At 41.0% G+C, this 66,486-nt stretch overlaps 4 protein-coding genes across 15 annotated transcripts in view; 3 read left to right on the forward strand and 1 right to left on the reverse strand.

The window, feature by feature from the left end:
• Positions 1–13,367, forward strand: part of SQOR (sulfide quinone oxidoreductase) — a 15,356-nt gene extending 1,989 nt beyond the window's left edge. Inside the window, exons 1-10 of one of the 7 annotated variants that reach the window (XM_021407945.1) lie at positions 1–1,163; positions 5,529–5,780; positions 6,104–6,274; positions 6,754–6,807; positions 8,435–8,629; positions 9,537–9,746; positions 10,226–10,409; positions 11,382–11,449; positions 12,372–12,550; positions 12,903–13,367. The exon at positions 1–1,163 is cut by the window's left edge and continues 1,989 nt beyond it. In XM_021407945.1, coding sequence (XP_021263620.1) covers positions 5,547–5,780; positions 6,104–6,274; positions 6,754–6,807; positions 8,435–8,629; positions 9,537–9,746; positions 10,226–10,409; positions 11,382–11,449; positions 12,372–12,550; positions 12,903–12,960 — 1,353 coding nt within the window. In that variant the 5' untranslated portion in view covers positions 1–1,163; positions 5,529–5,546 and the 3' untranslated portion in view covers positions 12,961–13,367. The other 6 variants (XM_021407944.1, XM_021407946.1, XM_021407948.1 and 3 more) reach the window with 6 other exon arrangements.
• LOC110404056 (nicotinamide riboside kinase 2-like) lies at positions 13,830–16,367 on the reverse strand. The gene is made up of 8 exons (XM_021407954.1): positions 16,061–16,367; positions 15,812–15,902; positions 15,564–15,609; positions 15,257–15,443; positions 14,986–15,057; positions 14,420–14,526; positions 14,110–14,201; positions 13,830–14,004 (listed from the first exon to the last, which is right to left on the reverse strand). Exons 1-8 carry the CDS (start codon positions 16,084–16,086, stop codon positions 13,999–14,001), a joined length of 627 nt encoding a protein of 208 aa, XP_021263629.1. The 5' UTR covers positions 16,087–16,367; the 3' UTR covers positions 13,830–13,998.
• On the forward strand, positions 16,601–23,601 carry LOC110403618 (CDC42 small effector protein 2-B-like). Of its 3 annotated transcripts, XM_021407079.1 has the most exons (6): positions 16,601–16,737; positions 17,351–17,490; positions 17,861–18,367; positions 19,875–20,049; positions 20,494–20,595; positions 21,098–23,601. In XM_021407079.1, exons 4-6 carry the CDS (start codon positions 19,996–19,998, stop codon positions 21,170–21,172), a joined length of 231 nt encoding a protein of 76 aa, XP_021262754.1. In that variant the 5' UTR covers positions 16,601–16,737; positions 17,351–17,490; positions 17,861–18,367; positions 19,875–19,995; the 3' UTR covers positions 21,173–23,601. The 3 variants fall into 3 exon arrangements, with proteins under 3 accessions (XP_021262754.1, XP_021262753.1, XP_021262752.1); XM_021407078.1 differs by lacking the exons at positions 16,601–16,737; positions 19,875–20,049; positions 20,494–20,595; positions 21,098–23,601 and having other exon boundaries at positions 16,868–17,490; positions 17,861–18,051; positions 18,162–18,367; XM_021407077.1 differs by lacking the exons at positions 16,601–16,737; positions 19,875–20,049; positions 20,494–20,595; positions 21,098–23,601 and having other exon boundaries at positions 16,868–17,490.
• On the forward strand, positions 31,768–58,920 carry SPPL2A (signal peptide peptidase like 2A). Of its 4 annotated transcripts, XM_021407069.1 has the most exons (17): positions 31,768–31,964; positions 34,619–34,738; positions 35,863–36,045; positions 36,723–36,812; positions 39,882–40,015; positions 42,219–42,370; positions 45,338–45,434; positions 45,684–45,785; positions 46,430–46,511; positions 46,818–46,892; positions 47,596–47,652; positions 47,810–47,863; positions 48,286–48,385; positions 49,263–49,340; positions 49,667–49,827; positions 51,970–52,003; positions 56,044–58,920. In XM_021407069.1, the coding sequence occupies exons 1-17, from the start codon at positions 31,911–31,913 to the stop codon at positions 56,073–56,075; spliced, it is 1,605 nt and encodes a 534-aa protein (XP_021262744.1). In that variant the 5' UTR covers positions 31,768–31,910; the 3' UTR covers positions 56,076–58,920. The 4 variants fall into 4 exon arrangements, with proteins under 4 accessions (XP_021262744.1, XP_021262743.1, XP_021262746.1 ...); XM_021407068.1 differs by lacking the exon at positions 51,970–52,003; XM_021407071.1 differs by lacking the exon at positions 47,810–47,863.

Here is a 66,486-nt window from a genome sequence, read left to right on the forward strand (position 1 = left end):
CTGATGAGAAAAGTAACCTATTGCTGCAGGCAGATGTTGAAACGTACTTGGCTGGGCAGATCCAGTGCTGTGCTGGGAAAGCAGGGCTGACTAGAAGTGGGTTCCCTTGCCCGCAAAGACAGCAGCTGCCTCAGGCACCTCAGCTGAGCTAAAGCAGATGGCTGTTTGTGGAAGGTCATTATTTTTAGCTTGGATTTCACCAAGTTGTCCTGTGGAGAATCAGTATAATGAACAGACCAAGAGATGCTTTTAGACTGCATGCACCAGGCTTCCCAGCTACCTGCTAAGCAGAGAGTGTTACCTGTCACTCCCACGGCCCCCTGGGGTGCCAGCAGCCCACGGTGCACAGTCAGGCAGCATGCCTTCCCTCGCACATCTCCTTCATCCCACCTGGACCTGGCTGTTCTGGGAGCCAGGCAGCTCCCCCAGCAGCTGTGAGATGGCTCTGTGCTCAAGGTACCTACTCCATTTGGTCTGTGCATTCTAACTTAAGGGGTACATTTAAGTTATTTATTAATAGTGCAGAACTCTGTAAGAATTCTGTGGGGAAAACATAAGGAAGGCATTTAAAAACAATTCTAAAAATATTCTGACAAAAAAAAGTTTCTCATAGAGCATCAACCTCTTAAAAGAAAAATGTGAAAAAGGCAGTGCTTGGAGTATGGCCGGGCAGCTGCAGTTGGGAAGCAGGGAAGTGCCCTGCAGACAGCTCGTTCCTGTCTTCTACTTCTCATTTACACGAAGACTGTGGAAAACCTTCATGGTATTTTCCAGTTTAAGTTCTCAGCACCTTTGCCCCATTCTTTACAGCTTCCTGCAAGTGCTGTTATCAGCTCAGCAGTTCTACCTATGCAGAAACCATGCCAAGAAGGGAAGGCCAAGCCCAAGAAGGAAATGTTTGACACATGGTTTGGATCACTGCTTTTTTAAAATTCCCATGATGATTTGGCATAAATAATTTTGTCTTTGCGTGCTTCTCTCAGCTCTGAACTTTGCATGACTTTTCTTGGCTCAACAAACATGACTCAGTGGATTAACGACTGTTAGTACATCACCCTGTCACCGTGCTGTAAATCAAAGGCCCTGTAAAGACTTTGGGGAAAACGTTGTGAAGCTGAGCTCAGCGGCTTGTAGCAGGCTCAGGGGATCCTTTGCGTGTTGAGGTGAGTTGCAGCCTGGTTTCACTCTCAGGTTCTGATGGTTCGTTTTCTGTTTTTCGCGTAGGAAAAAAAAAAAGTTACCACGCACCGGTAGGCAAAGCTGCTACGATAACGAAATCTCTTCAGAGCCGGAGGTACGGGGCAGGCTTGAAGCCAGCAGCCGCGTGCTGGGGCTCACTGCCTGCCTGCCCGGCCTTTGCCCGCCCGCTGCCGGCCAGCACCTGGCGGCTCGCAGCTCCGCCCCGCCGCGCCCCCAGGGGCAGCACCCGGCGCTCATCGCGTGAGGTCCAGCAGCCCTCGGGTCCCCGCCGGCGGCGTAAGAGGCAGGCGAGTGCGGGGCGGCATGGCGGGGCGGCGAGGGGACGAGCGGAGCCCGCGGGCTGCGCCGTGACGGAGAGAGGGCCGGGGGCTCGCCCTGGTGCCGGGGAGCTCGGAGCGGGGCAGAGGGCCCGGCAGGGTGAGGGAGGCGTGGGGGGGGGTGTGTGGGGTGGGCCCGTGCCCTAGCGGCGCGTGAGGTGCGCGGCTCTGTGAGGGGAGAACCCGCGGGCTGCCATGTTAGCGCGGAGCGCCGAGTGTGGTCGGAGCGTTGGAAGCTCACGGTAAACGCTGGCTGCGGCCAGCTGCTCGGGGATGGATCGATCACACGGTGTTTACTCTCAGGAGTAAGACTTCTCTAACCCGGCTCGTCTGGGCTCCCTGCGTTAGAGGGCTCCTGAGCTGACTTCTTGCTGACAGCAACCGCTCTCCTCGTGGGTTCTGCACAGAGCTGGTTGAGGTTTGTGTTCCTTCAGCCTGGAGGAGAGAGGGCTCCGGGGAGAGGAGCCTTCCAGTGCCTGTAGGGCGCTTACAAGCAGGACAGGGAGTGACTTTTTACACTGTCCGGTAGTGACAGGACAAAGAGGAAAGGCTTTAAACTAAAAGAGGGGAGACTGAGGTTAGATATCAGGAAGAAGCTCTTTATTCAGAGGATGGCGAGGCCTGGGCACTGCTGCCCTGAGCTGTGGGTGCCCCATCCCTGGAGGTGCCCAAGGCCAAGCTGGATGGGCCCTGGGCAGCCTGAGCTGGGGGCAGCCAGCCCATGGCAGCGGTTGGGGCTGTGGGGTCCCCTCTAACCCAAGCCATTCTGTGATGTGTCTCTAAGAACGCCATTTCTGTTCTCTGAGTTTGCTGTTTCATTGGGTGGGGGTTGGAACAGATTAAAATGTGCAAAAAAACATTGCAGTGCATTGCCTAATAGGCACATCTTCAGCCAGGTTTTTCTTTAAAGCAACATTTAATAGAAAGTTGGCAACAATTTCCTCCATTATGCTTGTAGAAGTGTGGTTTGCTTGTTTTTCAAGGGCAGCTTAATGAGGGTGGTTCTTGTGTTCTGTTTTCTCAATCCCTTGAAGTCTGTAAGCTGCTAATTCTGGAAAAATGTTTCCTATATTTGTTTTTGACAGGAAAGTCACTGTTGTTCTGTTGGTACAATCTCCATCTGCTTAATGGCATTCAGGTGCTGAATAGCACTGAGCTCTCCTGGTCAGTCAAACTGTGGTTTTTCACCACATGTCTTATTCAGTATTAAGCAGTTATTCCAGAATTGTGCAGTATACAATCTTTATTTACTTATCACATTGAAAGTATTTCTTTTCTGAGTCTCCTTTTTCCACAAATAGCCTTACAGTGAGGGAGACAAGAGAGTTGAGTGGAATCGGAGATTATCTTCAAGCAAAGTCTGTTTGTATTAAAAAGGCTTTGAAGTGCTACCTCTTCTCATAGAAATACCTTTTTTTTGTGAAATTGCTGTGAGTCACATTGTGACCTGATTTTTATGTGGTGCTATAGGAGTTGTGCTGCAGTAGTGTTACACAAGCTTCCGTCACTGTCACAAACCACATCGTGAAAGCATTCATAATAAATTTACCTCTCACAGTGACAGAACTAGTTTTAAACAGATCTGTCACGGACGAAGAGGAGCCCTCACTGAATGGAGAAGTGCTGTGGGCTTTGCCTTTCCAGGCAGTGCTCCAAAGCATGAAGTATCTTCATCAGCAATGTGATTTTGTGCAACGTAAGGGATGTTTTGTTGTGTATAGTTCAAAGGACGCTTGCTAAGAGTGCTGTGTGTTACAATGGTCTTCTAAAAGTTTGAGACTTCAGCTCAGTTTGGTAGACTAGTGAGTGATTTTCTGCTTTCTGTTCTGTTATTCCTCTCTCTTTCTCTCCATTGCCCAAATCTGAGGTCTGATGTGTTGCTGATGGAGTGCAGCTGTTTGTTTGAGAGCTTAATATCAAGAATTTTGCTGTTTGTTTTTGAACATCTGCCTACGAATGACATTTCAGATTGTTGTTTGTGTGTGCTCTGAAACAACTTCAAAGCAAAGAAATGCTGCATTCTCATCTATTAGATGGCTGTTAGTTAAGGCATATCTTGTGTGTGTTTATAAGCATGCTTAATTCAAAATCTGTTCGGTCCGAGAGGATAATTATTCCTTACTTAGCATTACAAAAACAAAGTCCTGTTCCCTTGATGCGGGCATGCTGTGCACTGCCATCCAGCTGGTCACTGTGCCTGTTTCACTTGCTTGGTAAAACCCAACCCCAAACCCTGGGCTTGTGAACTTCCAGAAATAGGTTGTCCTTAAAACTGTCACAGACAGAAGTTGCAGAAATTAGTCATCATAAAAATTCCTCTTTCTGACTTGGAGAGAGCATGAAGGATCTGCACTAGGTAGATCTTACTCCTAGAGCTAGACCAGCTCCCTCCCCATGGCTGAGCGAGGCTGTTTGCCACAAATGGCAGCCTGCACAGGGTAAGCAGCAAGCAGCCTTCTAAAGTGAAACTAACTTAGCCGGAGTTGGCGTTCTTCTGTGGGGAAGAGGATGAGAAGAATGTGTCTGTATCTTGGGAACTTCCTTTAAAACAAAGCAAGTAAAATAATTTTTACCAAGGATACGTCCCGCACCTCCTCCTCTCCTGTCCAAGCTGTTTATGCTTTGGGGATAATAATGGCACTGCTAAAGGAGAGGAATTCTAAGACAGCATATGGAGGTACAGAATGAGTTGCTCACCTACATCTGTAGTTTTGTAGAGGATTCTTGAAGTTGACCATTTGAAACTCTGAAAATATTTGAATTCTTTGATTTAGTTTTCAGACTCCTCTCTGTAAGTACCATAAACAAGTTCTACACTTCTAAGCGAAAAAGCCAGAATTCCTGCTTGATGATTCAAGGAATTAAACAAAGGGATGTAGATGTCATAATCTTGTCATAAGTTCCTTTTCAAGTTATAACGCTTATTCTTTATTGGCAATGTTGCAATGAGGAAATGAATTAAAATGAGTTTATACCTGTTTTATTGCTGAAAAGCTTAAATCTGGTATTTATGAATACACTGCTTGCACATGATAAGAGGAAAAGATCTTATTCACTGTAGCAGAGGGAGAGAAACATATTTATGGAGATCAACTTTGACTGACTTCAGGTAACACAATTGCACTACCCAGTGCTACATTTCATGGTTTTAACTCTTGTTTGCCAAGTGAAAAGTGTAGTTGTAGGCAAGGATAAACATGGATTTCTGACCTTTGTTTGCAGCTATTCTGCTGATGTAAATTTCGGATGTACTCAAATATCCAAAATCTAGGAAGGTGTAAAGTGTTGTTTCAATTAACTTTATTCTCCTGTCAAGTCTAGGGCTCGGTATCTCTCTTGCACAAGCAGACTAACCCACGTGCCCTTGCCCAAGGCACTGTAAAACTGGCTTGCTTACCATGACGGCTTTGTAGCCCTGAGAGCCAGGAGAAGGGGTATGTCTGAGCTGTGCCTGTGCTGCTATACGTTAACATTAAAATACTAACACAGTTATTCATTGGTCTGATGTTACAGTCACCAGAATGGTACTTGGTATGTTTGCACAACTAACTTATTCGCTGTTTCAGTGTTCTACAACACTAGATCCTACAACCACACCTCTCTACGACCTAGCAAATCCTTTTCTTTTTTGGTACCTTAATCTCTTTAGGGTGGTAATATTACAGCCACAGTTATACCAAATGTCTAGCTATATTATAGGATCAGATGCGCTTTCCTGATAAGATAAGCTGAAAAATATATTGTCATTTGTTGTATGAAATTTTAATTTTCTGGCAGAGTCTGTGATTAAATTGTGTGGTTGTGGGTGTTTTTTTTTTTTTTTTTTTTTTGTTTTGTTTTGTTTTTAAGCCCTCTCCAAATTGCTTACAGCCCGTTTGGAAGTTTAGTGTTTTAGCTGCAACAAAAGTTGCAGTAAAAGTGTTATAATTCTTGCCTTGAAGACTTATCTGGCCATATAAATAAATAAAAACTGCCTTACATCAGTAACTGGTACTTTTCCTTATCTTGCAGCTTCCCACTTATTGAAAGATGTCACCAGTTGGAGCAGCATTGTCCTGTTCCTGTCTCCGCCCCGGAGTATGGCTGCTGAAGCCAGGTATACAGAAGAGCAGCTCCCTTGGTTTACATACAGCAGCCAGGTGTGCTGCCAAGGATTATTATGAAGTACTTGTGCTGGGTGGAGGCTCTGGTGGAATCGCCATGAGTGCTCGGATGAAGAGGAAAGTGGGGGCAGGAAATGTGGCTGTCGTTGAGCCAAGTAAGGTAAGTCTTCCTTGTGCTGAAAGAACAAGCATTTGATGTATGTGATCAGTTTGCTCTGATTCTCACCCCTTTCCAACTCCACTTACTGTGAAGAGGAAGCCAACTAAACTGTATTTAGAAAGCTTTGCATGAGACTTTTTCTCCCATCATAGAGATGCATACATCCCTCCAACTTTGTCAAGCAAAACTCTTGGTTATTTAAATACCTTCTTTCGTTAAGAATAGAATGTTAATAGACATTGCCTACTATTTGGAGTGATGTGCCTTCATAATCAAGTACAATTAAACTGTTCTTAAATGTCTGTTTAAAACATGTATTTCAGACTCATTACTATCAGCCTCTGTGGACCCTGGTTGGTGCTGGTGCAAAGCAGCTGTCAGCTTCTGCACGTCCAACAGAGAGTGTGATGCCTGAAGGTGTTGAGTGGATTAAGTCTCGAGTTACAGCATTGGATCCAGATAAGAACTGTGTCAGGCTGGAGAATGATGTCAAGGTAACAAAGTTAGAAAAATGTTGTTCTCTGTCATGAGTTGTCTGTCCACCTTCTGTAGATCCCCTTGCAACTGCCAATGGAGTAAGGCCTTCCCCAGCAGCTAGGAGGCTAGGAAATTTATTTAGGTCTTATAAGGAGTGCTTGATTCTAAAATCTGTTTCTAGTAACTTTTGCAGATAACTGTGTGAGAGTGACTACAAGTTAAGACATCACCATCATCATAAGTCTTTTCCCTCTTCATAGAGAACTGAAGACAAAAAATGGAATACCTTGCTCCAAACATCTGGTTTCATGTATAGCAAAGCCTGTGTGTATAACTTCTACTGCATTTAGCTTTTTAACAATAAATTATTACTCAAGCTTAATGTCCACTTTACTAATGCCTGCCCTTATGAATCTGTTGCTGTCAGATTATTTAAATTTGTTTTGATATAATATTTTGCTGTCTGATTTTTTTATTTTTTTCCCTTACTCAACAGATATCTTACAAGTACCTGATAATTGCTCTTGGGATTAGTCTGCATTATGAAAAGGTATTTATTTTACAGTAATCATGTTTTTACTAGTTTTAATGGCATCACGTGCTCTCATGATTCACTAAAGTAGATGGCTTTTCAGTACACTTTTTCTACTTCAGGATACTGAACACTAATATGAATTAAAGAACCAGAAAGCAGCCTAATGACTTAAGTATGTCCCTCCATAGATCTGTATGTAACAAGCCAAATTACCCTTAGGAAGCTCTTTAAGATAGCTTTGTGGCATCTCTATGGCAACATCAGCTGAAGGGACAGCAAGTTAAATCCGGACATCAGTGCAGTCTAATAATGAGATAGTGAAATATGCTGACAGTAGAGTGAGGCATCTCTAAGGTAAGCAGAAACACAGCAGTTAGTGAACTGTGTGCTGCAGTATTCATTTGACCCACTCCTTACCTCTTTTCTTAAAGGGTATGCTTTAAAAGGAACCAGCGGAGTTGCATCTATGCTTAAATAGGCCCTGGGACCCTTCCCATATCTGTTAGTTTTCCTGTATTCTTTCTACGGTGGCTCTTGAAGAAAGATGTTAATGCTGTTGTATGGTGCAAGAATGATTGTAGCAATGCACAGGAAGAGGGGAAAAATACAAAGGCAGGATGTTTGTGGAGTTTGACTCTGCTGGCTTTAACCTGGCCAGCATGCGATGTAGTAACTAATAATATTTGAGTTTCTTTTTTAATAGCTCCCAAGGCATACACAAAGGAAGAGTTAGTTAACCAAAGTCACACCAGATGAAATTCAGTGATGATATCAGCAGAACGAGGAACTGCATTGTGTTTTAGTGATTTTTTTTCAGTTTCCATGTAAACCTCTACAGTACAGCTTTAAAAAAAAAAAAAAAAAAAAAACCCTCAGTATTTGGAAATTCAGAATTTGGCAGTGGAAGCCATGTAATACAGTCAGTGACCATTACTCAATAGTGAACTTAAGGAATAAAATTTACAGTAATAGATTGGTATGACTTTAAACCCAAACTGGCCAGTTTAAAAAGGATGGTTTATCTTATTTATCTTCACTAACAGCATAATTCCTGGTGTAGACTGTACTGTCTCAAGCATATTGCAATGTATGTAACATGACTCAGTTTCCTCTCAGAAGTTCTGCAAACCATTACTTTGAAACGGGGACAACTGCCTTTCTCAAAAACAGATGCTTGAGCATAGCAGGAGTAGTGAGAAAATAATTATTGGAGACAGAACTAAAGCAGAATGTCAGTCAGAAATACTTAATATCTGAAAATGAGCACTGAAAAGCTTCATTCACCTTGTGAATTTCCATAATGCTTTTTTAATGTGAGTTCTTACTTAGGATGATGTGGCAGTGACTTTTCCTGTTCTTACTCTGAATTTTGTGCTTCACTCTACACTGAACACTTATGGTATAGATGTTGCAAAACTGTCACTTCAGTAAATATTGCATCTATTAAATCACCTACTGAGCTCTAATGGAAATACCTATTTGGCTGGTAAACGTATATTCAAAAATACCAACTAGCATGTGTGTATGGGCTTTTTTTTTTTTGCTGTGGGCCTCTTAGTTGTTCTCAAGTCTCCATTTAATGCTTGATGATGAAGACAAAATTCCTGCTGTCTATACGTTAAACCTTAATTTTGTTTCTTAGATCAAAGGCTTGCCTGAAGGTTTTCATCACCCTAAAATAGGTTCCAATTATTCGGTTCATACAGTAGAGAAAACATGGAAAGCCTTGCAAGATTTCAAGGAAGGAAATGCTATCTTCACTTTTCCAAACACTCCAGTGAAATGTGCAGGGGCTCCTCAAAAAATCATGTATTTATCTGAGGCCTATTGGAGGAAAGTAAGTATTCTACTCTTACCATGGCTGTTCCCACAGTTGTAATGAAGGTCTGTTCTAAGAGGCTTGTCTTATTTCTTTTATAACAAATAAAAACCACATGAGATAAATATGACTCAGAATTATTAAATGAAAGTGACTGAGTTGCTTTTTCTGTTATTAATGTGCACTAAATGAAGCTAACTGAATTATGCATAAGCATCCTGGAAATTTCTGGAGAAACTTGCAGAATTCAGAATTTGGAAGGGATGAACTGCTTAACCTGCTTTGAGAAAACTACCAATACAAATGTTCTCAGCGTAATTGACAACTTCAGGGGGTATGCTGAAGTCACATTGGCTGAGTGTTCATTCTTGTTGCTTTAAGTAGTTAATACTTGATGCCAATTGTCTTTTTGCTCATCTGAGAAGTGGTTATCCTCACTCCTCCTGGCACACAGTCTCAGTGACAGGACAGGTCTTTATGAGGCTGGGAAAGCAAACTTAATGGAAACAGAAGACAGCTTCAAAGTGTCAGGCTTCATGTATGCTTTAAATTTCATGAGCTGTCTACTGAGTGAATATCTGAATAATGTATAGAACTGATGGTTTCAGAGTGCTTTACAGAGCGAAGCCACTATATTTAACCTTTATACAGCATTGTTGTTCAGCATATTGCAGCAATAGCAATCTGTATGAGGCATCTTCAGTATCTCACTCTGACAAGGTGAGGTATCGTAAATATCGAGGTACAAGGATGTATCTTGTCTAGCTTCTAACATGCTGTGAAACAGCTGTTTCTCAAGAGTTCTAATGTTAATACTGCATTAAGCACCAAAATGCACTAATAGTTCTGTCAACTCCAGTAGTGTGGCATAATTCTCTTGCTTCTGCTAGCTTATCAGACTTAGTAATATGATCTTTCCACGCAGACAGGAAAACGACCCAAAGCAAACATAATGTTCAACACTTCGCTTGGTGTCATTTTTGGTGTTAAGAAATATGCTGACGCATTGCTTGAAATAATAAAGGAGAGGAACATTGCTGTTAACTATAAGTGCAACCTTGTTGAAGTTCGAGCAGACAAGCAAGAAGCTGTGTTTGAAAACCTGGATAAACCTGGAGAGACCGAAGTTCATCAGGTTAGAAAATTTCAGGCCTCTACTTTGGTCCTTTCTCTTTGTGTATGTACAGTAATGTAACTGCCACATTATAACAACATAATATCTGTTGCTCCATTGCGAACTGCCATTTGATCCTTTTAGTAGCATCCTCAATTTCTAAAGATTGAAAAGCTTGAAACTTAAGTGGGGAGAGGGAGGTGGAAATAACAAAGCATGCCTGGAGTTCTGTGTACCTCGTTAATATAACTTTGGGATGTCTCAGGCATGTATGGAGGAAAGCGAATTGCTCTTATGGCAGTTTACAGTCTAATGAGGTTCCTGTTAATAAAGAATTTGGAACAGATGCACCTCAAATTTGAGTCCAAGATTTCACTCTATATACTTGATTTTAAAACAAAATAAAAAAAAAAACTTCATACTGTTCTTAAATCCTAACATCAATGTAGTATGATTTGTTCTGATTAACTCGCCATTTAGTGCCTCTTCTGTCTGTCTAGTATGAAATGCTTCATGTCACACCCCCCATGGGGCCACCTGATGTACTTATCAACAGCCCTGTCTCGGATGAAACCGGCTGGGTAGATGTAAATAAGGAAACTCTACAACATAAAAAGTATCCTAATATTTTTGGTATTGGAGATTGCACCAACCTTCCAACATCAAAAACTGCTGCAGCTGTAGGTAAAGGTGTATGTGTGTTTGTGTGTGTAATGGGAAGTGTAGCAGTGACAGTAAGCTTTTAAACCAGACGTTGTTTAGTTTGTTACTCTTGACGTCTTAATTTCATTTTTTTTCCATCTTTCAAAAAGACTTGTGTCCCTTGGGACTAGCTAGTGATTATACTGATGCCATCAATTTTCCATTTTCTTATTCCAAATACTTCACAGTTGGACCAGTTCTATTTTCTGTGTTCTCAGAATGGTGTAAGATGAACTTGTTACTGAATTCTGGCAGAACGCAAGAGTAGCAACTCTTTCTGCTCTATCTTAGAAACTCATGCGTACATGTCAGCTGATAAGTCACTGCTGAGGACTCGTGTGTTCTGTACTTGTAGCCACAGGGTCCAATATGAAAACACTTCAGGTATATGATATCATAACTAAAAAAACCAAAAAGATAAACCTGAGGGTGGAAAAAAAGTCTATGTAGTATATTATTAGTCTAACAAGAAGAATGATATAGTCAGCTATTCCAGCATTAGTCTGGAACTTCCCTTGCAGTGTTTTAAATGAAAGAGAGCAAGCAAAACTTCAGTGCTGGAGTCTTAGTATTTGGGAAGACCAAACAAGTGTAATCTAGCATTGGAGAATAGACATAGGCTAAAAACATACAGTTCAAATTTTGTCAAGCCTTTGCATGTTGGAAGCAATGAGGCCAAAGCATTATTTCAGATATGATTTCCTACCCCTAACCCCTCCCCAGCCTTGGACTGTAAAGTTCCCAGGCTGATTTCGACATAAGTACAGTTATAGCTGAATTATCCACTGTACCCAGTTACTACTGTTTGCTCCAGTAATGACAGTAATTGTTGTCTAAAGCAGTCTTACTATATATATATATATGTATATATATACACACACACGTATAATGTAGCAATGTATATATATATTTACATATTTTATATATATTTTTTTTCTTTTTCCTCTTATGTAGCTGCCCAATCAGGAGTGCTTGATAAAACTATTTCCCTGGTAATGAAGAACCAGTCACCAACTAAAAAGGTACCTACAGATCTTGTCTTAGGGGGAATGTTATACACAGGAAGTTCTGCCAGGACAAGCAGTTAGACTACGTGAACTGAAGATAGAAAGGGCTTCGTGTCAGCAATGGAGGTGCTAAATAGCTTATTACTGTATATCATAATAATTATTTTAATAAGTAATTATAGTACTAGTGTAATCGTAATTAAAATAGCACAATATTCATAATGTCTTCAAAAACTTATTTTTAAATCTTTGAGTTAAAAGAAGTTGAAAGGCTGATTAGGTTGGGTTCTTCAAGGTGGACTTGAAGTGTTGGCTACTGTAATCCCTGCTCCAAGAAAACCCCCACAAACTCTACACCTCTATTCTATGTTCAACTTGTGTCCCCTGTACAGAAAACTGTCTTCTAAGGAGAAGTTAAATTGAAGTTTTCATACTACAGAAGCTCTTAAACCTGTAGTTGGTTCAAACTTCTCTGAGACCTAGCTCTCATTTTATGCACAGCTTCTCAATTGATATTCCTGGAGTACTCATCTGAGTATCAGTCCATACTGCTGTGATCCCCTGCAAATTATTACAATTGTATTTGAGATTGTTTATATTCTGTCTTGAAAGACAGCAGTAGCTCTTGTTTTTTGCTATTGTCACCTGTTCTGTTGTTTACAGTAATAGCCAGCAATTAATGGCAAGAAGCCCTTTAGGCAGTTGTTTAGGCTGACTCTAATTAAAGCACTGATATGATGCCAACATATGATCTGCAACTGTAAGAAAATGGCTTAGCTATAATCACTGACCCAAACTGGCAGCCTTTTAAACTTGATAATATTAGCACTGTAAATGCAGAAACCTAAAAACTTAATCACATTCTTACTTCAAAATAGCATGCAATACTTCAGCATTTAGCCTTAAATCAGATTAACGAGTGTATTCTTTGTTGCAGTATGATGGATATACTTCCTGCCCACTAGTAACAAGCTATAACAAGGTGATTCTAGCAGAATTTGACTACAATGCTCAGCCTTTGGAGACCTTTCCCATTGACCAAAGTAAGCAGAGGACAACAATGTACCATATGAAAGCTGATATGATGCCCTTTCTCTATTGGAATGCGTTACTCAAGTAAGTATTTTAAGTCAGGGCAGGCATAGCCACTGTGATTTTTCAGAGCAAAGCCAGGTATCTGTTCTGGCTTACAATTCCTCATAAGAACAGAAGTAGTTGAACTTATCCTGCAAATCTAGTGAATGAGGTGTACACTTAGTCATGAGTATGTCCCCAGCTTATTGAGCATTCTGGGTGCTTTGCTACTAATAGGGTTTTCTGCAAGAATATTTAACTTCAGAGCTCTAGTACTTTTCTCCTAGAAAATAAAAGTATCCCATGACAGTTTAAAAAAAAAAAAAACCCTTCCTCACACTGTGATAACATGTACAGATGTCTTTCACGTGATGAAATAACTCTCCCTTTCCAGGGGATATTGGGGAGGACCAGCTCCTATCAGAAAGCTGATGCATCTAGGCTTGAAGTAAATGCTGGTTCTCAGCTGAAGTTCTTGAAGAAATAAGGCTGGTCTCGTGCTGGATGAGTATGTATACTTCCTTTTGGACATCTCTTTAATGACAGACTTTTTAATCATCAAGCTTTTGTCCCAAACTTTAACTTTCTACCTCCTAGGGATTAAGCCTTACTACTTTCTCCTGTGTGATCCAAGGCCTTAAAATAATTCTATATGTAGATAGCAGTTTAAACTCAAGCGTGAGCTTGCCTTAAGCTGCAGGCCACTACTGAAACTTCCTACAGTAATCAATGCCTTTAAACCAGTTTTGTATGTAAGGGATTTTCTGTCACTGTAGCCCAACTTCCTTGCATCTAAGATCTATATGTGCACTTCAAATAATTTAATAAAATAATTAAATGCTAGAAAACATTCTGACCATCTCTTGTTCTGATTAAAAAGCCTACTCAATCCTAATTTCTTCAGAAAGAAGCACACTGCCTGGCTGACTGTAGATGGATTACAGAAATTACAGCAGGTTATTAAAGGGAAATAGCTGGCAACTTAGCCATGGCTATTAACATCAGCTGAAGCCCTAACGCCTTCTCTCAGACATGAATTGAAAGTAGTTGCATTACTCAACTTTTCTCACCCTTTTACAATATTTTTTTTCAAAAAAGTCTCCTCTATATTCTAAGCATGAAGCTTAGTGTTTTATGTATATGTGCAGTGAACAAGGATGCAGTGTGTGCATAGTAGCAGAGCTGAGCCACCTAACATCGGTTTTGTTATGGTGCTTCGCTATTATAATTTAAGTACATGCAAACAGAATTTACAGTAGACTAGATGGTGATAAGCATGTGAGGCCAGCTACTTGGCTGAAGCACAAATTAAGATGACAGCTGAGGGGGAAATGCTTTTTAATGACCATATGTAACTCAGTTTCAGGAGAAAACTCAGTAAAGCCAAATTCGGGAGTTGAGTCTTCACAGAAGCTGGAACTTCAGCGGCAGTCAGGTAGACAGCACAGAGCAAACAGGAGTCATCTTCAGTCGCAAGAATCAGCAGAAGCTTATTTCTAAACAGAAAGACATCAATACTTGTCAAGTTACAGCTTCATGCTTTTTCAACGTAGCCTTTAAAAGGTTGCCCTGGAGTTCCAATCAGAAGCATGAACACATACCTGCATGTTAAGTAATTCTTCGATCTTATTTTGGATCTGTCCATATACCTCATTAAACAGTTCTTCCTTGGATTTTGTTCCACTCAAGTGCACTTAAAATAAGAATGTAAAATGAGAGCTATAATAGAATTATGCTTCTCTAGCCCTGTCAGATTCTAATTTGAAGAGCATGCACTTTCCTTACTGGAAGAAAACATACTCCATCCAACAGTTTCAGATCCTCTCATACACTTAACTAGTACATATAGCCTAGACTTAAAAAGCTTTTTCTTGAACAGCCTTATAAAAGCGCTTCTCACTGAAGACTTACCTACATCAACACCAAGATCTTCCATTATCTTCCTGTGCTTTACATACATAGGCCAAACATGGCCATCAAACAAACCAGGTGGATCCGGTACAGTGTAATTCCTTGAACTATAAATTAAGACAGTGTTAGTCAAGAGTAGTCTAATTACAGTTCAGGCTAACTATGTAATGCACACTCTGTTTTTCTACACCCTAGCCCGGACCTATTGCATTCAGTGTAGTTTTAACCTTAGCAACAGTACTATCACTAGCAAGCAGAGAGAGGCCAAAAAAATTTGAAACTTGATGGGCTGGTTTAAAGTGTGCAAGATGAAAAAATGATTCCTAAATGACTGAGCTTAGGGTTCATGAATAGTCTTCTAAAGCTTCAGCAGAAGTTTGGGTAAAATAGTGGTCTGTCCACAAAAGCCTGGTAAAAAGCTTTGGGGTTTGGTTGCTGGCTATGGCTTTTCAACACAGTAGCTGCATGAATGGTTACACTATCAAAAAAAAAAATTAATAGGAAACCTAGTCTTGAGCCGCTGAAAACGTTACTGGGCTAACAAAGGAATTTCCAAAGAAACTCACCTTCTTCTCCTTTTACACTCTTCATATGGAATGGAAAGAAAGTACCGATGGTGGAATACATCAATCAGGGGCCTGGAAGAGACATGTGCTGGGTTACAGCTTGTCTGTACCAAGGAACAGAAAGGGAAAGCTACAGCCGTCTGTTCTGCCTGCAGCATGCTTCAGGCCAGCGGCACCTGAACTCACCATCAGTCAATAGTGGCACCTTTGGTATTATGTAAAGTCACAGAAACAACACAGACCAAAATACACAAAGTCATACAGTGTGTACCTATAGGTGTAAAGCAGGAAGCCTTCAATAATAAGGATGTGGATCGCTTCATCTCCTCCCTCCCTGTCCGCTGAGATCTGGGCATCCAGCGTGTTGTTGATGCCGTGAGAGCGTTCAAACTTGACCGGGTTCTTTATCCAAGCGTTTATGGTACTCATCATCGCCTCCATATCTAGCGCGCTGATCACTGAGACAAAACGCTATCGTTAGCCAGTAATCGAGCACCATGTGGTATCAGTCAGCACCAAGAAGGATCAAATATTAAGCTGCAGTTACGCCGTTCAATAACGCCGGAGCGAGGCCTTACCATCATACTGCTTAAACCCATCTTCAACTTCTATTTCATCTTGAGGCTGAAACAGCAATAAGAAAAAACCACTCGGTCAGAGCAGTCGTTGGGACCGACACCCGTCACACGGCAAAAACGCAGAGTGGAATTTGGAAGGCACCCCAGCCCCGCAGCGAGCCTCCGCACGCAGATAACGGGCGCCGAGGACGAGGAATGATAACGCAGCCGCTGCCTCTGACCGCCGAGCCGGCCGCGAACGCGCTCACCTTGAAGAAGTCGTCCTGGTGCACCACGCTGCAGTTGGGCAGGGCCTGCATCAGCCTGCGGGTGAGGGTGGTCTTGCCCCCGTTGGTGACCCTGGGGGGGAGCGCGGGGGTCACCGCCGGGCCCGGGGCAGCGCCCCGCGGGCCACGTGCGCGCGGCCGCCCGCAGAGCCAGGCGGCGCCTTCCCCTTCCCCCCCCCGCCGCACCCCGCGCACTGCGGCACGAGGGAGCGCCCCGCCCGCCGCGCTCACCCGCCGATGCCGATGATGATGTTCATGGCGCGGCCGACAGCCGCCCGGCCCGACTCCTACAGCCTGTTCCGGGGGACGAGGTGGGGGGAAGAAGGGAAGATGGGGCTGGGGATTCGGGGTCGCCGGTAGCGGCCGCCTACGTGCCTGAGCCGGGACCTGGGGAGGAGAGGGACGGGAGAGAGAGAGGAGGTGAAAGGGGAGAAGCCCAACGTCAACTGCCGGGCAGCGCCATGGCCGGAGGAGCAGGGAGCAGCAGAGCCGGTGCGCGCCGCGCCGGAGCGCTCCGCAAAGGGAGGCCGGCACCCGCTGCATGGGGCTTCCCTGCGCCGCTGCGCGCCCATTGGGCGGCCGCCGCCCCGCCGCAGCCAATAGCGAGCCCGCGACTCCGGGCTCCCGGCGCCCATTGGGTAGGGCGAGCTCGGCTCGCGCCCGATAGGGCCGCAGCGCGGCCGCTGTGTGGCGCTTATTGGCCGTCGCGCTGGGAGTGGGCGTTGCGACAGCGGCAGCGCTATCGCGCCCAGGAGGCGGGGGGCGCCGGGCCGTGCCGCGCCGCGCCGCGCGGAGGCGCAGTGGTGCGGCCGCGCGCTCCCCTCGGGCGTTCCTGTGGTTCGGTCCCGCGGCACGGGCGACGAGGGGCGGCCCGGCAAGGCCAGGCCAGGCCGCCATGCGGTGCCGCAGTAGGCCCCGGCGGGACGGGGTGGGGGGCGAAGCGCGGCGGTCCGGGGCCGCGCCGTCAGGCCGCTGCCGCGCGGGGCCCTGCCGCTCCCTACGGGAGCCGCGCCGCCATCCGCTGCGGTCAAGGTCACAGCCTCCCCCAGGCCCGAGCTGAGCTCAGGCGGGCGTGTCTCCGAGGGCCGCGCTGATGTGGTTTGGTGGCAGAACTCCTCTCCGCTTTGCGACAGAGGGCCTTAGTGCATGTATACGTGTGTGCGGAGGGGATAGCTTTTAGAGGGCGGGCTTCAGATCTCGGAAAATACATCCAATTCCTCAGGTTGGCGGTACCAGCAGTGGCGCTAAGGGAGGCCCCGGGCAGACTCTCCCTGCCCGCTCTGTGGGCGTTGGTTGCAGAAGGCCCGCGCAGCGCCAGGCCGCGTGCAGCGCTGTCACACAGCTCAGGCGCTGATCCCAAACCGCGTCTGCGAGCCGCGCATCTATGGATGCCATCGGGACGCTGTTTCCAAGCAGCCAGACTCGCTCACAGTCAGGTTTCAGCTGTTGGGCTCCAAGGTTCATTCACAATATAGTTGCTTGCTGTTACTTTTGTTCTAAATCTCCTCTTTCACCTAACAGAATAATTTTGCTGCGCCCTTCAAGTTTCACATTGTGTCCAAAGCCCATTTTTGGTACGGAAGCACAAGGTGCGCTGCCTTCTGCCATACCTCGCCATTCAGCTACCGAAGCATACAGCCACTGGGGGACGGTAACACTTTGTGAGTAACAGCTGAGCAATAATGCAGAGCAATGGTAGGGCAAACTGAATGTTATGCTCAGTGAAGGGTATCTGGAATTCGTAGAGCTCTCGGGCGCTATGGGCTCAGCACGGCTGTGCCCTGCCCCTCGCATTCAGCATCTGTGTCTGCGCGTGCTAGCCGTTCCCCCGGCCCTTTGTCTCTCTCTTCTTGACGATACTGCTGCTGTGGGGAAAAATAGAGAGAAAGAACAACAGGATATTGTCCGCTTCTGGCCCCTGTGCCAACAGTGACAAAATGTTGTTTTCTCCGCGGTTTCGGGATTCTGGTCGGCTTTTATTACTCTTGGCTGCGCCCGAACGCATGAAGATGTTTTTTTAAATTCTTGCAGTTACTGTGGAAACCTTGAGTCCCTGGGAGGAAGGTGGTGCCCCGTGTCCCTGCGTGGACGTTCCTGCTCTGGAGGATGACCCCATGACCCGTGCAGAGGAAAAGAGGAGCTCAGCTGTCAGGCACAACAGGAAGGCGTGCGGTGCTGCGGTTTGCCGGGATGACACCTGCAGCGCTGCCGCAGGCGTGGAAGTGAGCCACGGGCTGAGCGGGTAGTGCTGAGGGAGCTGCGCTGCTGCACGAATCGCATGCCAAACCACAGTGCTGTTCTGGCTCCCGTTCTCCCTTTCTGACACCTGTAGTGAGCCTGAAGCGCGCTGCAACACAGACTTCTGCGGCAAGTTCTGGAGTGAAGAGGGCATGGACCCGCGCTGAATAAGCTGTTTTAAGCATCAGGGTTGCAGGACAGGAACACGAGCTGCAAATGCACCAGGGCTGCCAAACCAGGAGCTGGCTGCACGCCAGCACTTGAAGGAGGACGAGCAGCAGGACGCCTGTGGCAGAACAGGTACACAGCGAGCGCGGGGCTGATGGCAGGGGTACACCACAACTGCCGGGGGGGGGGGGGGGGGGNGGCAGGGGTACACCACAACTGCCGGGGGGGGGGGGGAGGGGTATCCACGTTGTCCCCATCTGATTTGATGCTGATAAACTCACTGTGCCTCTCAGTAAGCCTGCTTGCAGAGTAGGTTATCAGTACACAGACATGTTGTATGATTTTTAGAAGATCACAGATTTGGTGGTATCCTTAATGTGAAATATACCCAAACAGTCTGACTAATGCGAAGTGTAGGCAACAGCTGTGGTTTCTGCATGCTCCTGTGGGGCCACAGTCCCTTTGCTGTGCTCACACAGGACACCAGCGGTGATAATGGCCTGGGTGAGAGGAAAAAGTGGCTGAAAAATGGTAATTTAGGTAGAGAATAAGTTGTATTAAAACCATCCAGTATAAAATGGAGGCTTTGCATTCTGCAGTAATGTATCATATAGGGCACCTACAGCTAAGATGCAAATGTAACAAAAGATCTGAAAGGTAAATGGCAGAAATTAAAAAAAAATCTGCTTGAAGTATGAGGAGTTGAGGGAAAGCTCCAGGGGTGAAAGAAATAGAAGTGCTAATTACATCACTGTGGGACTGTGTAAGAGAGCCCTGTGAAGGAGGAGTTCATGCAGTTTGTGGAGACTTCAGTGTTGATTCAGAACGGCTGCATTTATGATGTTGCAAATTCTGTTAAGCTGTAAGCCTTTTAAAAAGCTTTTAAATAGATGAACCTGTTACTGTCTTGCTTTAATAATCTAGGATATGACAAGGTTGTTATGAAAGGCTCCTCCAGAGCCCTGAATTTTATTTGAAGGAGGTTATAAATCCCTAAAACTACAAAGTTGGGTTGTATCACAGCTTTAGGGTGCATACAGCCAGGGAGATTTCCTGTTTTTTGCCTCTGGCTTAGGACTGCTGTGTTAACAGTTCTGTGTTCTGGGAAGCTCTAGGCTTTGTCTGATTAATAGGCTCTGTTGCTGATATAAAAAGCTAAAAAGCTCTTTTTTTTGTGGTCTAAGGGCTTTTTGGGGTTGTGGAGTTCTCTTTACTTCAGAAGATGAAAGGAGACTTTCTCTTGCTTGTGTTCATAAAGCTTAAACATTCAATCTGTTGTCTCTTCAAGCTATTATCTCTGGAAACACTAAAAGAGTTGAGAAGCTTTGGCAAGCTCTACCTGCAGCAGGGCCATCAACTGTTAAAGAGGACTTAATGTAATTCTTGTGTTGCTGTAATTACACTTCTGTAAAGAAACCAGAATGTATTCTACTGTCTGTCTGGGAATAAACATGCACCTCCCAGTGCTGATTTCTGATATGAGCATACTGGTTTTTAAATTGACTCCACTCTTCTGTGTGGTTATGTTTAAACCAGTTATCTTACGGTCTTGTTTCAGTCTTGTTGAAATGTCTATAGTTCAATAACTGCTACAAAACTTCTATATTTTCATATAAATTAAACAATAAACTTTTTCCAGGTATACCTGTCAGATATTGTCTGTGATATTTACCTGTGAATCTACGGAAGTGATTCCTTCCTAAACTCACTTCAGAGAAATAATTCAATAATAAGACCTTACAGCCTACTGAAGAGATACAATGACTGAGTTCCTGGTTTGTTTTAACTGGTGCAATGGTGAGCAGCCCCAGCCGGTAGGTAGATGCACAGCTGTCATCTCTTTTCTGATTTTCTGGTTCGTTATTTTGTCTTTTGGTTATAAGAAAAACGCTTTCATTGTCACGTTCTTTTGACTAAATGAGATAAGTAATGTAAATGCTAAAAATGGACATGTTATGCTGTGGTTGAAGTGCATGTATTTTAGCCAGAAGTTTTGTCTATGTGGCTGCTTGCAGTCTCAGCCCCTGCACGTAGGGGAATGACTTTTCCAACCTTTTGCTGAAAATCAAGGAGCAGTAATAAAGGTGAGTTTGGGCCTTCCCTACTGTGAACAGCTAAAAACTTCAGCCACATTGCCATAAGGAGTCACACAGGGGGGTCAGCACTGACTTTGTTGTTTTTTAACTGGCTGCTTGTTTCTGTCTGAAAGCTGCCTCATGTTTTCTGCGTAGAACCATGAGATATCTTCTTTCTTATAGAAGAGGCGTCAGCGACTGGACCGGAACATGATAGGAGAACCAATGAACTTTGTTCACAATGCACATGTGGGGATAAGAGAGATGAGTAGTGACTTTTCATCAGTAAGTGCGCGTTCTTGGGTAAGCAAAGATTTCAGTTCAGCAGCCTGTAGAGCTGGTGGATTCTAAAATACTAGATAATAGTATGAGGGGAAAAAACAGAATTGTCCCTTGGTTCATATGCATACAATACTATGGAGGTTTTGTTCAGCAAGAGAATCTGCGTTCCCCAGTGTCTTTGTATCTGATAAGAACCTGTTGGGATAATGATTCTGTGGAAGCACTTGACAAGTCCAGATTTCACATCACCAGTTAAAGCTGTGTCAGGATGAGGGATGTGAGAATAGTTGAATTTGGGACAGTGAGACCCATTTCATGCACTGACTTAAGGTAATATTTAAAAATTCAGTGTTTAGTTGCTACTTCTCCCCATTACTGCTGGGATCCAGCGCTGTATGCAAATGGCTCATCTGCCTCTTTAAATTAATACTTTTAAAAACTGCTCTGACAACCAGGCTTTGTAAGATGAATGTTTTAATTCTAAACCTTTTTTTTTTTTTCCTAGGCTGTATCAATTCAGGACCACATGAAGTCTAAAGGTGGCTACACAAATGGCACTTCTACAGCTGCTGAGCTATAGGAAATTGAAAGAAGGCTGACATCTGCTTTGTCTTACAAAGGTCTCCTGGACTGTGCTTTCAGATTCTCTAAAACCTCTTTATCGTGGAGTATAGAGAGTACTTAAATTATAATAGGTCAGTGCAAGCTTTTGCATTCTTTGCACAATATCTTCTGTAGGAGTTACTGGAAATTATCCTTAAAATGTTCTGTCATGGCGGTGCTGTAGTAGTAACTGTAGTTTGTCACTGTGGATGACTTCCTAGCTGTGTCCCTACAACATCAAAGTTGTCTTTTAGGGTGGGATAGGAACGCAGTTTGAACTGTCTGGGGTTTTGGTTTGTCTTTCTTTTCCCTTCAAGAAATGCAGAGATTGATTTTATTTGAAAGATAAGATGTTTGCACTTCTTACGTGGGATAAATTGAATTTCTAGGTAGGATCTCATAGCCTCCAATACAACTTTTGACCTAATTTTTGGATGGCTTACAACCCGAAGAATAATTCTACTGAGCAGTAATTTGGTGGTCCAAGGCTTTTGATAGTGAACAAACTCTAGCGTAGTCTGCAAAAACCAGTGAAACTTCTGCCGTGCTGCGATAAGGTTTTTGTAGCTAAAAATGCAAGTTTTGCAGACCAACCCACTCAGGAAAACAAGCATTTCTCTCAGCTGCTCTCCTCTATACTGTAGCTGATGGGTGTTAATGCAACAATGCTACTAACAGTATGCTCACAACTGTTGCTAATTTTGCACAACCGCTATTGAACTTGAAACAAAACATACTTTAAGATCACTCTCTCTACTACCTTTCTATAGCAGTAACTTCACAGAACTTGAAGGGGTATCTCCAGTTTCTGGCTTCTTAGTTTCAACACTCTCCTCTTAGGTGAAGTTTTTCTTATGTGTGTTTTTAAGTGGCATGAGTTGCTTAAAGTATGGTTTAAGTGACAGAGACAGGAGAATATTAAATGGAAACTGCCTATTACAGACTTCCAGCCCTTCATAAATATGGGTATTTAGACATACCCAAACTACAGTTCTTCACTTAGTTCTTTTTAATATTTCTATTAAGTGATATGCTAAAACTACTGAAAAAAGCTAGATTTCTCTCTTATCCAGTCACTGACGACTGCTCTCTGACTTAAAATTATGAATGACTATTGGTGTAGAGACTTTGGAAATTTGCTTGCCGTCATAGGATTAACTAATTACAAGTGTTCAAATTACTGCAAAATCCGCGCCAGTTGTACTGTAAGTTAGTGGAACTCTTCCCTTCTTGCTCTAGGCATAAGGTCAGCTATGAACCTTTTTTTCATTAAAAATAGAATATTTGCCATCTAGATTTTCTTGTGAGGGAGATTTTCAACTAGTATGATTCTGTTTACGGCTTATGATACTTGTTAAATCTGAATCTGGCTTTGGTGAAGTTCTGTGCTGCAAAGTGTGTCATACAGTGTATTAGGGAAGCTGGAACGTAAAAGGAAGTTCTGTGTTTCTGTGTGCTTTCCAAAAAGAAACTTTCCCCCTGCTTCCTTCCCACATTTCATCTTTAAGGACTAAAGAGGAAGAGAATGTTACTTTCCTTAATAGTCAACAGCTGATGGTCACATTCAGCAACCACATCAAAAAGAATTTTAATATCCATGTCTTGCTACATCCTTACTTTTGAACTAGAATACATGTGATATTTTAATACCATTTAAAATCAGCTTGTTAACCATAAATGTAGCTTTTTAAACACTTTGATATTTCTGTTTTCTAACCTCAGACTTATTGCAATGACCCAGTTAGGATGCAGAGTTGAAAGAAGCTGAATTCTATATACTGTTGAGAAAGCAGAAAGCGGTCAAGTTATTTTTAAAAATAAATTCGAACTAATCTCCTATTAAATTGAATTTGTGTATTCATTAGTCTGTACTTGCCCAGAAGGAGTAGTGGTAGGACAGCTGTGGTGAAGAAAATGGGTTGTATTTTCTTAACGTTGTCAGAAAACAAGCTGGAGAGGAATTAGTACTTCCTGAAGACCCGCTCTGTATATTTTAAGATGGGAGTGGTGTATGTGCAACTAGAAGTAAAGAAGTTGGGGATCATGTCAGTTCTCATGGCTAAAAATAAATAAACAGGTAATCTTGTTATTAAATTTACTTGTAGGAAAATCCCGGTCTTCATTCTGTAAACCAAGCAGCACTGCCTGGTACAAAACTCGTCTTCTTCACACCATACAGTATTAACTAGGGCCTTATACAAGTAAACTCAGTAGTCCTGTTATTAAAGGAAATGTTTTGCTATTGCATTAAAGGTGCCATTATTTTTTAAATGTAAACAAGCATAAAAGCATGTCTCAGGCATTTTCTTTGTTGTATAATTAGAAGCCTTATTTAGCTGTAGTCTCTCATGTAACTCAGTATAAACCAAACTAGGTTATAATAAATCTGTTGAAAGAGGCACTGCACTCCTTTCATACTGTGAATTTCTTGGTATTTTTCTCTGCACTGAAAATCTGTTGGTCAGGTGGATGAGTCAGCATGGCTTGAAACTTTACTGCACACAATCACATTTCTCCACTAGAGAGCACAATTTGCCATCGAGTCTGTTCTGTCACTGCTCTGTGCAAGTTATTACGCCAGCGTGGAGTTTTTTTTGTTATTTATTTTATTTCAGTAAAGTTAGAAAAAAAAAAAAAGAAAAAAAGAGTGAATGACACCAAAGGATCAAACTTGTTGATCTGTCTTGTAGGCTGTGATTAACTTACACCAACAATGCAAAGTGGCATTGAAGCATTGCTGCTGTGACTTGATGGCATTTTTATCATTTCTTTTTCATGCTCAGAAATAAAGTACCTTGTGAGTGGAGCAGGATTAAATCTCTCAAATGTAGTCTGCCAGAGTCTCAGCACTGCCTTCTTAAAAAAAAAAAAAAAGTGGAGGGGAGGGGAGTAGCTGTGATTCCAAATACTGTCTGTCCATCTCGTGACGACCCCGCTGGGCTTTACTGACAATACCATGCTGTTGACTAAACTTGCAGACAGTTTTTTAGGAAAGGTACTTTGCTTTTCCACAACCTAACATGTCCTTTTATCTCTTGCTGTGGCCTTATAAAAATTGCATGGCATTACTCTACATTCCAAGTTATCCTGTAATACGGTAACTTACTACCCATGCAGTAGGGCTGTTCCTTTGTATGGCCTTGCCATATTGGTCTACCAGGTGGTTCTGTAACTTCCAGTCTGCATAGACAAGAATTGCTTGCTGTGCCAGCAAGAATAAATAAAATTTAACAATATGAAATTCCATGGAAGCATGGTTATGAAATTTATTACATGTTACTAAATACAGTAACGTTACAAGAAATCACGTCTGCCACTTAAAGATGATTGCGTGGCTGCTTGATTGTCTTTGGATGTACTTTGTTATCAGCACTGTGACACTGCCATAAAAACAGTGAAAGATAAGAATGCTTTTGTCTGCCTCTTATAACTGCTGTGCAGAGAGATGAGATGAACAAGGGGAAAAAACAGTGTTGTGTTACAGGGGTGTCAAAAAGATCTCTGGTGAGTGGGCTACTGTAAAGCTTTCAGATACTTTGTGGTTCTTAAAGTACTACACTATAAAATCATTCAGATACAATTAGGCAGTTGGGGAATATGAGGTAGAAGCTAGATCTTCCTTCCTGGTGTTTCTTTGTATTTTCTTTTGTCTGTAGAGCAAATTCTTCAGTGGGACTGGTCAAAAGGAATACTGGCTGTACTCTGACTTGCACAGTTCACTAGATTGCACTTCTACTTTGAGTCCTGACGGTTGGCTTTCAGTTCTGAAATTCATAAGACAGATAAGGAAGGGTTAACATCAAAGGTGTGAAGTCCTGAAATAGAAATTGCTCTGGTTCTTTACGTTGCAGATTGGTGTCAAGGCAGAAAATGAAGACGAACCATGAATAGAACAACGTTTTTAGAAAAGCAAGGCTGCTTGGAATAAATCATTCATAGATATGATACACACATTTTAAAAAAAGGAGAGACTTTGTATTTTTACACCTTGCAGTTGTAGTACCAGTCTTACTATGTACCTTTTTGTGTTAATATATGGGCTAGCTCAGCAGATTTTAGACCCAGAGTAGCATTTAATGATTGAAACTCACAGTTTTAGATGCTTTTGTCTGTACCCGAAGTCCCTGTGCACCTAAGGAGGTGCCTTGCATCTGCAGGCAAACTACACAGTAATGGCACACAAGGCCACGCACAGCCTGGCACATAAGGCCCAGGCTGCTTGTGTCAGTGGTTTCCCTGTAGATATTAATGGGGTTGCAGTGTGTGTATGTAAGAAGTTTCCCAGTACCATGCAGAATGTGGCCTTTCTAGGAACTGGCCTGCTGGAGAGTTGTTTCTTCAACAGAGCCTTAAGGTATGGACTTTGACTTATCGCCACATGCAGCTCTGAGCCAATTTTGTGTTTTGCTACAAGAAGGAATAAAGTCTCTTTGCTTATTGCTTACTTCCGTATACTCTGGAGAAGGAAGTGGGAGAGGCAAGAACAGGAACTACAGAAAAATGAGATGTACAAGGGAAGCAGATTTAGAAGTCGTGGAGAGCCACTGGTATATGTATATGAGGAATGAGTGGAGAGCAGAACATGTGCAAGTTAATGTTCATTTCCTATCATGCACAGGATAGCTTTCTTAACATCAAAATGGAAAATTGGTAAGGTGTGTATAATTAGTATATGGAGGAAATTGGGCACTTAAATGCGTGACTAAGCTGGGACTTTATACCCTCCCACTTGCACTGTTTAATGTGACTCTGACTGCCAATGCCATGTCAATGGATGCTGGTATCCCTTTTCTGCAGTGTCTTCAGCTCATGTGGAGAAACCCCAAATGCTAGCTCTATGTTCAGCAGTTGCTGACTGATGGCATGTATGAGTTTGGAAGACGAGACAGCATTTTTTTTCTGATGAATGTGAGGTTGCAGCTGTTGTAACTGCTGAGGCAGAATGCTGAGGCCTGCTGCACCCACCACAGCCTCCATGAACACCAAGCAAAGAAAACTTAGAGTTATAATAGCGGTGCTAAGGGGTATTTGACTTCAGTTCACAGTGCTGCCAAAACTTCAGGGAATTAACTGGATCAATCTGGTGCTCAGCTTCCAGGCACTGGAAGAGTGCGGACAGGTTGGAACTGAAAGGTGATGGAGGTTTCCTCCTGCCTGAGGGGGTCTGAGTGATGTTCTGCACTCACTGCAGGCTGAGATACCAGGAGGTAACCGACAACAGCTTTCCAGCCAGACCTTTGCTCCTGATGCTGTGCAAAGAAAGGAAGCATGAAAGAAACCAGCAAAAGCACTTCTGAGTAGGGAGGGGCATTACCACTCTGTGTTCTTGTGCCAAAAGAGCACACAGCGTGAGGTGCTTGATACTGAACTAGGACTGCTGCCTTCTCCTGGGAGCTTACAGTTGAGCAAAATCATGCTATAATTAAGAATTGTGCCAGAATTGAGTCAGGGGTGTGCTGATGTGCTGACACTCTTAAGGCTCTGTATCACCTCAGCTGAGTCCTAATGAGCTTATTAAGCATTGTAGTATGGCTGCTGAACACCTTGCTCTGTTTTTGTATGCCCTGTAACATGAGCAAAATCCTGAAATATTATCCAGTAATGTAGTTCAAATGGGAAGTTTTCTTAATCTAGCTTTAATGCTGTTTAGGAGAGAGTTGTCACAGAGAGGCAAGAACACCAATTTTCAACTCCAGGTCATCAGCTGAATTGTGAATTCAGGGCCACAAAGCTGTTCTGAAACAAGTCTGCTCAGACAACCTTTGTTTGAATTTTATTAAAACAAGGTTAATGGGAAGCAGATTCTCATTATACCAATTTTTTATGTTTCCTCAGATACTTCCATATAAATCCAACCTGGACAAAACCAAGGTTATTCTTACCAGATATCCACCCTTATTCAGGAAAAAGAAATTCAAACTGAATTATATCTTTTACTGTTAATTTTCTCAGATTTTGAAAAATTCAAATGGCATAACACTGGATGGAATATTTAACTGCTTATATAATACATGGTTAAATGTGTATGTAGATAGACCTTGCATCTTAAGTAATGTGGGAGAAAATAATCCATTCTTTTAAACTGAAACTTGTTTGGCTTCCTGAAGGGTAAGAACTGAACTCAAGACTACATTTAAACTTTTTGGGTGTGCTGATAGAGCTGACATTGGCCTGTACAAGTGGACGACTAACTAATTTCAGATACTTCTTCAAGGAACTAGAAAAAGTGTTTGATTACAGGATTTTTTTTGTAATGGCGTATTTACATGCATCTCATCTCGCTGGTCCTTAAGAAAGATGTGTGCCTGTTACGTAACTTGCTTGAGCAGAGTCTAAAGGTGAGTGGAGACCATACAGCTAACGAGTAATTAACCTCTTCGTAGTGAGCTGTCTGAAGCTAAGGATTTGTAGATCAATTAAAACAATCCCACTTTCTCCAGGTATAAATCTATTTAAAAAATAATATCTGTGAACTTGTAAGTCAAGTCTCAGCAAGTGCTAAAGCTGCATACTAATAGTGAAAGGAATATGCTTTTAAATGCAGTTATCTGTGTTTAACTTCACAGTCTCTACCATCAAGGAATATTAAAACCTGACTCAATACCTTTGAGGGTATGACACAAACTTGAAAATGTAATTCAAAAGTAAGGCTTACAGTCCTTCCTTAATGCATGCTAATGTGACCTTGCTGCATAATGGCATGTGAGGAAGGCTTTCCCTAGTTTCTCTTAACTACTTTAAGCATTACCTTTGAAAACCCCATTTGAATTGGCTGTTCTCTCTGCTGTATAATGTCCAGCAAACAAAGGCACCTCTTGATTGTGTAGATCAGTGTTAAATGAGGCTCAGATAGGCTGTTAGTACATGGGGAGAAGTTGCTAGACATGTGTTTGTATGAATAAATCATTCTTAACTGCCAGCATTACTGTGTCTTGCATCGTTTTCTTGAGAGGAGACAGAGGACTGTCGTGCTGTTGCATATGTCCTCCTTTTTGCCATGTGGGTATGTCTCTCAGAGATGGCATCTTTCAGAAAGTGTTCCCTGTGTCACTTTCATCAAGAGGTTTCACAGTGAAAGAGACAAGAGTTTCTAGGGTGGTAGAATTTGGTTTGGTTAAACCACTTCCTTTTTCATGCCACCTGCTTTATTTTGCCCTATTACTCTGCCCTCTACTTAATTTTCTTATGAATATATTTACATTGAGTGTTTGAGTCACTGTTCTCTCTTAGTTCTTAGAAATGAACTCATTAAAAATTCCTCAGTCCTTTTGAAGCTTGTGTGTTAATTAACCTCAAATCCCTGCATTACTGATTTTTGTATGAAATAACTGTTTAGTGTGAAGAGTCTAGTCTCTTAATTACAATGTTAGTCCTTTAAAGATCATGCAACGTATCTTCTTTTGAATACTTAATGCTGATAGCCACCCTTGTAAGTTGCCTACCTAAGGAGGCAACAATCTTCTGTTTACAGTATTTCACTCAAAATTAGCGGGTAGTAATTCAAAGTTAACAGAAGAAGAAACTGAAATGAATAGAGAGATACAGGAAAAGGGACAGAAAGGACAAGTTGGTTGGGATAAGCTTATTTAAAGGCTAAGAAGCTGATATGTATGAAAAAATATACTTCATAAAGTAGCTCCTAGCACAATTGGAGAGTCAGGAGAATGGCCTTGGAATGGAAAATGTTTCAGATGTGTTTCCTAATGTGTGAAATAATTTGTGTTTAGAAGTGTGTGCATGTTGTGGAAAACAGGCAGGTGGAAGGAAAGGATAATTTCATGATCTCTTCAAAAAGGATTTCAATATATGTATGTTATTATGCAAGCAATTTCTTTTCTGTGCTAATGGCTATTTAGCTTAGTTTCTGCTTTCAAACCAATGTGCTCAAAGCCTGCTTTAAACGTGTCTGTTCCTAAAGCTTTGAAATGCTTTCGGAATGCCTGAGTCATTACAGGTTTTATTTCATGTTGATGTTTTGGTTAGGGAAGGGATTGTTCTGAAAGAGTTGTTTCTGTTATTTTCTTTGATGGATGTAATTATGGCAGTTCCGGAAGGATGCAATTCTTGGTGTGGATTGTTAGTATCTTATGCTGCTTAGGTAGAAGCTATAGGTAGGAGCTTCCCTCCCCACTATCTCCAAAATAAGGAATTTCAGATGGAAAACTGGAGGGGCAAGGAGGGAGAAGGAATCTTTTAGGCCTTGAAGTCATTCTCAGCTTCAGAAGATCTTTACAACCTAATTTTCTTCTGTCTGGTGTTACAAATAACATAACAATTATTTTTTTTCTCATACTGCTGAATTTTGACACTACATTATCTTTTTTTTTATTTCTGGTTAAATGTTAAAGCTAACATTAAAAATTAGGGACTCCTTAAATTGCCAATAAAGATTTCCTAAGATGCCCAGATTGTGAACTAGCATTAGGGCTCTTCACCGCATGTATTTCTAACCTGCGCAGTCCTGCAGGACTGCAGGGAACACGTTTAACATTTGAGATGTCAATGCAACATCCGTAAACATAAATCATAGAATCATTAAGGTTGGAAGAGACCTAAGATCATTTAATCCAGCTGTCCACCTACCATCAATATTGCCCACTAAATCATGTCCCTTGGTGCCACATCTGAACATTTCTTGAAAACTTTCAGGGACTCCATCACCACCATGAGCATCCTGTTCCAATGCCTCACTGCTCTTTCTGAGAATAAATTTTTCCTAATATCCAACCTGAATGCCCCCTGGCATTACCTCTCATCCTATCACTAGTTACTTGGGAAAAGAGGCTGACCCCCAGCTCAGTACAGCCTCCTTTCTGGTAGTTGTAGAGAGTAACGAGGTCACCCCTGAGCCTCTTCTCCAGACTGGACCATCCCAGTTCCCTCAGCTACTCTCCACAAGACTTGTGTTCCAGACCCTCCACAGCTTTGTTGCCCTTCTCTGGACATGATCCAGGGCCTCACTGTCTTGTAGTGAGGGGCCCAAAACTGAACACAGTACTTGAGGTGCAGCCTCACCAGTGCTGAATAAGCTCTCCAGCCACAACCCCAAGCCTGCAGCGATGCATGGGGTTGTTGTGACCAACATGCAGGACCTGGCACTTGGTCTTGTTGAAGCTCATACAGTTGGCCTCAGTCCAGCGATCCAGCCTGTCCAGATCCCCCTGTAGGGCATTCCTACCCTCAGAATACATTGTCACACACATACTTTTATCTCTTTACACAGTTGATGGATTTATTCAAGTAATCTGTATTAATCTGTCATCGAGGTCCTGTTAGATTCAGAAGAAGAGATAGTAAGCAGTGTAACATGTCACAGTTACCCTGACAACAGCATCAGTACAGAAAGACACAGATGGACACTGTACTACTTACTAGCAGTCCTTTAAATACTAATTCTGCATGGAACATGAATTGTTAGTTGTGTCATGGCGTGCCATTATCTTGCACTGTTGCAGCACACTGAAATGTTAGTCTGCTTCAGCCTCACAAATCTGCAGGATGTACAGGCTGTTATCATCAGAGTGTAATCACGATATTACTTATTTACCAGTATGTGTGTGTTGTGATGTTTGCAGCAACAGAGCTGTTTACTGAAAATTTGCCTTGGTGCAGTGGGGAGCATTCCCTGTGGATGCTTGACGAGGCTTTGTGCTTAAATTCACACAGAAGGAAAGGTACGCATGCAGAACTTCTTTATCCAGTAGTTATAACAACCACAGTTGGTGCGTAAGCAACTCAAGCAAGTGCCTTACTCTGCTGAGGCTTTGATTTAGTGCAGCTGGACTGCAGCTTACCTCTCTCATCTCGTTTTCCACTGCTCCTGTATTCTCACCTTCTTTTTCCAATGACCTTATCTTTGTCTCTCCACTTTCTCACGCACGTTGGGCCCAAGATAGGCCCAGGCCCTTTGGGAAGGGACTGAAGTTCCCAAGAGCCTTCACTGAAAGATGTTGCACAACTTCCTCAGTGGTAAATCACCGAGCTGTTTCAGTATGCCTTCTTCCTGTGGCTCACACCAGTTCTCGCAGCGTGTGCACTACAGGCCTAGCGCTCCCAGATCCCAGAAAAAACATCTCCACTGAAGCACTCTTTATTCAGAGCCTCTTCCCTCAGGCACCTGCTGCAGGCCGCGCTTTGCAGCCCGCTGCCCTTGTACTGCTCTCCCATGGCTTCGTGTTTGCACCCCATCATCCAAAAAGAGCGCAGCGAGGCAAAACGCTTTGTCTGCAGAGACGTGGGGCGAGAGTGCTCGCGCCCTTTTATTTGCAATGGCAGCGTGAGGTAAGGAAGCCCAACGCCTTGGAGCTGTCAGGTGGAAAACCGGCTGCTGCCTGCGCACGGAGTCACGGCCAAGGCACGGGACAAGAGGAAGCGCGGCTGGGAAGGCGGGCAGCTCGGCTGACAGCAGAACCCGGGGGGGGCAGCCCCGGCTACGCGGAACGCTCACAAGCACCCTCGGTGCCGCCCGGCCGCCAGCAGGCCCCGGCCCCGCCGCCGTGGGGCAGCGGGCAGCCAGGCCCCGCGCAGCGCCGCCCTCAGGCCGAGCCCGGGGCCGTCCGTCCCCGCCGCGCTGACGGAGGGGGCCGCGTTGTCCCGGCCGGCGGCGGCAGCCCCCGGCGGAAGAGGAAGTGGAGCCACCCCGGGAGCCGGCGGCCGCGGCTCCGTGACGGGCGCGGGTCGGCCCGTAACCGAGCGGGTAGCGGCGGCCGAGGAAGATGAGGGCCGCCGTGCTGCTGTGGGCCGCGCTGTGCGGATCGCTGCTCCCGCCGGTAAGGGAGGAGGCCCCGCAGCAGGGCGCTGCAGCGGGCCGGGCCGCGCTGGGCGAGCGCGGGCGGTGGCTGGGCCGGGCCGGGCTCTGGCAGCCTCGCGTGGCTCCCAGCGTCCTCGCCGCGGGGCCGGGGCCGTAGCTCTCGCTGCCTCCAGACGCGGCGGGGCCCTTCCTTCAGCCCGGCCCCGGTACGGGGCTCCCGGCGCTCCGGGGCGCCTCGGTACGCTCCGAGGTGTTCCCAGGCCTCCCCAGCGGCCTTCCCCCGGGCCAGGCCCCGCGGTCCCCTGCCCGGCCCCAGCAGCTCTCCCCGTGCTGGGCTGAGGCCCCGGAGCAGCTCCAGGTGCGCGCACAGATACAGGCCGCGCTGCTGCTCCAGGCGCTGGTGGCAGGCACTTGCGGCCTGTTGTTTTGCTTGTGTCGTTGTATAAATGGCACTTTGGTTACTTCGTGGGGCATTGCTTCATGTCTGTACGTACAGTGCATTGCGAATTACATAGGTAACTCCTGCCTAATGGAGCTATGAAACGTGGGAGCAAAAGACCTTCGTCACCTGTACGAAGGGTATGCCTGCATTAAGTACAGCTCTGCTATGTTTTTTTTCTCTTTTTTTTTCTTTTTTTTTTTGTTTTTAAACTTATTTTTTTACCTGCTTTCGTAAGTCAGGACCCTGAATATCCTGCTTGGTAGTCTCAACAGTGGGCACAGCTTTCTTTATCGCTATGAGCATGGCTTTGGGTGAAACAGCTCGTGTCTCTGCAGAGTGCCACCTTGCTGTCTGTGAGCCCTGTGAAGCTGCCATCAGTTGCATTGGGGTTTTCTGATGTTACTCCTTGGCCTTAACCCTATGGTTTGCTGCTGCTGACTGAGGCAGGTGCTTCCCTGGCAGCCTGTAGAACCCCAGGCTGTGTTCTGCCTCTTTCCATGCTCTGTATGTGCCTCAGTGGGCTGGTTCTAGCTGACCTGTTAGATCGGCTCACCAACCCCCAGAGCAGTGCCCCAGGACTGGCAGCACGAGGAGCTGGGGCAGCAGACACGCAGGGATGGAGCACCGCTGCTCTCCAAGCACAAGGAGCTGCTTTCCTGTTCACAGTGCCCAGAGGGAGGGAACGTCTGTGTCGCAGCGCCAGTGGAGAACTATGAATGTTGCTTGTTCTATTCATGCCAAGTCTTTCCTGCCTTCTTACCTTACTGTGAGGTTCATGTTGTTACTTGCTACCTGTAAAATACCTTTCTCATGTTCTACGCGTTTGACTTTCTTGTATGTCTTATCTGGATGCTAACAGTGATGGACCTTGTAAAGACAGGCTTGGCTTGGTCTCCATGCCCACTGACTCTCAAATCTCATCTGTTCAGATGTTCTATGTGGTGGGGTTACCAGTGCGCTTCGAAGCAGAACAGTGAGCCCAGGCTATATCCATACTGTACCTGAGGTGTATAATAGGAAAAATAAGGGTTGAAAGATGGCTTATTCTCTATGAAAGGTGAGGAATTATACAAGAAAAGCCTAAAGATGGTAAAAGGAGGAGGTATGAGGAGGGAACCACTGGTCACAAACAGGCAACAAATTGTTTGAAGGCCATTGAGAATTGTCTTCATTGAGAAGTACCTTTAGCCAGGGGCAGCTGCAGGGCATTTACCTTGGGAGGGAACGTTTTTCTGCCTACAGGATAGGCCTTCAGTCCCAACTAGTGGTGTACGTCTTTTGTAAAGGAGGAAAACTGCAAGACAATAAAAATTCAGTTGAATGCAAGATCACTTCAGTTGGGATGTTCCAAGTGAGGTACAGCATGCCATGTTTCTCTTCATTTTTTACTTCCAAATTAGAGGTCAGCAATGAATACATCAGGGTAAGTGTCCAGCTCTGGATCCCTCTTCCACCTTGTGAGCAGGAATTGTATTCCCTGATTCATCCCTGGAGCAGGAAGCCTGCCAAACACAACATGCGTATCAAATCAGCAAGTAATCACTCCTTTTAGGCAGGCTTGTGCTAGTGTAGCATTAACACTTGATTTTCTGGAGCACAGAAAGTACTTCTTATTCTCCTTCAGGAAGCAGAAAGACTTTTAATGGATGGAAATGTCTGAGTTTTTCACCTGTTGAAGTCCCTTTTGTTTTTAATTTGCCATTAGTTTGTACTTTCAGGTGGCTGCATTTAGGAGGAACTCTTAGTAGTTCTGTGCTAGTGATAAATCATGGAACAACGTGTCTCGCTGACAGCTGAGGAGCTGCTCTGTGCTAAACAGTTAATGTGCTCGGGCCCTTTGACACAGTTCTCCCAGCAGATGTTCAGGCTCTATGGCTGATAGAATGGATTCCTCTGAAGAAGGTTTTTGCTATTCAAACCAGGCAGACATAAACCTCTGAAACAATATCGTCACATGGCTTTCTTTTCTCAATAGGTCTCAATTGCTGTAGAATACTGATAGCCAGCCTGGGCAGGAAGGCTTCTGTAGCACTCTTATTGATTAGCACTGTGCATCTGCCAAATATTTGGGATTCTATCCTGTTACCAAGCTTCCCGTCTCTCATGGAATCAATCTGTTCATGCATTTCTAAAAAATTCTGAAGGCACTTTCTCTTCCTGACAGCTTTTTAGGGGAAAATCTGAACAGTAATAGTCTAAACTTTAATTCACAACACTTTGGTTTATTGCAGATAAATGCAGATGAGGGAATCCTGCACGCTTCTGTAAATGGCATATCTCCCTTAACAAAGGATTACTGCATAGCTTACAATTCTGACTGGATATCTCTTCCAAGCAGTCTGGACAATGCTGTAAGTAGTTTCTAATCATACTTTGTAAGAAAACTTGAACACAAGGTGAATCTGGATCAGCTATAACTGATCTTCCTTTTTTTGAGTTAAATTGGCACTACACTGAAAAAAAAACTCTGCAGTGAACGTTTGTGTACTTCAAGAAGTCACGTTCTCAAGTTTATAAAGGAGGCACTCTCTCTGTACTTAAAACCAATTTTAAATAAATTTTTTTTCCTTCGATGTCATCAGCATGTCCAAGTTTTAGATTTGCAAGTAAAAGTTTTGTTTGTTTATAAAAATTTTTGTTAACTTGTGAAACATTTTCTTATATTCGTTTATCAGTTTGATCTCCTGTTTAATTGTCTTGAAACCATGTGGTGGAAGAGGAGACTGCCTGGAATGTATCATCATGCCACGTTTTTTGAGTTTTCCAATCCAGGGTGTATGGCAAAAACACGTCTTCTTCATCCACCATTCTTCCTATAAACAGGAAATGCTTTCTGTTTGGAAATGGTGAAGGCAGTATGATTTTTCTCATTTCTCTGCTGTTCCTTCTGGCATTCATTAGCAGATTAACTCCATGTAAAACAGAAAAAAATCATTTGTCTTCCCAAACATCTTTGCTGTGCTACTTTGGCTACTAGAATGTCTTGACTGAATGAGACCTTACAGTGGTTTTAAAATCATTGTCAATCTTGAATTCACCTTTAAGACTGGAAATATTTTTTTGAAGTGCCAACTGTTTTTGAACACTTATTGTGCCTCAGAACTCTTGTTATATTGCATTGATTTTTTTTTTTTTTTTGTCTTATGAAGCCTGAAAATAATGCAAAATGTACCTGGGATTCTCCAAAACTACAGGCAGTGGTTTTCCTATGTAACCAGTGTCATATGTTTAAATTACAGCAGCAACTGCTGTGAAACTTGTTACCAGCAGCCAGATGTTTCAGCTACACGCTGTTCTAAAGCTCCCTCAGTATTGTAGGCTGTAGAAATCATTGTCCTGATTTGATATCACTAAATGTGTGACTCCTTTCTATTGTGCCTTTTTCTGGCAAACTTCAGATTCGGAAGCGTATTTATCAGTCTTCCAGGTAAGAGTGTGTTACCAAACTGCCTTTGTTCTGCTCTTCTCTCTGCAGACTTTCAGGTCTCTGGAAAACCTGACTTATACAGTACTTTGCAATTCTTCTGAAGCTCCTGCTGTCGTAATGAAGGACAAAGCAGTTGTTGTGATGAGAGGAAACTGCAGTTTTTTGGAGAAAGCAAGAATTGCTCAAAGTTTGGGTGCTAAAATGCTGTTGATTGCCAGTAAAGCTAGGCTGGTAAGTTACAACATATGATTTTCTTCTGTACTGAAGGAATGTCTTCTCTGTTTGGTCTGAGGTAATGTTGTGCAGAGATAGCTCAGAGAAGTCCCAGAAGCAGAGTACCATGGGAATGTGGGATTCCAGTGTGAGCTGTTAACCTTCCCCAGTTAGCACAGTGCTAGTGCTGCTGCTTGAGTGACCAGAGGGTCATGCTCCCTGTCATCGTGGGTGATGTTTTGTTTTAAACATGTGAGGAAAAAATAAACCAGGAAAACTTCATCCAAAACTGGAAATACAGAGGGCGTTGGAATATCTTTACAGATACTTCTGTTGCTTCTTTTTGTCCTCTATTACAGCTGCAAAATATGAGTACAAATATTTGCAGTTTCTGAATTTGTGTTGTTATCTTGAAGAGTTGCTCTTTGCTTTAAAAGCAAAGGAAATAAAACCCATGTTTTGTTTATTCCTTATTATCCTATAGAAACACAAGACCCTCATGAATCCAGATGTGTAGGTTGTAGCACCTGTTTTGACTTTAAGTGCATCCGTCTTCGTTAACCTTTTGCCAGAGGTGATGAACTAGCTTTATTTTCCTCCCTACAAATATGATGAAATTTAAAGGACAGTCTGCTTACAGAAACCTGCCTGGCAAATAGGCACAACAGATAGACCACTGACGCTTTCTCTTCTAGTCTCCTCCTTCAGATAACAAGACCGATTTTGAAAATTTATCTCTACCAGTTGCTCTTATAAGATATAATGACATAGTGGACATGCAGCTGGTAAGTAATATAATTTCAGCGTGTTATGGTATGTATAGACTAAGATTTTTGAACAAATAAATAAAATAATTTCTAGTCAGATATGAATGTCTTCCTGATTTGAATGTCCATAAGTACTCTTTCACAGGATGGATATTAAGTCATGAATAGATTTCATTATTCAAGTTAATTTGAGAGAACGTTTAATGAGAACACTAAGAATGGGAAACAGTACTGGAGGGAGGGTAATAAATAAAAATCTTCATCTTAAACAAGATGAATCTATCCCAGTCTACTGGAAGGATAATCGTGGATGCCTGACAAACGTCAGGAGCTGTAGTACAGAAGCTAGAACGGCTGAGCTTACATCTAGCAGCGTGGTATCCTGCAGGAAAACAGTACCTTATCAGTGTGATAATTATTATTTTTTAAATTATTAATATTATTTTACTTTTAATCTTCGCAAGATAATATGTTCTATTTCTATAGCATGACAGCATGTGTTATGGAGAAGCTAGTTGGTATAATTTAAGTTTCTGTGGATGAATTCATGGTGATATGCGAAATGTGTAGCATTAAAATCTGGCAGTTGCAGTATCTCCTACACTATATTCAGGGGGATATGGTTTTGTTTGTTTTATTTAGTGTCAAATAGCTTTGCTAGGCAGGAGTTGCGCTCCGCGTGTTTTCCAGTAAATAGCAGAGGCTCGCAGCAACCTGTGTAGTCTTAGCTCCTTGGATTGTATTTGCAAGCTCATTTCACCATTTCTACTCTTAACCTTCAGAGCTGCCTTGGGAAGTTGTCTTAGGTAAGTATGCAAACTGAAACTGTGCCTGGATATTTAGGATTTTGGTTATTTTCTCTATTTTTCCATTAAAGATTGGTTCTTGTAAAGCATTGATATCACTGAAGTTTTTTTTCTTGATTACACTCCTCAATCTGCCATAATCATGGATGAGTAGTTTTGGTTTAGGTTGTCCTCTGTCTTGAAATTTCTTAATTTAAGCAAGAGATGTTTTTTGCTTAGAGTGGCTGTAGTATATGCCATACTAACCTGGAGGGCAGCTATGGCAAGGTTAGATCCCTGATTGGTGCGGACAAGACTCGGAACAGCTTGATTGCCTAGTGTTGTTCTGTGTTGTTTCTATGCTGCTATAACAATTCACCAAGTAACTTTGCTAGTAGATTGGTGCGCCAGGTGATGTCTCATACTGCTGTTGAATCAAGGAGAAAAAGTACCCTTTTCATTTTAGAAAGGAGCTGTCTTCATAAAAGCCTAACCTTGAAGTGATTCGTTCCTAGTCCTGGTGTATTTTTTGCCAAAGCCTTCTGTCACATCACTGGCAGTGTCTGTTCTGAATGATATGTGCTGTTGAGGTGCTGTCAGCCATCGTACTCTTCCTTCTACAGCTGTATTTGTTTTAATGCTTTTCAAGGCTTCCAACTTTTAATTAAAAGAGAGAGACTGTACCAGTCGGGGGGCAGCTGGTTGGTGTTTTAGTACAAGACTTCATTTCTGTTAGTTTTCACCATTCGAATCAGGTGCATGAGGAATGCTGGTAGCAATGCGGTGTCACAGGCCTTCTGGGAAGTGGGCAGCTCTCATGCTGTGTTTCATTCTAGTGCTCTGTGGTGGCAGCTGAGACTTCACAAGTTCTCAGTGAAGAGCACAACAATAACAAAAGGAAATAATTCACATTAGAGTATAGAGGACTTATTTTGTAAGTTTCGCAGAACTGAAAGGAAGAACTGTGTTTAGACATAGAATCACTGAATCGTTATGGTTGGAGAAGACCTCTAAGATCGTCTAGGGCAACCACCCATCTACCACCAATACTGCCCACTAATTTTGTAATTCATTACTGTAAATGCGTAAGTCATTAGTTTTCTGTTTGTTTTTACATGCAGGATGTAGTAACTACAGTAAAACTTCTTGCCTTTGTCTAATTTATTTCACTTCCTACAACTGTAATGTTTCACCAGTTTTCCTTCTGTGTTTTCTAAAAATGTGATTATCTGAACTTCCATAACTAGAGGCAGAGGAATGATTCTGACTTCTGTAGGCTGCAATAAGGTTAATTTCTGTAATTATCTAATTCAGATGCTGAGATGAATCTACTTTCTTCACAAATGGCCAGTGTTTTCCACTGCACTGTTCAGCTTCCTGTTCAGTCTCTCCACTGCCAGTTTGATCTTCCTGTAGCCAAACTTGCCTGACGTGTTCATGTCTTCTGCTTTTATCCCACGTGCAGTTTGTTAGCAAATCTGTTCTTCTACCACATCTCTGAAGTCTGTTCTCACTGTGGGGTTGCTTTAGGTGCCCTGGCTTACTTCAATGACAACAGCAAACTTTGCCCATTACCTGTCACATTATCATCCTCTCTTTGTTTGAGCCTCACCTTTCAGCCTAGTTAAAGCATGTTGGTTTTGCTTTCAAGGCTTCTGTACAAATCGGTATCAGTTTTGTCTCTGCTCTCACCTTTTTCAGGCTCGCGTTTTTTAAGTTACATGGAATTGCTTTCTTTTCTTTTTGATTCCATCTTGTCACGTTTGTGAAAACTTAAAAAAAAAACTTTCTGTTGCCATGAGTTTTAATTGTGTCCTGTCTGAAGCATCTTGCCTGTATCTGAACTGTGAGGTTTGTGGTTTCAGTAGAGACCTCTGCTCATATCTCAGTGGACGTGTGTCTGTAGTGCAAGGTAATTCACTCCAGATATGCTCTCCTGCAAAGCTGAAGTCTGTGTTAGCTCTTGGTGTATCTGGGGGATGAAAGGCATTTGGGCTGCAGGATACTTCTGAGAAGTGTTGTAAGGTGGCAAAGAAATACCATGTTGCCTTGTTGTATTTATATTTTATCACAGCAATAGCAATAAGGCTGTTTTCAAATCTGAGCATCCTGGAAGGTGGCATGAAAGGCATTGGTGCTTTACAATGATAAAAATATGGGATATGTCATACGGTCAGTTAAAAACGTGGTTGCTGCCATTGTGTAGATTAAGAGCAGGAAACTGTATTGTGTATCTTGTTGGAAAATAAGAAGTACAATTTCTTTCTAGTCCTTATGAACCAACTTGTATGTTGTTTTTCAGACTCTTGGAAATGAAATTAATGTGACTCTCTATTCACCACCTTTGCCGGAGTTTGATTGCAGCATGGTTGTCATCTTCCTAATTGCTGTGTTCACTGTGGCACTAGGAGCCTACTGGAGCGGAGTAGCAGAACTGTAAGTGTATACAACAAAACTGATCACATTATGTGGACTACAAATTCTTTGAAATCTGTAGCTGTGATTATTAAGAAACAATGTTCTTTTAGGGTACTAGTTAAAGAGTCAGAAGATCCAGGTGCAATTAGACGCTTTGCCTTGAGCTTCTTCAGTATATTTGTAACACTTGAAAAATCACAAAATTGTTGTGACCTAAGCTGCTAAGATTTTTCTGCTTAAAATAATGAATCTTTGATTAATATGACAATATTTCTGGGTAAGAAGGGTCTGAAGGCTGGTTTGACAGGCATACAAGAAGGCATAACGTAATGTACACTTTCGTGGTCTCTTCCTCTGCTGTATCCCTCAGTAGGTCTTTGAGGAGCCCTCAGCAGTAGATTGTACAAGTCCCTGAGGAATAATGCAGCTCTTGGCAGGATGAGTGAGAGTTAATGTTTTGATAAGTGACCAGATACCCTATAACTAATATCATAGCACTCCAATATCTGTGGCAGAAAAGCATCACGCATTTCAGTGATACCTCAACATCCAGTGATGCATATATGGTCTGCCCAGGGACCCGTACAACTGCCTTGTCCCAGCTGGCTGAGCAGCACCCTCTGGGATGTCTGCACCACACTACTGTCACTCACTCAGGAACACAATTCACTTGTGTCTGGGCGGCTCCAGCCAAAGTCCATCCAGGCTTATCTGCCTCAGCTTTGTGTGTTATGTGGTGGATGGCAGCAGAGCTGGGGGTAGCAGCTCTAGGACTAGGCAGGGGAAGTGAGGTGTGTGTAAAAAGTATGGTTTGTGGCAAATGCAAGGAAACAAGTGGATAAGAGAGATTTCTGTGTGGTGTTGGAAGATCATGCAGCTTCACTGTGTGAGATGAAGTGCGTTGGGTGCACAGAACTTGTTTTAGTCTCTGATTAAATTGGATATAGCTGGTCTTGGATATCTGTGCACACAGCAGGGGCCAGGGTGCTTTACTACCTACAGCCTCATGCTCTCTGTTCCAGTACTTTGTTCCCCAGAACTCAGAGTGGATTGCATGTGATAACTGCGGCTTCCTCTTTCCCACTGGTTGTTATGCAAATAGTAGTGATTTTTTGTTTTCTAAAGAGATTAAAGAAATAGAAGGGGGGATTCTTTCTTAAAGGTTGGATGTGATTATACTTCTTTTTTGCCCCACAGTGCTTTAGGGTGTGGCTGCACTGAATGCTAAAATAACAAAATGTGATGCTGTCTCCCATATTGGAGGAAAAAAACTTAGATGTAATTATATTAAACTTGTTAGACGTGCACTTTCATAAGTCTAGGCTGAGCTTTTTTTTTTTTTTTTAGCTGCTTATTCAAAGCACGTTCTCTAAGAAGATGATTCATCTTGCTCCTATGGGCTTTTTTCTTTTGAAGGTAGTTGTTTCAGTGCTGAATTCAGCATTTTGTTGTAGGTAGGCACTGGGATCCGTCAGGAGCATGCTATCTGATGGGCAAGTTTCACTGGTGTCTGTACAAGGAGTAATAGGGCTATCTGCTCAAAGAACAGAGTAAAACACAACAGTTTGTCTCCTTATTTTGCATGTTGAGCTATAAATATGGAGTATGCATGCATAGAAACCTTACTTCTGGTGAGAATGTCTACTTTATGTCCCCCCCGTTCATTTACTCTATGTGTTTTAAAGGTAAGAGAATTAGTTGCTAGCTAGTTTTATTGTGCGTATGTGTGGGGGTTTTGCAGGTTTTGCTTACTGTCTGTAACTGAGGTTTTAAACACTGGGCATATCATAGAGATTGACTGTGTTTAGCCAAAGATATTTTATAGTCAGAGGTGACGCACTAATACAGCTGAGAGCACGCATCCTGCAAAGAAGGTTAAGAGTTCTGACATTAGACAACTTTTCCTCACACTGATCAGGATTTTGACTGGGAGTTCTCATGAAAGTTGACAATTCCCTTATCATTGGAAGGGAGGGCAGGTAAAAGTCTTTTTCTTGTGATCTGTGCTAAGTTAGAAGTGCACATCTCCATCAAAAAAAGTGGAGAGAAACTCAAACAACACACATACAGCTTTTCTGAAATCTTTGAAGCCTGTTAGAAATAAGGATTAGACCTAAATGCTGTCAATCTAAATGCTTTATAACAAACAATTCTGATCATAGTAAAACCTTTTCATAATCTCTCATCTGAGATAAATGTATTTATCTTTTTCCTAATATAGTGAGAATTTGAAAGCAACAGCAAGTCCTGGGGATAGAGAAACAAGACGGAAGAAGGAGGAAAATGTTACTTTCACCACTCTAACAGTTGTGTTGTTTGTTGTCATCTGTTGTGTCATGCTGATTTTACTTTATTTCTTCTACAGATGGCTAGGTAAGAAACAATGGATAATCTCATTTGAAGTATTTTTCTGCACGATCTTATTAGGTGTCTAAGTCTGAAAAGCTAGATTTCTAACTAAAAATAAGATTTTTTTCTTAACTGTGCACTCCATCTTTGAGGAGGGGGTTGAAAAAATGTAGTTGCTAATTAAAAAAGGAGGAAGCTTTCTTCTGCTGTCTTAGAGTCTGCCTGTACAGTGCTCATTCTGAGTGAAGTACTGTGGAGGAGAGGTGACTGGTGATGAGTCTTAAGAAAGAAATAAACCCTCCATGATAAATGCTGACGTTCCTGGGAGGATGACAACGAGGACTTTTCTTTGGAGTCAGATTTTTTTTTGAGTATCACACACAACTGGCCTTGAGTTTGTGGTTGCAATGCCCTCATTAAAGTATCAAGCTAAACAACACTATCCTGATAGAAAGCACTGAAGCATAGCAGCAATAAGGTAGTTTCTTGAATGATGCAATTCAATTAAAATGTAGTTTCCTACCTGTTGATTTCTTTTTCCTTCTGCCCTCAGATCATGCACCCAGAAAATGTGGACTATCTTAAATGGCACTTTCTAGTACAAACAATGTAGCTTTCATTTTGAAGTCAAATTCCTCCTGAATTTACTCTTTCTTAGAGTTTGTTACAAGTTTACACTTTCTGCAGAAGAATCTTCACCATGCTCATGTCTGATTCTTCTTAGTTTTGGCTGTCTTGACTGTATGGGCAGTGCTACGCTGGCTAAACTTGTCTAAATAGAAGACTGATGACTCTTTTAATTTGATCAATAGTTTTAGCTCAAAAATTTCACTTGCTTACTCAGTTTCAGGTGAATTTTAGGAAGAAGTGAAGAAAGCGACCTCTTAAAGGAGAAAGGGAGAGGAGGATGAAGTGAAGAGTGAGGCCCTTTAAAGGAGGAGAAATGCAAGGGAGTAATAAATTAGGGAGAGAAGAAAATGTGAGCGCTTCAAAGAAAATATGTAACGCCTTTTTCAGAGAAGCCTTAGTTCTGTGCACTTTGGATCAGACACAAACTGTTATCGTGGTATGATATGCTGTTCTAGGGAAAATTCTGTACTTAATTAAAAACAACCAAATAAAACCCCACCGCGCTGATATGATTACCATAGCATGTGAATGTAAGTCCTAACATCAGTACTCGACGCTAAGATCGAGTAGCCAGTAAAGCTAAACAGCTTCCCTTACTGGTAGCTTCTCTGTGTAGACTAAATTCCAGATATTTATAGATTTCTGAGTTCCTTGTGTATTTCATACCTAAACTTTAATAATGACTTAAGGTTTGGGCTGTGGAGTTTTCTCTGTTGTTGCTGGTGTGATGCCTTTCTGTTAGCTGGAATGAGTTCTGGGCAGGTCCATGTTAATACAAAATTAAAAATGTGAGGGTACTACTCATACTAAACCAGAGGGTGTGGAGGAAAAGTAAATACTTCAGGGGAAAAAAAAAAATCCAGACACTCCCTCAAGTTCTCTGGCTTTTATTGGTTCTATTGCTTCCTTTGGTTCACTTATAAAAGGTTGAGCACACTTGCAACTTTACAAATGAGAAAGAATTAAAAGGGGGATGATCTTTAAAGGACTCATACTGGCACAGTACTTTAACAACTTAGTGTTCCGACAGTGCTATCTTGAATATACAGAACAGAATTTCCCAAAGTATGCATAAACTTGTGTTAGAAACATATCTTTATGGTCTTTAAAGCCAAATAATGCTGACGTGTGCATTTTTTGTTGCCTTTCTAGAAGTGCTACAAGCAATTGCTTATTTAAATTTACTTCTCAAACTGTGGCATAATTGTGTAACTGAAGTGCTACAGAGAGTGTTTCCAGCACAGAGCTGCTTGTTTGCTCCCCTGCAGTGATGTGGGGGAGCAGAAGTGAGAAAACTCATGGGTTTAAAAGTAGATGGGGTTTAAAAGTAGAAGAAAAGCTGTGTGCACAAGTAGAGCAGAAGGAGGAATTCGGTCACTCCCTCCCATCAGAAAGGCAAGTGTTCAGCTTCTTCCAGGGCTTCATCGTGTATGATGGTTACTTGTAAACGCAAATGCTTCAGATGTCTTGGGACTTATGTAGACCTCCAGCCTACTTGCAGATGGACAGAAGCATGTTATCCAGGCTGCTTTGGTCACAAATCCAAAATGCAGCACAATACAAGCTGCTGTGAAGAAAATTAACTCTGTTCCAGCCCAAACCTGCATATCTGCCTTCTTACAGGTGTTAGAATTACTTTCTAACCAGACCTTTGTTGCAATCAGAAAAAAAAAACAAGCAAACAACTGTTCCTATTGTCTGTCTGTATCTCAAGGTGCTTACTGTAAGTTAGGACTTGCAGTATATCAAAAGTTGGAACCCAGAATATAAAGACTCTTCCCAACCAGGTGGTTCATAGCTAAATAGAAATTTTTGGAAGGAGTGGGATGTTTACGATCCTAAAGTGCCACTGAAATCATCAGTCTGATCTTGGAGTTGCCGAAATTTTTATGCATGAACAGACAAAATGACTACAGGGAAGTTTGATGGGAGGAGTATTATCAGAAGTTGAGAAAGCTGGTAGTTGTTTAAAAAAAATACATCAATTCTAGCTATAAGAAATGTATCTGAAAGCAGTATCAGATGTATTTCTTCTCCAAGAAAGGAGAAGAAAAAGGTTGGCTTTTCGTTTCTTTGGTTGTGGATGTTTCTTTGTTGGTTTTCAATTGTTTGTTCAGTTTTGTTTTTTATTGCTATTTGGAGATTTCAAAACTCGTGTTTTGAAGAGAACTAATCATGGCAGAGACATTTCAGAATTTAGTCCTTTTTTTTTTTTTGTAATCTGACTGTGATCTCCAACCACAGTGCACTGAGTAGTGCTACAGCTGTTAGCAGTTAGTATCACATGTACGTTCCTGTTTGCCATGCTTTTTCCTCACTGTGTTTTGTCACTGATTCCTATCTCTCACTCTTTTTATCTAGTGTATGTTATAATACTGGTCTTCTGCTTGGCATCTGCAATGAGCCTGTACAATTGTCTTGCTGCATTAATAGGAGAAATCCCATTTGGGCAGTGCAGGTACCGTATGCCTCAATTTTTATAAGGTGTCTTTTAGGGATTTTCTGGTTTCTATGCAAGGTAGTGTGAAAATGTGAATGCAGTTTGATAAAGTCTGCAGTTGTAAAAACTCTTGAGTGTTGCTGAAACAAAGGGACAGAAGAGAGTGTCTGAGGATGAGAATGCTTTGTAAACCTAAGGCATTGTGACAGCACAGGCATGTGTTTTGCCTGTTGCGGCTTTCCTTTCATTTGATTACTTTTCTTTCAGGATTGCATGTGGCAACAGAAATATTGAAGTGAGGCTTATTTTTCTTGCTGCGTTCTGCATAGCAGCAGCTGCTGTTTGGGCTGTGTTCCGAAATGAAGATAGGTAAGTGATACATCCTGACTTGAAAGGATAATATGAATAATTGTCCTCAACAAACTTCCTATTGTGTAACTCATTCTGGCGCGTGACGTCTTTCTAAACCCCAGTGCCGATTTCAAAGAAATTATAGAAGTATTTATGAAACTTACCAATTATGGGAATAATAGAGAACAAAGCTATACAAATGAATGTGTGGTAATTTGGAGTTGCAAAAAAATTATGAAGGTGAGGACAAACTAGCTTGGTTGTTAGGAATATAGCATGAGACTGCAAATAAGGAAACAGTGTAGTAAAATCCTCAGTAGCGTCTTAAGCCATACTGCAAGCAGGGCTTCCAGTCAACAACACAATGTATTGAGCAAATGAGCTGCTGTACAAGTGAACAGCAGGAGCCTGCTGTGTGCTCTGGGAAACTCATTTTCTCTGTACCGCGCTGACAAAGGGCAGTTACCTGTTTGTGATCAGGGAATAGCATAAAAGCTGCTGTATTTTTGCAGGTTTTTTAGCGACGCTTCATGAAAAGTAAATTCTTGCTTTTTGTTCCCTTTTGCAATCTTGGTATGTCCAACAAAAGCTAAAATATCAGTGTTATACATAGATTCCGTGAGAAACATGGACAAAGTGTAAACATGTGTTCTTATTTTTAGGTGGGCTTGGATTTTGCAAGATATTTTGGGAATCGCTTTCTGCTTGAACTTCATTAAAACACTGAAAATGCCCAACTTTAAGGTATTGTAAGTTAACAGATCTTTTATTTATTAAAAAAGGCATTCTAATGCCACGTATCCATAAGTTTAACATCAGGAGATAGGTTTTCAGTACTCAGGAATTACTGGAAAACAAGAATTGTTTACTGTTTTTAATAATGAAAAATAAAAACATTGGTATGATGTGTTTTTCCTTTTTTTTTTGGTGCTGCTTTCTTTATTTTTTTTAACGTTGTGCTACAGTAATTTTAACAGAATCTAATTGTGTAGTCTTTGAAAACCTGTAGTAATCGCTCTTTGGTTTTGTGGTTTTTTTTCTTTCTGCCAGTCCTGTGTGATACTTCTAGGCCTTCTCCTTCTCTATGATGTGTTTTTTGTCTTCATAACACCGTTTATTACAAAGGTATGTCTGTGAATTTCTCTTCAAAATAAAAATAACGTCTGGTCATTGTGGCAGTATTTTTGTCAAACAGATTAGTATTTTGGTATTCTCAAAGCAGAAATGCTGACTTCCTTTTCTTTTTCCCCATTTAAGACAGCAGTGGTTTAAATTCCTTTCTTATATGGGCCATAGATCACAATGCTTGTTCAGGTGCCATGAATTTCTTAAATGAGTTAAGTCTTCAGCAGTCTTAGAGCCAGAAATACTCTGGCCCCAATTGTGTGACAGGGTGATGACGAGAAATGACTGTTCTCCAGTTTTCTTCCTTTTCTTCCTCCTTTTGCTTTCCCTTTATGGAACACGCTCTAGTACTTTCTGCAGTGCTCACTGGCTGTATACTATGAACTGTATGCAAATGTACTTTGGAAGCAGAAAGGTCATGGCAGAAAAAGCTGACACGTTTTTATCTAAACTTCAGCTGCATCTAGTGGGTTTGTGGTTTTGATGTTTTCCTTTTTTTTTCCTAAGTCATTTTATGCTGGACTACATATTTTTATACTGCAAAAGAGTACCGTGTAACACTGCTTTCCTTTTGATGTTCAGGATTGGTCCTGAAACTTTCTGGAAAAAAATTGTAAGATGAAGTGCAAGCACTTCTTATAAATGTAGTACGAATGCTTTGGTATAGTAAACACTAACTAAGGAAAAACAACCTTAATTTCAGAATGGGGCAAGTATAATGGTTGAAGTTGCAGCTGGTCCCTTTGGAAACAGTGAAAAGGTATGAATTATTGTTTTAATATTCACAGTGTACAAATACTGACATTTTGTAGCTAATTCATAGTGTGCTTTTCGGCATAACTTTCTCACAAAATATAGCCGGCTTTTGCTATTTTCTTGTAAGTATTAAATACCTGTTGACTTGGGTTTGATCCTAGAGTGATGGAAACTTGGTGGAAGTCCCTGCTGAACGCTCAGCTCCCCATGAGAAAGTAAGGATTGTATTTCAGATACTGGATTTTTAAATCATTCCCTCTGAAAAGACTATTCTTTTGGGGAAAACCTGACTATCCAAATTTCTCTTCAGGGCCTGCAAATCGTTGATGAGTACTGTATAGTTAGGATAATAATCCAGACTTACTGTTCTCATTATATGATTGAATGCTGTCTTAAGTTGTTTTTGGTGCGTGCATACTATTTGTAAATCTTAAATTCCAGTTTACCTATTGCCTTAAGCTTTATCCACTCTTTGTATTGGTTTCTGGTTTTTACTTTAGGTTCTACCTATTTTGAAGTCCTGCATTAGTGATACATTAATGATACTAAAACTGCTCATTAATTAAAAAAAAAAAATCCAAAACACCAGGATGCTTTAAATTAGATTTATGTGGGCTTCTGAAATACTGTTTTACAGTTACCTGTGGTTATTAGAGTGCCTAGACTTGAATATTCAGCAGCGACACTGTGTGACATGCCCTTTTCATTGCTGGGTTTTGGAGACATTATTGTCCCAGGTGAGCAGATGTTTTTGACAATTGTAACTTTGGTTTTGATTCCCAACTGACTTATATTAGGATTTATGCTACAAAGTAATTACTAAATCAAATGCAACAGTTTGTGTTGCTGTGTTAATGTGGAATACAACAAAAGCCAGAATAGAAGAGAGCTTGGTGTGTCACAGTATACTTAAATAATTAACAGGTTGGTTGTTTTTTTGCTTTTCTTTAGCACTGCATTTTTTGACCGTGCAAGTCTCACAGATAAATCCAGTTGTCAGTATTAATGAAATCTCACTGAAATCTGGCAGAAAGCAAGGATTCTGTGACTTAATAGCATTTTTGTGTCATAGACTGCATAATTAGAGTTGAGGTAATGGAAAATGTATCATCAAATTTTTCTGTCTTTCTCAGAAGAGCTGAATTTGGCCATGGCTTGACTTGGAGTCCTGGGCAAATTACTTAGGCACAAAGCACCATCTTGTGATGACTCTCCCTTTTCTTGTGATCTGCACTGAGGCAAAATAGCTGATTGCTTAGAGCATTAAAATTCTATTGAAGAAAAGTGTTAAAACTAGCTTGTTACTTTTCCATCTTGATGCCTTTGAAGTAACATTAAAATAACACAAAGTACTTAGCTTGCTTAAAAGTAAGAAAACTTCCTAATACCCATTTCAGTAACATATTTGTCCTATGGTTTTGGTTTTTCAGTACTTACTGTAGGGTTTCTGAAACTGGTTCTTGGCTTCCCAGAGGAGAATTGGGAAGAAGATAACATGCAGTAATGAGAACTCTTACTGTAATTTCTTTCTGAGCTGCTTTGATTTGGGGAATTGAGGAGAAAGGAGTTCAGGGCTGACTATCTCATTAAGCTGTTTTTCCCTCTCTGTTCAAGGCCTTCTGGTTGCCTATTGTCGAAGATTTGATGTTCAAACAAGTTCTTCTTCTGTATACTATGTTTCCTGTACAATAGGTAAATTGTGATTTTTTTCTTTTTTTTTTTCCAGCGGTAGTAATCTTCATGCTATATCTTTAATGGCAGAACTAGATAGTTTTCTTCAAGTAAAGGTTCAATGTTGTCAAATCTTGTTATAATCTTTTTAACGTGGCTGCCCATACTTCAGGTGAGTATTTTTTATGATAGCTGCTTTAAGAAAGCATGCAAATACATAACAACCTATTATCCCTCTTCCATTATATTAGCAAGGTAGGCACTAATTAAATAAAAAAATGTTTTTCTGGCTTACTATACTACTGACTTTGTTTGAAAATGTACCTGCTCTTGATTGTGTTTTATAGCTTATGCCGTTGGTATGGTGCTGACTTTTGTTGTTCTGGCATTAATGAAGATGGGACAACCTGCCCTTCTCTATCTTGTACCATGTACACTCATTACTAGCTCTCTTGTTGCTTGGAGACGCAAAGAGATGAAGAAGTTTTGGAAAGGAAGCAGTTATCAGGTAGGGTGGATGCCCTGAATATTTTGGTTCTGTTAATTCCTTTGTATATACGCTTCTCTGAGTACTTGGTAATACCAGCAATCCATTTATTTTTTCTAGTCTTAATGGTTAATCTTCTATAAAGAAAAGCAAGAAGCTTTGACTCTTAGAAAATCCTAGCCTAGTTTGTGGTGTGGCAGAATGAAACTTGAGGAAAACGAAATAGCTGGTTCAGTACTAATGGAAGAAGGTCATTTCTTTTGATTTTTTTGTTTTTAACAGTGCTTATCTGTCATCTTGATGTGGTATAATACGAGTCACAGAGTTGAGCCTGCAGATTCCAATCTGCAGTAGTAGTCTTGTATTAAGAGATGGTTCAAAAGAGTTGGGGATGAACAAGAATTTTAGACGCTAGTTGCTGTGCATCGCTGGTGTTTTACATTGTCAGGATGGTATGGAGTGTTCAACAACAAAGTATCTGTGTGGTTATGTAACTGTTTGCTGTCCATCCCAGTGCACATGTACACACCTGTGGCATTCTGCGTTTCCCCTGAGGTAATCGCTGCCACTACCCAGGCATTGTAGTACTTCAATACCACCGGCCATCTGCCTCTGCCTGCAGTCATCTGCAAGTTGCTCTGATTGTGCCACCGCTGTGGTAACTGTATGTGTCAGGAGCCCCTCCCAGCTGGCGTTTATTCTAAGACAGACCCATCTCAGTATTGCTCTAAATTTAATGCTAGAGACCTGAAGTGCAATGTTGTTTGAGTTCAGAAACTATCTTCTGTATCTGGGCTGTGTTGAACTCAGCTCAGAGAATAGATAGTTGATTGTGAAAGCTGATGATGCAAAGGAGCAGCTTCTGCTTACTCAGCTTCTGGATTGCAAAGTTGAAGTGGAGCAATGCAAGCTAGGTGGTGGCAGTTCCTGTAAATGTAAAACTGATGGTCATGCAGCTCCTCAGGTATTGTCAATTAAACATTGCCTTTTGTTGATGTAATTAATGTTCTGCACCTGTGTCTGCTGAAGGCTGACTGACTTCAAAATTACTCAGGAAAAGATCCTCACTTTAACTAGATACCATGTATCTTTGTCTACAATAAATCTTCTCTTCCATAAGTCCAGCAAATAGAAATGTATCTCTGTAGGTCCTAATGAGTTTGGTTTACCATGCATTTGAATATAAATTGGTGGCTGTTTGCTATTCTGAAATATGCGTTACATATCAAAATCCAGTAACTCTGGCTCTGTTGGGAAAAGAGCTTCACTATTTATTTTCCTCACTTGATTTCTGAGTAAGATCGGCCTAAGCAAACCTGGCAAATCTCTTTAGCAACAAAAATTTCTTGCGCTCCTAATAGCAAAACTCATACTTTGGAGAATTATGTTGCCATAGTAGTTACTTCACGTCCTTTAAACTGGTTCCTTGAAGGATTAAAACTGCTCTGAACCTTAGCATGTTTTGAGGTCAGATGATCTCATTTCTGGCACAATTTAAACTGTTGATTTCCACCCCCACTACTCCACTCCCAGTTAGACTTGTCTGTGACTGAATGCTTTTGTGTAACTTTTAGTAAAACTCTTCTTTTTCTATAATTTTCTGAAAAACTTTTCTATGTTACTGTTTTCTTTTCCCGAGGATGTTATTCAAGTTACACTCACAGAATGCTGTCGTGTTGATCTTTCTTATACATTGTCATCCCAATGTAAGCTGTAATTTGAGCTGCCCTTACTGATACAAACAAACCAAAAATCCATGCAACCACAATGTCCAGATCTTCAGCTTTCAGTGCTTGTTCTGAGGAGGAAAGATACAGGAAGGTGACAGGATTAACTTTTGCTACCTTGAGCCTGCTGAAGCAATGGTAATCTGGACTTAACTAGTGGTGCTACATGGATAAGTGGTGTCTGGAGAGGTTTGCTTTGTCCTTATGGGAACAGTGAAACCTTGCAGACTTGTCAGGGCAAAACATGCTAAGATAGGGGTACAGCAGGATGTACAGGGTATCAGATGACTAAGTTTCATGAACACTCCTATTTCTTGTAATCCACTAGTTAGCTTTTTTTGTGTGTGTGTATTCACGGCTTTTCTAATTTTTTTCTAATTAAAAAAAAATTGTCATTGTTGTATATGATTTTAATAATTGAATGAATTTTATTTAGGTATCGGACTCTCCCAGGACGCCTTTGCTGCAAGGTGTGCTTACAGCCTTCTTTTAATGCAATTTGATTAATTATCTTATGGGGGTTTTTTGCTTTCTTTTCCCCCCTCTGCTTCCTCTTTTCACTCTTCTTCTCATCTATTTTCTTTTCAGTTTTTCAGAGTAATTCATTAGAAAGAGGTTAGCAGTGAAGCCAAGCTGTAAATCTGCTTTTATTCTCAGTTGTTTTTTCCTTTAAAGGAACACAAATAACTTTATACATATAAAGTATGAACAGAGCCATGATTCCCAAGACTGAAGGATTGTATTGTTTTTTCTACTCTATAACTTCCCAAATCCTTAGGAGTAACTTCAGGTATTTAGAAGTAGTGGTAGTTGTGCTGTTATTAAATACGTGCAAGTTCCTCAGCTAATTGTTGTGTCCTACTGCATTGATAAGAAACCTTCTTAGAGCTAAACAACAATTTTATTGTCTTCCGTCTGTTACAGTGCTAACCGTTTTAATTTGTCTTTAGTAACTATTTCTGCAGTCTCTCTGTGATCTTACTGCTCAGCAGTTTACTTCATCCTTTACTGTCTGCAATTCTTGCAGCGGGGCAGGGAGCAAGGATTCAGACCAGCTTTTGTGGTCTTGCTGCTGCACAGTTTCTAGACCATATCAAGAAGGTTTCACCTTGGTAGGCTGGAGCTCATGACTGCTGACACAGGCATGGTATTTATTTTCAGTGTCTGTTGTCTCAAGCACAGCATGTAGAGAGCAAGGCAAGTTTTCAGATTTCACCTTTTTGCAGAGTTTAAGCATCTGAACATAATCTTGAATTACAGTCAGCAGGCTAGCTGTATACATGTTTCAAGAGCATAACTTGTCTGCTGTATACACTGAAGAAAATTTTAGATAGTGAACTATGGCTGAGTGTATCTTAAATTCTGAACTGGAAAATACTTTTCCAATAAAGTGTACTTTAACAAGTTAAGTTTGATTGAAAAGCCTTTGTAATAAAGAAACTAGATACAAACCGAAGAGGATGCTAAGAAGTGGGAGGGTTTGGATGCACATTAAAATCAGATGGCCAGACCTAATAGCTCCTGTGAAGTTTATAGTAAGGATTTTTCTAGGTTTTTTAGATTGCTTATACTCCTCACCTATGTCTGCACGATAATCTTTGATACTTATTTCCCAGTTGTCAACTTGAAAATACTATTTATTTTTTATCAGTATGATCTATGAAATCCTTCCAGTAACATCATGGAAAATCTAGCAGTCGTAGAATTTTCTAGTTTTCTAGTTGTGCAAATAGTCATGCCAACTTTTTACAGTTAGTCAATGGGAATTGCTTAGAAATGATTCTTACCTTTCCCTGAAACAATAAATCAACAGATTGGCATGTTACACAGCAAGTATCTGCTGTTTTATACTGTCAGTTTAAATTATGTTTTCAAGATGCTTGTGAATTAATCCCAGGTGTGGTTTTTAAGAATTATGTGAGTGCAACATTATCGGAGTGAATCTTATTTTTCTAGTGTGTGTGGGTGTTACATACTCTCTTTGTCATGACACCCCATGCAGCCCCCCAAAAATGTCAGGAATTCAGACGTAGGAAAAAAGCTGATGAATTTCTTTCACTTGAAAAATGTTTGTCAGCTCACCACAATGTACAGTCTGATTCCTGTGGCTCTTGTAAGGCTTGAAACAACAATTTTGTCCAGGGTTTTAGCACTGTGCCTTCATCTTGCTGCTGGTTGTCATAAAAATTACTGCTGCTTCTGCAGTGGCTTTGAGGATGCAGTTATCCTGAGAGAACCTACAGCTGAGATGAACTTATGGAGGAAGCTACTGAAGAGAAGCCTACGTGTTTGGAAAGGCATCTGTTGTGCCTGACTTCCAAGCTGTGGGCTATCTTTGTCATATATTGTGGAGGGATTAGAAATAGCAGGTTCTTCGGTCTTGTGAAATTCGTGTATATCAGAAAGCCCAAAATACCTTTAAATTCTATGAGCCATTCGGGTTCTAAAGGGACCTCAAATGTGCCTTAAGCAGAGACTTAAAAAAATTAAATTCATATGATGTTGTAACTGCATTTTGTGCTACTCTTGTTGTAGGATTCAGAGAAGAATCTTTCATGTTGGGATCCAGTGAATTGTTGTGAATAATGTTAACTCTTCCTTCTGGAAGCAGTTTGTCACTTTAATGTGGGAAACATTATACAGAAATACTTTCCAACACTGCCTTCTCTGTGCCAGCTGTTGGACGATACTCCCTAGGGTAAAGGGGAAGCCATATACACCATACTTGGTGTAATGTGGTACTGGCTGGTTTTCTTTTTTAATTTTTTATTTGTTGTGTTCTGTTTTTCCTGGAAACAGATAATTGGATCCTCATTTAAAACGACTGTTTGGTTTCTGTAATTGTAGGGAGTGTTTTGCTTTGGTTGACTTTTGATGTGGGTTTTTGGTCACCGTAAAGGGCCAATATTCTGGATATACTGAAATGAATGTAAGACTGTCATTGACACAAGAGTTTGGTATTGGACTGTGTGTGCGCTATTGCTATTCTTAGGTGTATCAGCAAGCCTTAATTCTTCGAAATTGTGATGCATAAAGATAAGAGGTGTGAGAAGACCTCTTCTGGTTTTAGTCACCTTGGTATTGTGCCCACTAGGCTCTCCTAATCCTTACTCCCAGTCCTGGTGCCTTGTTTCTGCCTTGGACGTGTTGTCTCACCTTACTGTAGGACACGCTGGTGCATCTGGATTTAAAACTGCTTAGTTAAAATAACCTAATTTTAATAAGATATGTTTGTATGCCTTGCAATGACCCTACTACGTTGGTATAAAAGGATATGGCACAGATATGGGTCATAGCTAGAGAAGAGGAGAGATTAATGGAACTGCTCTTTTTGCCCTATATGGAGAATCATACTATGCTTAAATGCTTGCAGTACAACAGTGTTGAAGCTTAAGGGTAGTTCAGTGGGTGCCAGTCAGCAAGGTAATCTTGTCCTCATCACATGGAAATCTACCCTGCTTGGAACCTATGTGGCCAGCAGCTCATTCATCCATGTCTTTGTGCCCCTTTTACTACGAGGCAGGATCGGTTCCTGTGGAAGAAACTTTGTAGGGTTTTCTACCTTTTGATGCTGGAAGTATTATGCCCTTGCCCTAATAACCCTGCCATGCTACACAGGAGCCCCTGGACACATTCTGTTTTCAGCAGTACTGCTACCTACATATTTTCTGTCCCTGTGTGTCAGCTGTTAAAACTGTCCAAAACTTCCCAATCTTTGGCCTCCTGTTAATTAAGAAATTCTCCAACTGGTGGATCTTGCTTTGTCATTCTAACAAATGTGCGTATTACCTCTGTGATGAATTCAGTGCCTTGTCCCAGGAGTGAAACCAGAGCCCTCATTTTTCTCTAACAGTACAGCAGTGGATAGGGAAACAAGCTGCTTTTTAGTCAGGGAAGAACAAAATTGTTTTGTGTTACTCAGGTGACTTCTAATCAGTTGCATTAATTTGAAGTTAAAATTGGTCTATGTAATAATCTGGTTCATGTTTTTTCCTTTATTCTTTTTAAGGTAAAAGGAAAATTTACAAAGAATACATTTGTAATGCAGCTAGCTCGTACTGTGATGAAACAAGAAAGCCAGTCTTTTCTATTCAAGCTATTGCTTGCTAACTTCAAACGTTAAGTAGGATCGTAGGCTCTATTTCCAGTTCTCCAAAGTGTGTCTTTGAAATTTTTGCTTAACCTCAATCTTTTTTTTTTGTTTTCCATTTCAACAATTGAGATACTTTTGATGTGTATGCTTAATTTCTTGAAGAATACTTGAATCCTTGGACAGAAAATGCCTTTGTAGTGGAAAGCATTAACTAAGAGAGCTTTGATTACTTGGCTTGAATACTTTTCTCATCTATGTAGAGGACTTCCTATCTGTATGCTGCTAAAATGCACTCCTAACATATGTTTAATTATATTTCTCTTAGCTAACAAATACTTGTACCAGTGGGGGGAAAAGCAATATTTCTATATAAAGAACTGTCCTCTTTTTTTTTTTTTGATTACTTTTTGCATCTAGATGATGGAGCATCTGGATTACCCAGGAAATGAAGAAGGCGCAGCACCAGCCAGTGAGCAGCTTGGAGGACAATAACATGTAGGATTCTGGTTTAAAATAGTATTGAAATTTTTTACAGATCAGTTGCAGTAAATTTGGTGAAATTTTCTAGAGTATTTCATACTCAGTATAGAAGGGTTTTTACTCATGCACCTATATTTTTATGAAAAATATTGTTAATAATGTAAAAGTGATCAAAGTAGATTTGCACTTTTACAGCCAAACCATATCTAATAAAACCGTGCCTTATTTTGATTTAAATAAATGGATATTTTCTATGCAATTTTCCAAATGTTCTTCTATACAGTGTATTTTTATAAAATTTTCTTGCCCGTATCACTTTGCATGAAATGTTTTCTTAATTTTGATTAAGGCTGGTCAAATTTAATTTATAAAATAGACAATAAAAGCAGAATTCTTCACAGGATTTCTTTCAAGATTTTGAATGTGAAGACAGATAGTAATGTAACTACAGAATGAAACTATAGTTCCGTTACTGCAAGTAATTGAAGAAACTGTGTGTATGTCAATCTATGTAGATCGTAAGCCATAAAATAGATAACAGGGCAAATGTTAATTTGTAGTTGTGAGCTTTCTTTTTGTTTTGTTTTTCTTGGTGGGGTTTTTTGTTTATTTTTCTCTGTAGTTTCACTGGCTTATGCCTTGATCATGAAAATTGTTAAGCTTTGATGCACGTCTTTGGATTATACGCATTGTCAACCATCAAAAACACTAAAAGTGTGTGTGGGAGGTACTTGCCCAGTGCCACTGGAAACTTAGATGCAGCTCCTGGAATAGCTGGCAAACAAGACGGTGTTGAAGGCCAGAAGTTTTTGTTCAACAAGTGCAATGTAAATCTTTGAGAGGAGAAAAAAAACTAGAATTTTATGTCTGGACTAGTTCTTCTCATACCTGCCAGGACTTGGTCTATATATGTGGTCTTCATTTGGCTTTGCATCAGTTTAAAGAGGTGGGAGATGATGGGGCAGATCTTTCTAGCTTTTGTATCTGTATGTACATTTTTTTCTTTCTACGTTAAAGAAACAACTGTTTTTGAAAATCCTTTGTGATTGATAGACTAACAACAGGTTTGAATAGTGTTAGCATTGCCTGTGTCAGTTAAGGCCACTCAGTGCCTTTGTTTAACTTGATTAATCCTAATTTGTTTTAGCTTTTTAATACTCTAAAGTTAAACACTCTTTAAGACTTGGAAAATGAAAATTTGTTTGAATCATTAATTTGCTATTAGAAGAGTTTGAGTTTGTGTGCTTGTTTGATGCTTCTTTTTCTTTTTTCTTATTTTTTTAAATTCTTTTGTGGGGGGAACTGCAAATTGAGGGGGATTAGGCATAGAAAATTGGTAAAACTGTAATGCTAACAATTTACACCAAAGAAAATTGGAGAAGTCAACTACAAGGAACCACTGAGTTCACTTACTGCTACCATCAGGTAGTCATAAAAATATTTTTCCTATTTTTTAATGGAATGTAATTCCTATAGTCAGTACAAGTCCAAGAACCGTACAGAAAACAACCAAATAAGCACATGCTGGGCAATGGCAGTGCAGCTCTTCCTGCAGTGCCTCACGTAAGTGCCTCGGTGTTGGTCTGAAGGTCACCTCTAGACACCAACAGTTAGGGGCATGTTGGCTCAGGAAAACTTACACAGGTTAAATCTAGTTTAGCTAGATTTACTTTGGAAGTATGCTAATTAAGACAACAGTAAAACTATATTGGCACTTAAAAAAGGCTTACTGCAAATGTACTGCTTGACGTAACTTATATCAAGTTTAAACTTTTTTGTTCTTGAGAGTCCTGATGTAAACAAACTTGCAGTCTCAGTGTCAGTTGTTGCTGTTCACACAAATTGACCGTGGTGCCAGTTGATACGGGTAAGATAACCACCTTGTCTGTAGCTTTGCAATTTCTCTAAGAAAACAGGAAGAGTTTTCAGGTTACTAGTTGCCTGTCATACCTTTCTCAATCTAAACCTGAACCGACAGCTTCAGAATAAAATGATCTTGCGCACTACCTTTAATTTTTATTTAAGTCAGGCAGCCGGGCCAGCTGTCACTTAATCAATTACAATATTCCTTGATGTTCTGAAAGCAGACAGAAAAAGTCTGTGCTGATCTGTTGTCATGGTCTTTGGCAAGCCCAGTATCTGCCAAAGCGAAGTGGTTATGAAGAAGTGTTTGGAAATTCCTGGAGGACGTGACATTGTAACTCATTCAAAGTCACAGAGTACTCGAAGCTCTCAGAACCTTCACGAACCTATATGATACGAGTTCTTTTTCTGTGAAATCTTCTGTGTAGAGGATTTATTTAATTTTTGCCTGAAACCGATAATGGTACTGATAATGGACTAGTAGAAATGAAGATGATCGTTGTCAACAGAAGTGTCCATTCAGCAGCTGGCTGTGGAAACTCTGTCGTGTTCTGTGCCTAATTATGCTCCATGCCTGGTAATTCCTGAGGTTTCACACACGTGCTGCAGTTTAATGGGATGTAAACTAACTTTTTTCTTTTAAATGCTTAGGTGCTTTGTTTACGAAAATAATGGAATTTTAAATTTTATATAAATAACAGGTTAGTTCTGACTACTGGAATTAGGTTTTTATAAGCTCAGTAGAATTCATTGCAACACTTTAGTGGTTTTGAATGTTTGTAATATTAAATTTGGTTGGGCTAAATGCTATGGTAAAATCATTTTTAATAATATAAAAACCTTGCTACTTTACATTGTATGTTTACTGACAACAACCCCCTTTCTCCTGACTCTTAAGTTATCACTTTAAGATTGTTATTAATAAATGTTATGTGTGTTTAAAAAACAAAACAATTGAGCAGTTGCTTTGATTCATCTTTTCCTTATTGTGAAAAATGGGAAAATAGTAACAATTCATAATATCAAGTGAATTACAATGCATTTTATTATCCCAGTAAGCAATGTACGTGCAGTTCTTATCCATCCTGCCTTAGGTATAGAAATTATGAATCTATTTGTAAATACCTGTCTGGTGGCTTGGTTTTTTTTTTCTTTTTCTTCCTTTCTTTCTTTCTTTCTTTCTTTCTTTCTTTCTTGTTTTTTTCCTTCTCCCTTCCTTTTTTCTTCATTTTAAGGTTGGTGTGAATAGAGGATGAGAACTGATGTCTGTGAGTTAAGCATCAGTTTTACTGGGCTAACTCAGCAAATGCTTGTTGCACAGTTGTTAACCATGGGGCTCTGTGAAAGTATACCTGACAAAGAGTGGTGAGTTAAAAATTTAACACGTGCAAGCTTCTTGATGGTAACAAGCTTATTTGCAAGCAGCCTAGGAAACAATACTGGAAAAGTGTCGTTCAATGGAATGCACTTAATCTGAAACGTGAAGGGCAAAAAAAAAAAAGCCAAGCTTCAGTATTGGAAACCAGGCTGAGTTAGAAATCACTGAATGTGAGTGTGTTTGATTTGTGATCCTTGAGACATCCTTAGAACTCTGTGATTCTGTTTGTATTAAAAGTTGAATGGGTTTTTAAATATTTCAGCCTCTTCTGTTCATGTGCTGGAACCTCCGGTAACGTTGATTCACAGTAGTTGAGCATTTAAATAGGAGAAAACTCTCCCAGACATTGTCTTCCTTTAATGTCAAAGAGAAGGTGGTTGCCTTGTGGTACTTTCATTTGGCATTGGAAGCTGTCTTGCGTAAGTTCTGCAGGAAATCTCTCTTCCCACTCAACCAAGTTTGCAGGGTGGAGGAGAAACTCAGTTGTTGTATTTCAGTCATGATTAACAGCATCTTAACTTGTTCTTCCGTAACTCTTTTTTTCTCCACTAGAGCTTGAACTGTGAGATTACTGAAGTGTTCACTGAGTTAGGTGGAGAGGAAACTTAGACTTCTGAAGAGTTTGTTCACGTGTGGGTAATTTCAGAATAACTCCCAAGCACGAATCATGTCAGTCAGGAATAAGAGTTGAATGAGTTGAATGTTAAGAGTAATTGTTGCAGTTCACACTGTTGTTATTTTTTTTCTTAGAATAACATGAATATGTAGGTAAATCATTGAGCAGCTCTCCTGTTTTAAAGATCAGCCACAACATAGACTACACTAAGAAAAGCAGCCTCTAGCTCTAATTGTCCTTCCTGTTGCAGAGTTCAATCTAAGCTGCTGTGTAAAGTCCTGCACTTGCATACATTGCGTATGTGTTGTCTCAGATTTTAAGAGTTAGGAAAACAAATTCCACGGGAAGTGAAATTAAACTATACTGAGGTATCTTTGACTAGAATTTCACCTACTTGTGCATCAGCCCAAGCCATAGGTGACTTTTTTTTTTATTTGAATTGCAGCCTATTGGATCTTGTTGCCCAACCTTAGTCAGCCCTGCCTGTTCTGGAAGTATTCTGCTTGCTGACAGAGTATATAGATGACATTTAAGACCTAAAGTACGTACTGCTTTTTTGGGTCTTATCATGTGGAAACCTATTGGCAAGTTCTGCTGTACCTGTCCAAATGTTTGGCTTCATGAATAGAAGCAAATGACTACAACTAACTTTCAGTTTTTTTCCTTAGAATGTACTTATTTTTTTTTTTAAGCATAGAGAAGTTAGGAAGATGTAAATGCAGTAAGTGAACTGGTTTTGCCCTATTTCTGATGTATTCTGCTGTTACGATTGGTGCATTTGACATTTCTGTAAAACTGCAAATGATGTAGGCTTTAAAATTGCAAGCAGGAGGAATAAATTTTCTTCTAAGTGAGTGAGTTTGTAGTTAACAGGTGCTCACCTGTTTTGACACTCCTCAGTAGTGTCCAGTAACAGGACAAGAAGCAATGAGCACACACAGATAAAAAGTCAAATTTTATCACTGCAACTTGCGTTTGACTTTCAACTTTTTTACTTATTATAAGTCTTGGATTTAAGTGTATTTAAAAGTTGTCTTTGGATTTGTAATGCTTTCAGAAATTAAAACTCTGTTTTATTTTCAAATAGATGATAAAGTACATCTACTTTACTTTTGTCAGGAGTGACTGATCAAAGTTCAAGGTGTTGCATTCTTGACAGAGGCTGAAGATGGAGATTCAGGTATCTCTGGAATTCCTCTTATTTATAAAGAATGCAAGATCCTGTTTCCCTGAACACAGAGGGCATCAAATAGCTGAGAATAGTCTTTTACTTGCAGCTGAAAGACCTTTTAACCAAGACTGTATTTAGATCAAAGAGCTTCCTTTCAGCTTTTTCTTAGGAGTGTACTCACAGGTATTCTGCTCTCTGGTTTCCTGTTCCCTCTCCTTGCTCGTGCACATACTCATCTCCTTTCTTTCCTCCCCTTTTCTATTCAGGGCAGTAGCAGCATATTTTGAAGTGTTTTTGCATATTACTTTGCTTTGGATAATAACATGTGCCTCTGTTCCAGTGTGGAGCCTAGTGTTTATGAGGAAGCTTAACCTTTTGGACTCTCTTAAAACTAGTGCAGCAGTCATGCCCACCAGCTTAATCCACCCTGTAACAGTAATTTAAAACAATGGCGTCTTTTCTGTATATCCTTATCTGTGTTCTTGTCCCACTGACTCCCAGGGTTGCGTTAATGTTGGTGCAATAGCCTGACTTAGATTTGAAAAACAAAAAACGAAGCTTTTTACAGCTTTATCAGAAGCTGAAGTGCACTTATGCTGGCTCCATGACTTCTGCGGAGAGATTACAGAATATATCAACTTCTGTATTGTAATACCCAAGAATACAAGGAAATACAGCAGGTATTGGTACACTTAAAAGTTCAACAATATCTCAAATCTAATATTGAGCTTTATTGTGATGTATTCTGATCAAGGCTTCAAGAAAAGTAGGGTATTTATATGTTACAAACAGGTACTTTTCTCTGATAGCTGATTTTAAAAGTAAGTGTTAGCAGTAAATTTAAGCTATAGTAACAATGCAAAAAAAAAAAAAGGAAATGCATGCCTATTTGTACTTTTTCGTCTAACAAATGGGACAGCAAGCCTCTGCAGATGAAAGCATAGAAGTTAGTTCTGCTCTAGAGCAGCAGGCTAGAGGTTTGGCTGAACTAAGCAACTTGAAAAATAAATCGATTTATTTTTATTATATTTTATGGGAGCCAATTTAAACACTGTAAAACACAATATGCACATGTTGCTATAGATGGTTGCTGATTCCTGCTTTCCAAAGTAGATAGGTGCAGGCTGAGATTTACTTCAGTTTCCTGTTTATGTGCTAAGAAACTGCTTGTTTGAAGAGTGGAAACAGGTATAAATATCTGCAAAATTCAGTGATAATTTTCTTACTTTGTGTGGAGGAGTTCTCCATTGTTCTTGGTGTGCTTTAACCCACTTAAAAATGTGTTTGGGTTCTTTAGGTCCTCATGTTTCCAGGAGCTCCACCTGCAGAATTGCTTTTTACAGACAGGAGCAAAGTGAGTGAATGATCAGGTCTTCAAGACCAAGCTACAGAAGGGCTGAGTTTAGGTCAGTAAATTCTAACAGCTGCTACAAGAGCTGAAAACTGTTTTTGTTGAACTGAAGTCATGTTCTGTGGGGGGAAAAGAAGGCACTTTTAGGAAGAGGAGACCTTGAAAAATCAGTTCTTGAATCTATGTTGGTGGCAATACAACAGGAAGAAATCCTGCCAATTGTATTTAAATGTCCTTAAAATAAGTATTTTTCCTAAAATCAGCTATACTTTGCAGCCTTAGCTTGTAGTACTTTCGATTTTGTAATGCTATTTGATGTGTCAAATGGGGCTTGCTTAAAAACAGTAGGGAACATTTGCGGCGTGTTTATAGGGCTGCTGAAGGGAGCCCACCTAATTTTTGAACAGACCTTCATATGCAGGTTTTGTAGAACAAGGATGTAAGCTCGGGGTGCTGGAAGTGTGTTGAGCAACTCTGAACTCTGGAGCCTGCTATTGGCACCACAAGAGGATCACTGTCAAGTCAGAGTTCAAAGTTGGATGGTTAATACTAGTCTTGTGTTGGGTCTGGCGAGTCTGGGCAGTGGAGGTGTGGAAGGAGATGCTCCAGCTGTGCAAGAAGTGGAAGTGCAGCATCTCTGTGCACTGCATGTCCACCATGGACCAGCTTAGCAGCTAGCAAGTTAAAACAAGAATTCATAAGTCTGAAGATTGCGGCAGAAACAATTTTCATGGAGAAGTTTTGCAAATCCTGTAGAAGATACGGGGAGATAAAGCTCAGAAGGAGCGAAACTGACAAACTTGATTTAGTTTTTTCTTTTTTTTTTTTTTTTTTTCAGTCAGGCACTGATGAAATTTTGCAAAGGGTCAGTCATTATAGTGTAATTGTCCCTATACTGCTCCTGGCAACTACTGACTTTACACATGTAAGTAGAGACATTCAGAGGCACACCCTTGCCTGTTTTGTGCAAGACTTTGTCCTGTGTTTGTTAAACTGTGTATTCTGTGCAATAAGTAATATATCATATTCCCAAATAGAGGGTTTGCTTATATTATACTTCAGATGATGGGTTGGGAAATGTATCTTTCTATATACTTCTGGAACTTGTATAAGGAAAAACCGCTTGCTCAGAACGACTGTGTGTACTCAACCTTAATTCACTCATCAGCTGAACGCCCCTTCCTTCTCTTGGAATATCTGATTTCTAAATTGATTTCTAAACCGGATAACCCACACCCTCATTTGCCTAATTTGGATGTGACAAGCCATACCACATAGCTGAACTTGAGTTACTGGTTCTGCGCTCCAAGCTTGGAGTGTTAGGTCATGGGGCACTTTGCATTGCCATCAGAAAACCCACTCTACAATCCTTTCCTAGTGTTGTAAATAATCTGTCTGTCCCAGAAAAATCGGTAAGCACTGAAAAACTAGATAGCCTCACATAGCTTTGCTTGTATGTGCATTGCAAAGTAGATGGCTGACTTTGTAAGTGAAATAATGCTCTAGCCCCAAGTTAACACACTAAATACATGAAAAACACCCTCGTGCTTTTGTGATAGGTCTCATCCTCTTAAAATGGGAGCTGAACTGCACAGCTGGCCTCTGGGTGATAGTGCATCAGCACTCTTTATTCTCAAAAGATGCTCTATGTCCATGCTCCTTTTTATGATTACTCCCTTCGCAAAGAACTCAGTGCTGCTTTACCAGTTTTAATACATGAGCAGTTCTGTCACTGTGAGTTAAATCATACATGCACAGCTTGAGATATTGGAGTCTAAATCAGTTGTTATGGGGGATAATTTATTTTATGACTTTTTATAAAGTTAATTTTACATACTCTTTATTTTTACCAGATATATTTTAAAATTTCTGTAGATTTTATGACCTATTTCTTGAATGTATACAAAGTACTTGCTCTTTTGAGAGAATATCTTCTCAGATGTAAAAGCTAACACATCGTTCAACTAATTATCTTTAAAATACAAAGTTTTAAGAACGTTGGTATGCTGCAAAAAGATTACTAAACCTTTGGGGCCTTTTGAGAAGATGATTTGTAACTCTGGAGTGTAACATACAAACAAAGTGATAACAATTTCTAAACCATTTTAAAACTGTAGAGGTGCACATTTCTTGAGTTTTATTTTCCCTGCTATATTTCCTAAGTTTTGTAGTTCACAGCAATAAACTATTTCTCCTTCACCTCCTTTTGAAATAACATTATGAATCCTTGAAATGTTCAGTGTTGGCAGTGTTATTTGGTGCGTTATCTGAGAAATAACGGGCAAAATGTTTCCACAGAAACGTCAATAACTCTGGCATTAGAAAACCCCTTCTCAAATAATGGGGAGGACTTTTAAAGTCCCCTTATCTTGTGTCATCATTCACTTCTGGGGGGAATTTTAGGTTTGGGGAATTCACTGTTAAAAGAAAAGTGAATCAGTAATATCTCTTTTTTTCTATAGATGACATCAGTAGAAGGGCAGAAAATGTTGCCACAGAGAATCTATTTGACCTCAAGTAGGATATTAACTAGATCTCCCTGTCAGTTGGCATTTGCATCTGATTTAACTATATGAATTCTAGCACACGTTTTGAGAGCTTATTTAAAAGAGCAGCTGCAGAGTAATAGATCTAATCTCTGGGAAACTTCATAATGGAGTAAAAAAAAGTCAAAACCAATTACTTTTATTTAATGGTTACTCATATCATTTCTCATAGAAAGGAATGCTGTACTTGAATTTCCTTCTTTCTTTCTGTGTATGACTCAACAGCTCATCTGCATGAGAGTGAGTGAACAGTCAAACAGCTTCTTCATGGCTACTAGATTTGCAGTAGGGAGATAAGGGTTTCCTTAAAGTGGTATCTTTATCCTTTAGCACTTATTGTGGTAAGATCAAGTTACAGCTGGTTTAATTCAATGTCAAACTTATTAGATTTGACATTGCAAACTTTACTAGTTCTGGTGATGATTACATAACAAATAATTACCCAATATGAAATGCCAGTGACAGATTAATACTTTGCTTTGAGATATAAAAATGAGATACAGGAACCACATAGCAAAAGAGTTCTGTTTAAAGCAGTTATATTCTCTTTTAGATAACAGAAGCTTGCTTGAGGTTAAAGGTCTTTAAATACAATTAATTTTAAATAATGCTTTATTGTTCTAATTCATAGCTGACAGTTATTCATTTGGAAGAGATATTAGAGGAATTTTGAGCTGACTATGTGTGGTTGGAAGGTAACACAAGTATTTATCAAGTATCTGTTAGCCCTCTAATGTTGAAGTTCAGTTAGGGGAACAAGATTTAACATCTGAGTGTATCATAATTCACTCTTTTTGGATGACTAACACTGCTAGCCCTAGGGTCAAATCATGTCATTTTTGTATGACTGAACAATGTAATAAAAGGATATAAGGTGACTTCCTTATGCCATGTGCCATCAGTTCCAGGTCATGGGGATTTATTTCGCTGCGGTGCTACGTCCTGCCCCCTTTCACAATGCTCTTTCTGAAGGCTCACTCCCCCCCCTCCCCCCCAGATAGAGCAAGGCAGAGAGGATGTTGATGACTCATTTTCCCTGTGTTTTCTTCACAGGCTGTTCCAGTGAAACAATGTGCTGTCTCTCCATCTGAGCTTATCACAAACAGTTTAACTCTCAAACAATTTGATGTCAATCTTTTTACGGTTTTGCAGGGATCAACAGGAAAAAGGGCGTGGAAAATTCCTCACCTGAAGCACATTCTCCTAAAACAATAGAGAAAAGTCTCGCGTCGTGTCCAGGCTGGCCTCCAGCTACTTCTTCTGAGTTCCCTTGCTCCTTCTAGCTCTTGAATTTACAAATACTAAAACTACGAGGAACAAGTTAGTATAGTTCAGATATTGCTGTGAGATGAAAGGAGGGTCCTAGTCATTTAAGAACTTGCTCATAAACTTGTTTTGAGATGTGAAGAGGCTTGATTAATTAACTAGGAAAAAAGAGGAATGGAGGAAGCTAGA

The sequence above is a fragment of the Numida meleagris genome, chromosome 9, assembly GCF_002078875.1.
Source record: "Numida meleagris isolate 19003 breed g44 Domestic line chromosome 9, NumMel1.0, whole genome shotgun sequence".
NCBI classification, from domain to species: Eukaryota; Metazoa; Chordata; class Aves; order Galliformes; family Numididae; genus Numida; species Numida meleagris.

Bases quoted from the DNA above. Each gene is read 5' to 3' on its own strand.
- LOC110404056 (XM_021407954.1), bottom strand. From the start codon at position 16,086: ATGAACATCATCATCGGCATCGGCGG. The intron at 14,527-14,985 runs GTGAGTTTCTTT...CTTAATTTATAG, and splicing joins GAGTGTAAAAGGAGAAGAAG to TTCAAGGAATTACACTGTAC. The intron at 14,202-14,419 runs GTAAGTCTTCAG...TCTTATTTTAAG, and splicing joins AGATCTTGGTGTTGATGTAG to TGCACTTGAGTGGAACAAAA.
- LOC110403618 (XM_021407077.1), top strand. From the start codon at position 17,214: ATGGATGCCATCGGGACGCTGTTTCCAAGCAGCCAGACTCGCTCACAG. The intron at 17,491-17,860 runs GTGAGTAACAGC...AAATTCTTGCAG, and splicing joins CTGGGGGACGGTAACACTTT to TTACTGTGGAAACCTTGAGT.
- SPPL2A (XM_021407068.1), top strand. From the start codon at position 31,911: ATGAGGGCCGCCGTGCTGCTGTGGGCCGCGCTGTGCGGATCGCTGCTC. The intron at 45,435-45,683 runs GTACCGTATGCC...CTTTTCTTTCAG, and splicing joins ATCCCATTTGGGCAGTGCAG to GATTGCATGTGGCAACAGAA. The intron at 46,512-46,817 runs GTATTGTAAGTT...TCTTTCTGCCAG, and splicing joins TGAAAATGCCCAACTTTAAG to TCCTGTGTGATACTTCTAGG.